The sequence below is a fragment of the Rhinoderma darwinii genome, unplaced genomic scaffold (assembly GCF_050947455.1).
Source record: "Rhinoderma darwinii isolate aRhiDar2 unplaced genomic scaffold, aRhiDar2.hap1 Scaffold_3440, whole genome shotgun sequence".
NCBI lineage: Eukaryota > Metazoa > Chordata > Amphibia > Anura > Rhinodermatidae > Rhinoderma > Rhinoderma darwinii.
This window is the reverse complement of record NW_027463441.1, coordinates 20,079-92,167: the sequence shown is the minus strand read 5'-3', so window position 1 is coordinate 92,167 and position 72,089 is coordinate 20,079. Positions and strand designations below refer to the sequence as shown.

The following is a 72,089-nucleotide window of genomic DNA, read 5'->3' as shown; positions in this document are numbered from 1 at the left end:
GTGTAATGCTCCCGCGGTCTTCCAGAATTTCATAAATGAGATTTTAAGAGACTACCTGGGGGTATTTCTTGTAGTGTACCTTGATGACATACTTGTGTTTTCCAAGGACTGGTCCTCCCACATTGAGCATGTCAGGAAGGTGCTCCAGGTCCTTCGGGATAACAAACTGTTTGCGAAGACCGAAAAATGTGTGTTTGGGGTGCAGGAGATACCATTTTTGGGTCAAATCCTCACTCCTCATGAATTCCGCATGGACCCCGCCAAGGTCCAGGCTGTGGCGGAATGGGTCCAACCTGCCTCCCTGAAGGCGTTACAGTGCTTCCTGGGGTTCGCTAATTATTACAGGAGATATATTGCTAACTTCTCGGTCATCGCTAAGCCTCTTACGGATCTCACTCGCAAAGGTGCTGATCTCCTCCACTGGCCTCCTGAGGCTGTCCAGGCTTTTGAGGTCCTTAAGAATAATAATAATAATAATAATCTTTATTTATATAGCGCCAACATATTACGCAGCACTTTACAATTTAGAGGGGACATGAAACAAACAATATCAAACATTACATAGTGACAAGGTTAATTTACAATTCAAACCTGGGGAGTGAGGACCCTGCTCGCAAGAGCTTACAATCTATGAGGACATAAGGGAGACACAAAGTGTAATAGTGTTTGTTCTGTACAATGGTGCTTTATCTCGGCCCCGGTGCTGGTTCAGCCCAACCAAATGGAGCCATTTATCGTGGAGGTTGACGCGTCCGAGGTGGGAGTGGGGTCTGTCTTGTCCCAGGGTACCAGGTCCCTCACCCATCTCCGTCCCTGTGCCTACTTCTCCAGGAAGTTTTCGCCCACTGAGAGTAACTATGATATTGGCAACCGCAAACTCTTAGCCATTAAATGGGCATTTGAAGAGTGGCGCCACTTCCTGGAGGGGGCTAGGCACCAGGTAACGGTCCTTACCGACCACAAGAATCTGGTTTTTCTAGAATCTGCCCGGAGGCTAAACTCGAGACTAGCTCGATGGGCGTTATTTTTTCCCATATTAAATTTTTGGGTTACCAATAGGGCTGGGTCTAAAAATATTAAAGCTGATGCACTGTCACGTAGCTTCATGGCCAGCCCTCCTTCGGAGGAAGATCCTGCTTGTATTTTGCCTCCAGGTATAATCATTTCCTCTATTGATTCTGATTTAGTCTCTGTAATTGCTGCTGATCAAGGTTCAGCTCCCAGGAACCTTCCTGAGAACAAGCTGTTTGTTCCCCTGCAATTCCGGCTAAGGGTACTTAGGGAAAATCTTGACTCCGCACTATCTGGTCATCCAGGCATCCTGGGTACCAAGCACCTCATTGGCAGAAACTATTGGTGGCCTGGGTTGCCTAAAGACGTTAAGGCCCACGTCGCCACTTGTGAGGTTTGTGCTAGGTCCAAGACTCCCAGGTCCCGACCAGCGGGCTTACTACGTTCTTTTAAATACAAAGACTCAACCGGTTAGGTAACGGGTTAGGTGCCACTATAAAGTATTTAAGCACCTTTTTAATTTCCGGGATATTAATTGGTGTCATGGTTCGGCTTCAACTGCAAAGGGGAGACATTTCCTCAACCTGTTGCAGGAAAATGTTATGGGCCAGTTTGTGGAAGACCCGACTAGAGGTGAAGCTCTGTTGGATCTGGTCATTTCTAATAATGCAGATCTTGTTGGGAATGTCAATGTTCGTGAAAACCTCGGTAACAGTGATCACAATATAGTTACATTTTACCTATACTGTAAAAAACAAACGCAGGCTGGGAGGGCAAAAACATTTAATTTTAAGAAAGCCAATTTCCCCAGGATGAGGGCTGCAATTCAGGATATAGACTGGGAAGAACTAATGTCAAATAATGGGACAAATGATAAATGGGAGATTTTCAAATCTACTTTGAGTTATTATAGTGCAAAATTTATTCCTACAGGTAACAAGTATAAACGACTCAAATTAAACCCCACATGGCTTACACCTTCTGTGAAAGGGGCAATACATGACAAAAAAAGGGCATTTAAAAAATACAAATCTGAGGGTACAGCTGTAGCCTTTGTAAAATATAAAGAGCTTAATAAAATCTGTAAAAATGTAATAAAATTAGCAAAAATACAAAATGAAAGGCAGGTGGCCAAGGATAGTAAAACAAATCCTAAAAAATTCTTCAAGCATATAAATGCAAAAAAGCCCAGGTCTGAACATGTAGGACCCCTAGATAATGGTAATGGGGAGTTGATCACAGGGGATCAAGAGAAGGCAGAGTTACTAAATGGGTTCTTTAGCTCTGTATATACAACAGAAGAAGGAGCAGCTGATGTAGCCGGTGCCAGTGCTGAGGAGCTGATGTAGCCGGTGCCAGTGCTGTTAATATATCGGCTGATATACTGAATTGGATGAATGTAGAGATGGTCCAAGCTAAATTAAATAAAATAAATGTGCACAAGGCTCCGGGACCAGATGGGTTACACCCTAGAATTCTTAAAGAGCTTAGTTCAGTTATTTCTGTCCCCCTTTTCATAATATTCAGAGAATCTCTAGTGACTGGTATAGTGCCAAGGGACTGGCGCAGGGCAAATGTGGTGCCTATTTTCAAAAAGGGCTCTAGGTCTTCCCCGGGTAATTATAGACCAGTAAGCTTAACATCCATCGTGGGGAAAATGTTTGAGGGGCTATTGAGGGACTATATACAGGATTATGTGACAAAAAATAGTATTATAAGTGACAGCCAGCACGGTTTTACTAAGGACAGAAGTTGTCAAACTAACCTAATCTGTTTTTATGAAGAGGTGAGCAGAAGCCTAGACAGAGGGGCCGCTGTGGATTTAGTGTTTTTGGACTTTGCAAAGGCATTTGACACTGTCCCCCATAGACGCCTAATGGGTAAATTACGGACTATAGGTTTAGAAAATATAGTTTGTAATTGGATTGAGAATTGGCTCAAGGACCGTATCCAGAGAGTTGTGGTCAATGATTCCTTCTCTGAATGGTCACCGGTTATAAGTGGTGTACCCCAGGGTTCAGTGCTGGGACCCCTATTATTCAACTTATTTATTAATGATATAGAGGATGGGATTAATAGCACTATTTCTATTTTTGCAGATGACACCAAGCTATGTAATATAGTTCAGACTATGGAAGATGTTTGTGAATTGCAGGCAGATTTAAACAAACTAAGTGTTTGGGCGTCCACTTGGCAGATGAAGTTTAATGTAGATAAATGTAAAGTTATGCATCTGGGTACCAACAACCTGCATGCATCATATGTCCTAGGGGGAGCTACACTGGCGGATTCACTTGTTGAGAAGGATCTGGGTGTAATAATCTGCATGCATCATATGTCCTAGGGGGCGCTACACTGGCGGATTCACTTGTTGAGAAGGATCTGGGTGTTCTTGTAAATCATAAACTCAATAACAGCATGCAGTGTCAATCAGCTGCTTCAAAGGCCAGCAAGATATTGTCGTGTATTAAAAGAGGCATGGACACGCGGGACAGGGATGTAATATTACCACTTTACAAAGCATTAGTGAGGCCCCATCTAGAATATGCAGTTCAGTTCTGGGCTCCAGTTCATAGAAAGGATGCCCTGGAGTTGGAAAAAATACAAAGAAGAGCAACGAAGCTAATAAGGGGCATGGAGAATTTAAGTTATGAGGAAAGATTGAAAGAATTAAACCTATTTAGCCTTGAAAAAAGACGACTAAGGGGGGACATGATTAACTTATATAAATATATTAATGGCACATACAAAAAATATGGTGATATCCTGTTCCTTGTAAAACCCCCTCAAAAAACAAGGGGGCACTCCCTCCGTCTGGAGAAAAAAAGGTTCAAGCTGCAGAGGCGACAAGGCTTCTTTACAGTAAGAACGGTGAATTTATGGAAAAGTCACCGCAGGAGCCGTCACAGCAGGGACAGTAGACACCGCAGGAGCCGTCACAGCAGGGACAGGAGACACCGCAGGAGCCGTCACAGCAGGGACAGGAGACACCGCAGGAGCCGTCACAGCAGGGACAGGAGACACCGCAGGAGCCGTCACAGCAGGGACAGGAGACACCGCAGGAGCCGTCACAGCAGGGACAGGAGACACCGCAGGAGCTGGTCACAGCAGGGACAGGAGACACCGCAGGAGCTGGTCACAGCAGGGACAGTAGATGGCTTTAAAAAAGGGTTAGATAATTTCCTAGAACAAAAAAATATTAGCTCCTATGTGTAGAAATTTTTCCTTCCCTTTTCCCTTCCCTTGGTTGGACTTGATGGACATGTGTCTTTTTTCAGCCGTACTAACTATGTAACTATGTAACTATGTAACCTCCACTAAGTATTAAAGGCAAGCTTCATGTATACTGAGAAAAACTTATTTAGAACCAAGAAGCCAAAAAGCCACAAGAGTAATGAAAAAATACAAAATTTTATTGGGACATACAACACGAATATTGCAAATATTAAAATTCAAGGAGATCTAAAAGAACAATGTGGGATATAACACCAATAAATTTAGGGTGTCCTACAATGATTGTATTCCATGGCTTAGTTGTACATGACAAATGACCATAAATATGTCAAAAAAGTCTCAATGATGGATAGAGCATGTATAAACAGTCTATCAATATTACAATAAATGTATTTGAACACAGGCACATTTGGTACATCATATCAATAGGTATAAAAAGAGTGCCCAGGGTCAGAGAGTTACAGGCCCTGTGTTGCCAAGATAGAGGTAAATGCAAGAGAGACCGTCAAAGACAAATACAACAGGCCGGAAGGAAAAAATAGGATAGATGTTCAAAATACATGTAGGTCTCAAAGGGATCTACTAGAGATGCGACTAGCTTGTATAGCAGGCTTACCCATAGAAGTAAGTGTATGTGGTCCCACACTGCGGCCCAAAGTGATAGCGCCCCGACGCGCGTTTCGCCAAACTGGCTTCCTCAGGGGATAATATTTAAGGTGTTTTATCTCTGACTGTCAATATGATTGGGTCTCATTCATTCCCCTCGCCGAATTTTCCCTTAATAACCGGGTCAGTAACTCGTCAGGAGTCTCCCCCTTTTTCTGTAATTTTGGGTTTAATCCACGGTTCTCCTCCGTTTCACCTGGTAGTTCCAACAATCCCGAGGTAGAGGTCGTTCATCGGGAACTGTGCACAGTCTGGGCCCAGGTTCAGAAGAACCTAGAGGCGTCCCAGAGCGTACAAAAAACTCAGGCTGATAGAAGACGTTCTGCTAACTCCTTGTTTGTGGTCGGGGATCTGGTGTGGCTATCGTCTAAGAACTTGCGCCTTAAAGTCCCATCCAAGAAGTTTGCTCCCCGGTTTATAGGGCCGTACAAGGTCATTGAAGTCCTCAATCCTGTCTCCTTCCGACTGGAGTTGCCCCCATCTTTTCGAGTACACGACGTGTTTCATGCCTCCCTCCTGAAACGCTGCTCCCCGTCCTTGGCTCCCTCGAGGAAACCTCCGGTCCCTGTTCTCACCCCTGAGGGGGTAGAATTCGAGGTGGCCAAGATTGTGGACAGCAGGATGGTCCAAGGCTCCCTCCAGTACCTGGTCCATTGGAGAGGATACTGGCCTGAGGAGAGGACTTGGGTACCCGCCCGGGATGTTCATGCTGGGGTATTGGTCAGGAGGTTCCACCTTCGTTTCCCCAATAAACCAGGTCCATCTAGAAAGGGTCCGGTGGCCCCTCATAAAAGGGGGGGGGGGGTTACTGTTAAGGATCTGCCAGGCACAGCGTCTGTATCCATGCCCATAGTAATCAGCCTGCACCTGCTTCTATGTCTGTGAGACTGACTCCATCTTCCACCACTCAGGATGGCAGGCTTAGGAGTGGGAGAGCCTATCACAGCCTGGCCAGACGGAGCTAGCTCACGCCCTCTGTCTATTTATACCTGCCTTTCCTGTTCCTCCTTGCTTGTGATTCTTGTTTTGTTTTCTGGCCCTGCTGCAGCTTCTTTAACCATTTGACCCTGCTTCATATCGACCCTGGCTTACTGACTACTCTCCTGCTCGGGGTTTGGTACCTCGTACACTCCTGGTTTGACTCGGCTTGTTCACTACTCTCCTGCTCTGCGTTTGGTACCTCGTACACTCCTGGTTTGACTCGGCTCGTTCTCCACTCTTGTTGCTCGCAGTGTTGCCGTTGGCAACTGCCCCTTTTCCCTTGCTTCTTGTACCCTTGTCTGTTTGTCTGTCGGGCACTTATTGAGCGTAGGGACCGTCGCCCAGTTGTACCCTGTCGCCTAGGGCGGGTCATTGCAAGTAGGCATGGACTGAGTGGTGGGTAGATTAGGGCTCACTTGTCTCTTTCCTTACCCCGACATTACAGCTGCCATATTTGCTTTTGTAATGCATGTTTTTTGTGAATATTTGGAGAACGGTCGGTCCTGGAGAGCTGAGCCCCGGTGTAAAACCTGTGAATGCGCCTGATTTACTTATGTGCCACTCTTGGTGCATATCGGTCCAGTTGTCCAGAAAGAACAGATACCAGAAATAGATTTTTAGATATATAAAGAGTTTGATGAATATAGAGATAATATATAAGCTGCAGATCACGACCAGACAAAGACAAACATCATAGAAGTATCCGGAGTCCCCATCTACCTGAGGCGTCCAACGCCTGGAGTCCCCATCTACCTGTGCCGTCCAACGCCCGAAGTCCCCATCTACCTGAGGCGTCCGGAGTCGCCATCGACCTGAGGCGTCCAACACCCGGAGTCCCCATCGACCTGAGGCGTCCAACGCCCGGAGTCCCCATCGACCTGAGGCGTCCAACGCCCGGAGTCCCCATCGACCTGAGGCGTCCAACGCCCGGAGTCCCCATCTACCTTAGGCGTCCAACGCCCGGAGTCCCCATCTACCTGTGCCGTCCAACGCCCGGTGTCCCCATCTACCTGTGCCGTCCAACGCCCGGTGTCCCCATCTACCTGAGGCGTCCAACGCCCGGAGTCGCCATCTACCTGAGGCGTCCAACGCCCGGAGTCGCCATCTACCTGAGGCGTCCAAAGCCCGGAATCGCCATCTACCTGAGGCGTCCAACGCCCGGAGTCGCCATCTACCTGAGGCGTCCAACGCCCGGAGTCGCCATCTACCTGAGGCGTCCAACGCCCGGACTTCTGACTCCTCCAGATGGTTCACACGATGCTGAAGTTGGTTTCTTATTCAAGGGGAAGTATCTTTTACTTTTTCCTGGTTCAGTAACTACGAAAAATGTATTTTATTGATAAATAACAATGACCTGGAACCTGAGGAGGATGAAATAAGAAGCAACTACAAATCAGAAAGAATTGGCACAAACATGGGCATGAAAGTGGGCAACCAAGAGTGTGATTAAAGGGTTAAAAGACTTTGGGCCACTGATCTAACGAATTCCAACACACAGATTCCTCAGCCAAGTACTCGGAAACCTCGGATCATCTACTGTGCTGCCTCTTACAGCGTCTCATGAGCCCAGCGGGGGTGGCATAAGGGTAGGGGGGGTAGGGGGACCACTATGACCACAGGAGTTTTTAAAACAAGTATCCTGCTTCTCGCCCCCCGTTCAAAGATTATTCACCGCATCATCCCAGTCAGCCAATCACATAGCCTCTATGGTTGTCTGAGCTGCTCTGTGATTGGATGGCAGCTGATGATGGAGCGTCCGTGTGTCTGAGCTGCTCTGTGTTTGGATGGCAGCTGATGATGGAGCGTCCGTGTGTCTGAGCTGCTCTGTGATTGGATGGCAGCTGAAGATGGAGCGTCCGTGTGTCTGAGCTGCTCTGTGATTGGATGGCAGCTGATGATGGAGCGTCCGTGTGTCTGAGCTGCTCTGTGATTGGATGGCAGCTGATGATGGAGTGTCCGTGTGTCTGAGCTGCTCTGTGATTGGATGGCAGCTGATGATGGAGTGTCCGTGTGTCTGAGCTGCTCTGTGATTGGATGGCAGCTGATGATGGAGCGTCCGTGTGTCTGAGCTGCTCTGTGATTGGATGGCAGCTGATGATGGAGTGTCCGTGTGTCTGAGCTGCTCTGTGATTGGATGGCAGCTGATGATGGAGCGTCCGTGTGTCTGAGCAGCTATAACTAGAGGAGCGGGAGGAAGGAGTCCTTCAGCCTTAAAGGGGTTACCCAGGTGTTTTCAAACTTTGCAGTAGGGCAGTGGAGGGTATAAAATAGTAAACAAACAGATACCCCACATTTGAAATGCCCCCCCCCCCCCCCCGCTCCGGTGCTAGCACCCCTTTTGCTGCTGCTCTGGTCCTGGAAGATCCTGCAGTGGGCATGTATCGCTCATGGCGTTACAAACGGGGAGTATCTATTCGTTTATACCCGCCCGTACAATTTTGAAAACTCACGAAAACTTCACTGCCCTAGACCACCAGGATGTCATTATTAACCCCTTCACTGCCCTAGACCACCAGGATGTCATTATTAACCTCTTCACTGCCCTAGACCACCAGGATGTCATTATTAACCCCTTCACTGCCCTAGACCACCAGGATGTTATTATTAACCTCTTCACTGCCCTAGACCACCAGGATGTCATTATTAACCCCTTCACTGCCCTAGACCACCAGGATGTCATTATTAACCCCTTCACTGCCCTAGAACTACTAGCAGGGATGTTATTATTAACCTCTTCACTGCCCTAGACCACCAGGATGTCATTATTAACCTCTTCACTGCCCTAGACCACCAGGATGTCATTATTAACCCCTTCACTGCCCTAGAACTACTAGCAGGGATGTTATTATTAACCCCTTCACTCCACCGAATGTACCCCATAGAGACATGGTGTTGGTGTGTACCCCTTTGGACACATACCACAGGTTGAGAATTTAGGTTCTAGATCAATGGTCCTTGGTCTGACAGTCTTCATGGGGTCAGTGGCTCCACCACAATGACGTGTAGACACAGAAGGATGATCAGCTCGCCCCGTTCTATGTCCGCCCAAGCGTTCTATGTACAGTGAAAAAATGAAAAATATTTTACTAAAAGTTTAGCTCACCTCATAACCACCACGCTATGGTTGCGTTTTCCAATGCGTTTTTCATGATGTTTGACTGATGCAGAGAGTATATAATTAATCCAAAAGCTGTGGGTGCTTGTAGATACTCCTGAACTAATCCTGTGTCGACTGCAGGCAATTGAAGCAAAAAATGATGTGTAGAAAAGGCAGATCCAGCACTCGAATATTAAAATTCCAATTTTATTTAGGTCATTTTTAAAACCAAGGATAAAACAAAAATCCTGGGACCACGCTTACGTGTTTCAGACCGCTGGGGTCCTTGATCATAGCTATGATTAAGGACCCCAGCGGTCTGAAACGTGTAAGCGTGGTCCCAGGATTTTTGTTATATGTTCAGTGCCCGGGGAAAATCCACGTCCCAAAAGGTCAATAATAAAATAACAATAATTATAAAACTCCACTGTATAATATAAATGGACATCGACCAGGAACTTCTTATTTTGAGTCAAAAACCAAAAAGTCGCTTACGTCTTTATTTCGCATCTCACCTCATAGCACACGGGTAAAACATCAGACAAGACCTCGTCTCAACCCCTTGAGGACATTTTTTTTCCCATCCTTCCCGTGGTCATAAGGTTTCCATTTTTTGAAGTATGGAGCGTCTCACGAGTTGAGCCCACTCTACGCCGCAGGTGTCAGCTGTGTATTACAGCTGAAACCTCGCTCTCATGGCCAGGAACAGAGATCGCTCTGATTCTGGCCATTTAACTACTTAGATGCCACGGTCATTAATTAGAAGTGGGCGGTCACCTCCGACAGCCTGTGCCCCCCTCCCGCGATGTAATGAAGGATCCCAGGTCTGCCTCCTTTCTAAGCCGGTAAAAATGACAATAAACTACAATGCATTTGTATTACAGTGTATTGTATCCAGTGGCGGATTAAGTAGACCATGGGCCCTGGGCTGTTACCCAAACTTGGGCCCCCCTTCCTCACCGCCGCCCTGCCGCGCCGTAACTATTTTTTACACTACTTTTTTGGGCAAGCATTAACAGTGTTACGATTCCCCTTGTCACAGCGCGGTGTCCCTACATACTGACAGGATCACACTGTGCAGGGACACAACCTCCTGACAAGGGGAATTGTCTATCAGTCCTGGACTGCAGAAATACTTTTTGTGAAATACAAGGATTCCTATAATAAACATGTCAGGAGAGGTGACAGATTCTCTATAAATCTAGTGACTCACAGGTGACGACGTCTCAGATTCTAGTAGTTTTTTTCCTCTTTTCTTCTCCATCCGGTCCAGCGCTCATGACGACTTCTCCTGGCCATGACTCATTTCTGCAGAATTTGCCACTCAGACGTCTCCTCACTTTTCCAACATTTCCACACCTATAAACGAAAATAAAGTTATCATGGTGCCACATACTGTGCCCCTAAATATAATAGCACCAAACACTGCGTGCCTGAATATAATAATACCACACACTGTAAAACACCATACACACAGCCCCCTGTACATAGTGCCACACACAGCCCCTGTAGATATTACACACCCCCATAGATATCGCCATACACAGCCCACTCTATATATCACACATCCCCCTCGTAGAGAGCGTTACACACAGCCCCATATAGATAAACTTTATGAATAAAAATTGTAAAATAGCAAAAAAGGTGTGTATAAAAACGATAAAAAACGAACCCTGCATTGTCTACGGAAAAAACGTCGCAAAAATCACGTCGTTTTTATTTATTTTTTATAAAAATGTGTGTTTGGTGCAACTTTGTAATTACGTTTTATTAAAAAATATTTTCACTTTTTGAGATACAGCTGCTTTGTATCCTGTATCCGTCAGGTCAGCAGGACTGACAGGATCAGTGACACGCAGGATCCACCTCAAATCTATCACATCGAAGATTATAATTTAGCGCAGGGCCCGTTTCACTGATCCCGTCAGTCCTGCTGACCTGACGGATACAGGATACAAAGCAGCTGTATCTCAAAAAGTGAAAATATTTTTTAATAAAACGTAATTACAAAGTTGCACCAAACACACATTTTTATAAAAAAGAAATAAAAACGACGTGATTTTTGCGACGTTTTTTCCGTAGACAATGCAGGTTTATTTTTTTATCGTTTTTATACACACCTTTTTTGCTATTTTAGAATTTTTATTCATAAAGTTTGAAAATAATAGTAAAAAAATAAGCTTTTTTACGTTTCAGCTATTTTTTTTGGTAATAACATAGTTTTACCCTAAAATAGACCTTTTATTTGTAATCGTCATTGTTTACCGTAAATGTTAATATATTACATGTCTATATTAGGGTAATTGGGTCAGCGCTAGCGTTACAACAATGATTGGCGGGGGGGGGGGGGACGGTTTTTATTGGGGTGGGTATTTTATGTGTATTTATTATTTCATTTTTTTTGCACTTTACTTTCCTATTTTTTTATTACTGTGGTCTGTTCCTCAAAGGTCAAAAAAGACCTTTGGGGAACTTTATATATATTTTTTCTTTCTTTTACACCATGTTTTTCCACTGTAACTGGAGCTGCACAGCAGCCCCAGTTACAGGGGAAATCAGCCCTCTCATAGTGACGATTGTCACTAATAGGGCTGTGCTGGGTCTAGTTAGACCCAGCAGCAGCCTGCCACTAACGGCACCCGGCGATCATGTGAACAGTCACATGATCACCGGGAGGAATAGAGACAGCGCCGCTGCTGCTGTCTCTATTCCTATACACAGCGTTCATTGAACGCTGTGTAAGAAGACATCGGAGAAGACAGAAGCAGCGAAAGCTGCTTCTGTCTTTTCCTCAGGGTCCCCGGCAGTCACTGACAGCCGGAGACCCGATCGCGCGGGCAGCAAGTTAAAACCCGAGCCGTAGAAAGTCTATGGCTCGGGTTTTAAGGACCCGTCCCTGACCGCTGGCCGTAAAAATACAGCCAGCGGTCGGGAACCAGTTGGGAAGGAGGATAAGCCTGCTGTACTGACCTCAGCGCCGGTGACCGACCGTCTTGCAGATTCGGAGTAACAGAACAGCCGTCCCTCGCTGTTCTGTTACTCAATGGCGGCGGCCCGCACTTGTCAGGGAGGCGTGTCCTACCCCTTTCCCGGCCAATTCCCTGCTCCTCCCCTCATCTTCGTTAGTTAGCAGCGCTAGCGCGCTGAATAAGTAACTTTGCAAGATGATGTGCGGTTCGGGCTGCCATGGGCCCCCTGGGAGCCTCGGGCCCCGGGCGGCCGCCCGAATCGCCCATATGATAATCCGCCACTGATTGTATCAGCGATCAGATGATCGTTGGTTCAAATCCCCTAGGGGTACTAATTAAAAACAGTTAAAAAAAGATTTTAGAAGTGTGCCAAAAATGAAACAAATATTAAAAGTTCATAAAAAAAAACCTTTTCCCATTTTTCAAAATTGGTAACGACGTGTCCGTAAAAGTCCAAACTATTACAATATAACATTATTTAAAGAGGTTGTCACCAGTTTATAACTGTACTATCTTCTACCTAATCTAATAGGCGCTTTAATGTAGATAAATAATGTGTTGTTTTGACAGTTATGAGCATTTTAAGTGTTATGCAAATTTGTTCTTAATGACCAATCAGCATCATTCATTTCTCTTCATTCATGTCCAGCTTAATACACAGCTCAGCGAGATCCCAAGAGATCCCGCCAGATCCCGCCGTGCTGTCACTTACTCCCGTAGTTCCTTCACACAAGCGACGGGAGTCTGACCAGACATCGCCTATATCATAAATGCCCCCCATGGGAAAAGAGGGCGCAGCTCACCCCATCCTGATCTACACTGACCACTAAAACTTCACCTATCTCCAGTCCGCTCAACGACTGAATCCCCGTCAAGCCAGGTGGTCGCTCTTCTTTACCCGTTTCCAGTTTCTGCTCCACTACCGTCCCGCTGACAGGAATGTGAGGGCCGATGCCCTGTCCAGATCGTTTGAGACGGAAGACACGGTGGAGTCCCTTCAGACTATCATAGACCTGTCCTGCGTTGTCACCGCTTATCCTCTGCAGATTAGAGACATCCCTCCTGGGAGGACTTTTGTTCGGTTGGCAGACAGGAGAAGAATTCTCCGCTGGGGACACAGTTCTAAACTGGCTGGGCACGCTGGTGTCCGTAAAACCCAAGACCTGATTGCTCGTCACTTCTGGTGGCCCACGCTACCTAAAGATGTTCTGGACTTTGTCTCTGCTTGCACGGTGTGTGCCTCTAACAAAGTGGCTCACTCCAAGCCTGCCGGCCTGCTTCAACCTCTGCCTGTACCCAGTGCCCCCTGGCAGCACATCGCTATGGACTTCGTCACGGACCTTCCTCTCTCAGCAGGATGCAACACCATCTGGGTGGTGGTGGACCGGTTCTCTAAGATGGCACATTTTATCCCGCTGACCGGCCTACCCTCTGCTCCTCGTCTGGCGAGTCTCTTCATTCAGCACATCTTCCGCTTGCATGGCTTGCCTCTTCACATTGTCTACGACCGGGGGGTTCAGTTTACCTCCAAGTTCTGGAGAGCCCTCTGTAAACTCCTGGATGTGAGATTGGACTTTTCCTCTGCCTATCACCCCCAGTCCAATGGGCAAGTCGAGAGAATCAACCGCATCATGGAGAATTATCTCCGCCACTTCATCTCCATGCAGCATAATAACTGGGTACGGAGCTCCGTATAAGGTTTTTACGGGCTCCTTCGTGGCGGTCTGAGATGGTTTTGATGGTGGAGCTGAAGGCGGAATTGCTCGCTGGGAGTCCGTTGGCAGGCATAGCGTTTCGGATCTCCTTGTTTACAGTTATAATAAAAAAAAATGTTTTTTATTGTGGGAGCAGAAGGGTAACTCGGGATATGGGCTTATGGTCTCTACAGTCTTAGGAGGGGGGCTGTGTGGCACTACCTGGGAGGAGGGCTGTGTGGCACTACCTGGGAGGAGGGCTGTGTGGCACTACCTGGAAGGAGGGGGCCTGTGTGGGACACTACCTGGCAGGGGGGGGCTGCGTGGCATTATCTGGATGGGGGGCTGTGGGGCACTACCTGGCAGTGGGGCTGTGGGGCACTACCTGGCAGTGGGGCACTACCTGGGAGGAGGGGCTGTGTGGCATTATCTGGATGGGGGGCTGAGTGGCACTTTACTGCCGCCGTGAGTTACCCCGCAAAGGGGCCCACTAAGTCTATGTCGCTAAAGGACCCACATAAACCTGGAGCCGGCCCTGGTCACACACCTGGAGATGTCACACTGGACTGCCCGCCACCTCCTCCTTCCTCTATATACAGGATACAAAGCATCTCTATCTGAAAAAGTAATTAGAAAGTTCCACAAATCACACTGATATAAAGTATTTTTATTGTTCAGTCCCCGATATAATAATCCAGTCACACAATGTAATATATAATGTCCAGATATTATCCCTGACCTCACATCACCTGATGTTTCCATTCTGTGACTCAAATCCCCAAGTGTCAGTGTCATTATCCTGTACCCCAAGTGTCAATGTATTATTATCCTGTACCCCAAGTGTCAGTGTCATTATCCTGTACCCCAAGTGTCCGTGTATCATTATCGTGTACCCCAAGTGTCAGTATCATTATCCTGTACCCCAAGTGTCAGTGTCATTATCCTGTACCCCAAGAGTCAGTGTTATTATCCTGTACCCCAAGTGTCAATGTATTATTATCCTGTACCCCAAGTGTCAGTGTCATTATCCTGTACCCCAAGTGTCAATGTATCATTATCCTGTACCCCAAGTGTCAGTATCATTATCCTGTACCCCAAGTGTCAGTGTCATTATCCTGTACCCCAAGAGTCAGTGTCATTATCCTGTACCCCAAGTGTCAATGTATTATTATCCTGTACCCCAAGTGTCAGTGTCATTATCCTGTACCCCAAGTGTCAGTGTATCATTATCCTGTACCCCAAGTGTCAATGTCATTATCCTGTACCCCAAGTGTCAGCGTATCATTATCCTGTACCCCAAGTCTCAGTGTCATTATCCTGTACCCCAAGTGTCAGTGTATCATTATCCTGTCGCCCAAGTGTCAGTGTATCATTATCCTGTCGCCCAAGTGTCAGTGTATCATTATCCTGTACCCCAAGTGTCAGTGTCTCATTATCCTGTACCCCAAGTGTGAGTGTCATTATCCTGTACCCCAAGTGTCAGTGTATCATTATCTGATAATGATGATGATGATGTTTATTATGATGATGATGAAGATGATGATGATGTTTATTATGATGATGATGATGATGTTTATTGTGGTGATGATGATGAAGATGATGATGTTTATTATGATGATGATGATGATGTTTATTGTGGTGATGATGATGAAGATGATGATGTTTATTATGATGATGATGATGATGTTTATTGTGGTGATGATGATGAAGATGATGATGTTTATTATGATGATGATGATGGTGTTTATTGTGATGATGATGATGTTTATTGTGATGATGATGATGAAGATGATGATGATGTTTATTGTGATGACGATGATGATGTTTATTGTGATGATGATGATGTTTATTGTGATGATGATGAAGATGATGTTTATTATGATGATGATGATGATGATGATAGTAATGTAGATTGTTGCTGTCACAATGATTTCTGGATCCACCTTTCATCCCGAACAAATGAAGGAGAGCATTGTGTCCACCATGTTCTTGACTATGATCTCTTTGGGGTGGAGGTCTTTGGGCAGGTAGTGGCAGGAGGTCATCTGCCAGGCATCTAGCAGTGTAACTGGGAGTCCTGAGAACGTGGCCCTCATCAGGGTGTCCAGCTGCAAGGACAACCAGTCGCTGCCGTGATCATATCTGAAGCCGGTATTTCCGGATTTGATGATGACCGTGGTGTTGGGGCTTCGCTGCAATAACCGGACAACAGAATTCCGAATATTTCTTATCCTCTGCAGATAAAATCTCGCTGGGAGTAAGATAAAGTGGGCCATGCAGTTAATGACAATGACCAGCCCATCGTCCCCCCCTCCGATGCCGTCCAGCTGGTTGGCGATGTATTGCAGCTCCTGCACACTCTTTCGCTTCATGCTGAGTGGTAATTCGTGTCCCCGCCATTGCAGTAGATATCCGTGCTCAGCATCTGTAGCCAGCAGGGTTCCGGGGGCATAGCGGACATGAAGGTCCAACCTCTGCAGAGCTGACAATACAAAATACACTGTTATATTTCATGGAGGTGACATCATCGGTGGTCGTATTATTCTCACCTTCTGCTTTATCCATCAGCAGCTAAAATAATGTAGAGAAGAAACTAAAGAAGAAAAGATGTTCCTGAGCCGCCCTGGAGCCTCTCCCATGATTCTATTATGGCCCGGACACAGCAAACTAGTGTGATACTGGGAATGTTTAATATTGTGGCCATCCGTATACAGGCCATACTGGTATACAGCCCAGGTCTAGTGTCCGCACAGCCGGTACCACAATATTATGTACAAATAATAGCGCCATATAATGCCAAAGTACCTCACATGACCCACATAATAATTACTCTCAGTGCTCCAATACTGGCTATACAATGTCAACCAAAGCACCCAAAACATACCACCATAAAGTGCTCAAATAATACCACCATAAAGTGCTCAAATAATACCACCATAAAGTGCTCAAATAATACCACCATAAAGTACTCAAATAATACCACCATAAAATACCACATAAATGACTGAAATAATACAACCATAAAGTACTTACTTAGCATGACACCCTGTCTTTATTTTGGGGAGAAACTGGCTTAGATCTCAGAATAATGGGAATAATGACAAATCTTAACCGGTTGTATCAACTCACATGGGACAAAGTTTACAAGGTATTCCCACCATTGACGAAGCGTTGAATCTCCAAACATGTAGACAACTTTTCCCTTCAGGCAGGAGGTGACACTGGACGGAGTAGGGAATTGTCGGTTCCTGCAGACACGGGACTGCCACACGTCCTGATAATAATACCCAGAGGGGTCCGGAATGGGGAGTCCAGGTCTACAAACACTTCTATCATCTGCAAAAACAATGTGCAATGACTTCTCATGTTACCAGAAGTAATAGATTCATGACTTCCTCCTCCCAAATGTTCTCACCCGTGCTGGAGTTCTGGGGGAGGATGGAGATTTTTTTCAGAGTTGATGAAATCATCTGATTGGTGACCGACCTGTGAGGACATAATATATAGACTGAGATCTAGAAACAATCCTGGAGCCCTAGTAAGGAGGATATTCCTGAGGACTTACATGTTCTTACCACATTCTTACATTTTTGGATATATAAAATGGTTCTTTTAGTTTTTTTACGTTGTAAATTTAGTGTGCCCGCCCCCTGGAGCTCCATGAAACCATAATTCTTGAATACTACTCCTAGACACTACTTCTAGACATTACTTCTAGACGTTACTCCTAGACGTTACTCCTAGACGTTACTCCTAGACACTACTCCTAGACACTACTCCTAGACACTACTCCTAGACACTACTCCTAGACACTACTCCTAGACACTACGCCTAGATGTTACTCCTAGACGTTACTCCTAGACACTACTCCTAGACATTACTCCTAGACGTTACTCCTAGACACTACTCCTAGACACTACTCCTAGACACTACGCCTAGATATTACTCCTAGACGTTACTCCTAGACACTACTCCTAGACATTACTCCTAGACGTTACTCCTAGACATTACTCCTAGATATTACTTATAGACACTACTCCTAGACATTACTCCTAGACACTACCCTTAGACACTACTCCTAGACACTACTCCTAGATACTACTCCTAGACGTTACTCCTAGACAAACCTCCTAGACGTTACTCCTAGACATTACTCCTAGACACTACTCCTAGACATTACTCCTAGACATTACTCCTAGACACTACTCCTAGACACTACTCCTACACATTACTCCTAGACACTACTCCTAGACACTACTCCTAGACATTACTCCTAGACATTACTCCTAGACACTACTCCTAGACACTACTCCTAGACATTACTCCTAGACATTACTCCTAGACATTACTCCTAGATATTACTCCTAGACACTACTCCTAGACGTTACTCCTAGACATTACTCCTAGACACTACTCCTAGATATTACTCCTAGATATTACTTCTAGACACTACTTCTAGACACTACTCCTAGACATTACTCCTAGACATTACTCCTAGACATTACTCCTAGACATTACTCCTAGACATTACTCCTAGACATTACTCCTAGATATTACTCCTAGACACTACTCCTAGATATTACTCCTAGACATTACTCCTAGACACCACTCCTAGACACCACTCCTAGACACTACTCCTAGACATTACTCCTAGACACTACTCCTAGACATTACTCCTAGGCACTACTCCTGGACGTTACTCCTAGACATTATTCCTAGACACTACTCCTAGACACTACTCCTAGACGTTACTCCTAGACGTCACTCCTAGACATCACTCCTAGACACTACTCCTAGACACTACTCCTAGACAAACCTCCTAGATGTTACTCCTAGACATTACTCCTAAGCACTACTCCTAGACATTACACCTAACCATTACTCCTAGACACTACTCCTAGACACTACTCCTAGACATTACTCCTAGACACCACTCCTAGACACCACTCCTAGACACTACTCCTAGACACTACTCCTACTCATTACTTCTAGACACCACTCCTAGACGTTACTCCTAGACACTACTCCTAGACACTACTCCTAGACATTACTCCTCTCTTAGACACTACTCCTAGAGGTAACTCCTAGACGTTACTCCTAGACACTACTCCTAGACACTACTCCTAGACAAACCTCCTAGATGTTACTCCTAGACATTACTCCTAAGCACTACTCCTAGACATTACACCTAACCATTACTCCTAGACACTACTCCTAGACAAACTTCCTAGACATTACTCCTAAACACTACTCCTAGACATTACTACTAGACACTACTCCTAGACACTACTCCTAGACATTACTCCTAGACATTACTCCTAGGCACTACTCCTAGACGTTACTCCTAGACACTACTCCTAGACATTACTTCTAGACATTACTCCTAGACATTACTTCTAGACATTACTCCTAGACATTACTCCTAGACACTACTCTTAGACACTACTCCTAGACACTACTCCTAGACACTACTCCTAGACACTACTCCTAGACACTACTCCTAGACACTACTCCTAGACATTACTCCTAGACACTACTCCTAGACATTAATCCTAGACACTACTCCTGGAAGTTACTCCTAGACATTACTCCTAGACACTACTCCTAGACACTACTCCTAGACACTACTCCTAGACACTACTCCTAGACACTACTCCTAGACACCACTCCTAGACACCACTCCTAGACACCACTCCTAGACACCACTCCTAGACACTACTCCTAGACACTACTCCTACTCATTACTTCTAGACACCACTCCTAGACGTTACTCCTAGACACTACTCCTAGACATTACTCCTCTCTTAGACACTACTCCTAGAGGTTACTCCTAGACGTTACTCCTAGACACTACTCCTAGACACTACTCCTAGACACTACTCCTAGACACTACTCCTAGACAAACCTCCTAGATGTTACTCCTAGACATTACTAATAAGCATTAGTTGTAATGTCGGTGGCTGCGGGCTGTCAGCTCCAGCCTCCCGCTGACAGCCGCAGCCACGAGTCGGCAAGCGCTGGACCCAGCCTACTCCTCAGGAGACGCCAGCGCTTGCATCCACTCACCTCCGCCTGAGCCCGCAGGGTGCGCGCGCACGCTTGTCCCTGCTCTTGAAGGGGCAGCGCGCGCGCCGGACATCTTGAACGACCTTTGACCCGTGAGTACCCTGGGCTATAAGAGGGGTCCAGCCCCCTAGTTCGATGCCTGGGCGTTGTTCGTTTTCCCAGTCTGTCTTGCAAATGGTCCCTTAGTGTTTCCCGCTCCTGTTGTTACCCGTACCTTGTTCCACGTTCCTGTTTCCCGTGCTTTGCCCTAGTATCAAGTCGTGCCACGTCCTGTGTCATCTGCCACGTCCAGAGGAATCTGCCACGTCCTGTGTCATCTGCCACGTCCAGAGGAATCTGCCACGTCCTGTGTCATCTGCCACGTCCAGAGGAATCTGCCACGTCCTGTGTCATCTGCCACGTCCGGTGGAATCCGCCACGTCCTGTGTCATCTGCCACGTCCAGAGGAATCTGCCACGTCTGGAGGAATCCGCCACGTTTGGAGGAATCCACCACGACCTGTGTTATCTGCCACGTCCGGAGGAATCAGCCACGTCTGGCGCAACTTGCGGTTCCTGTGTCATCCTCCACGTTTGGCGCCATCTGCTGCACCCATCTCATCTGTGCCAGAGCTGCGGCCACCATCTGGACTATTTAGGTACCCTTGTGCGGGACATTGTATTTCTGGGGTGTCCTGTTGTTTGGCCAGCTGCCTCCCTGCTGCGGCAGTACGGCCTAGTGGGTCCACTAACCCGCTCCGTGACACTACTCCTAGACGTTACTCCTAGACACTACTCCTAGACAAACCTCCTAGACGTTACTCCTAGACGTTACTCCTCGACATTACTCCTAGACATTACGCCTAGACACTACTCCTAGACACTACTCTTAGACACTACTCCAAGACGTTACTCCTAGATGTTACTCCTAGAAAATACTCCTAGACACTACTCCTAGACACTACTCCTAGACACTGCTTCTAGACGTTACTTCTAGACGTTATTCCTAGACACTGCTCCTAGAAGTTACTACTAGACATTACTCCTAGACACTACTCCTAGACACTACTCCTAGACATTTCTCCTAGACACTACTCCTAGACACTACTCCTAGACACTACTCCTAGACACTACTCTTAGACACTACTCCTAGATATTACTCCTAGACATTACTCCTACACATTACTCCTACAGGTTACTTCTAGACACTACTCCTAGACAAACCTCCTAGATATTACTCCTAGACGTTACTCCTAGACGTTACTCCTAGACACTACACCTAGACACTACACCTAGACACTACTCCTAGACGTTACTCCTAGACGTTACTCCTAGACGTTACTCCTAGACGTTACTCCTAGACGTTACTCCTAGACGTTACTCCTAGACGTTACTCCTAGACGTTACTCCTAGACACTACTCCTAGACACTACTCCTAGACATTACTCCTACACGTTACTCCTAGACACTACTCCTAGACAAACCTCCTAGATGTTACTCATAGACACTACTCCTAGACACTACTACTAGACACTACTCCTAGGCAATACTCCTAGACACTACTCCTAGACATTACTCCTAGACACTACTCCTAGACACTACTCCTAGACACTACTCCTAGACATTACTCCTAGGCACTACTCCTTGACGTTACTCCTAGACATTACACCTAGACACTACTCCTAGTCATTACTCCTAGACACCACTCCTAGACACCACTCCTAGACACCACTCCTAGACACTACTCCTACACATTACTCCTAGACACCACTCCTAGACGTTACTCCTAGACCCTACTCCTAGACGTTACTCCTCTCTTAGACACTACTCCTAGAGGTTACACTTAGAAGTTACTCCTAGACATTACTCCTAGACACTACTCCTAGACACTACTTCTAGACGTTATTCCTAGACACTACTACTAGACGTTACTCCTAGACATTACTAATAAGCACTACTGCTAGACACTACTCCTAGACATTACTCCTAGACGTTACTCCTAGACACTACTCCTAGACAAACCTCCTAGATGTTACTCCTAGACACTACTCCTAGACACTACTCCTAAAGTTACCCCTAGACGTTACTCCTAGACGTTATTCCTAGAATCTACTCCTAGACACTACTCCTAGACACTACTTCTATGCGTTACTCCTAGACACTAGTCCTAGACGTTACTCCTAGACGTTACTCCTAGACATTACTCCTAGACACTACTTCTAGACGTTACTCCTAGACGTTACTCCTAGACACTACTCCTAGACACTACTCCTAGACGTTATTCCTAGACACTACTCCAAGACGTTACTCCTAGACGTGACTCCTAGACACAGCTCCTAGACGTTATTCCTAGACATTGCTCCTAGACACTACTCTTAGACACCACTCGAAGATATTACTCCTAGACATTACTTCTAGACATCACTCCTAGATATTACTCCTACACGTTACTTCTAGACACTACTCCTAGACAAACCTCCTAGACGTTACTCCTAGACATTACTTCTAGACATCACTCCTAGATATTACTCCTACACGTTACTTCTAGACACTACTCCTAGACAAACCTCCTAGACGTTACTCCTAGACGTTACTCCTAGACGTTACTCCTAGACACTACTCCTAGACACTACTCCTAGACAAACCTCCTAGACATTACTCCTAGACGTTACTCCTTGACGTTACTCCTAGACGTTACTCCTAGACACTACTCCTAGACACTACTCCTAGACGTTACTCCTAGACGTTACTCCTTGACGTTACTCCTAGACGTTACTTCTAGACGTTACTTCTAGACACTACTCCCAGACACTACTTCTAGACACTACTCCTAGACATTACTCCTAGACACTACTCCTAGACGTTACTCCTAGACGTTACTCCTAGACATTACTCCTAGATATTTCTCCTAGACACTACTCCTAGACGCTACTCCCAGACACTACTCCTAGACTCTACTCCTAGACGTTACTCCTAGACATTACTTCTAGACACGACTCCTAGACACTACTTCTAGATGTTACTCCTAGACACTACTCCTAGACATTACTCCTAGACACTACTCCTAAACGTTACTCGTAGACATTAATCCTAGACGTTATTCCTAGAAACTACACTAGACACTACTCCTAGACACTACTTCTTGACGTTACTCCTAGACACTACTCCTAGGCGTTACTCATAGACGTTACTCCTAGACGTTACTCCTAGACGTTACTCCTAGACACTACTACTAGACGTTACTCCTAGACATTACTAATAGGCACTACTCCTAGACACTACTCCTAGACATTACTCCTAGACGTTACTCCTAGACACTACTCCTAGACAAACCTAGACGTTACTCCTAGACACTACTCTTAGACACTACTCCTAGACACCACTCCTAGACATTACTCCTAGATACTACTCCTAAACGTTACTCCTAGACATTACTCCTAGACGTTACTCCTAGACACTACTCCTAGACAAACCTCCTAGACATTACTCCTAGACATTACTCCTAGACACTACTCTTAGACACTACTCCTAGACACCACTCCTAGACACCACTCCTAGACATTACTCCTAGATACTACTCCTAAACGTTACTCCTAGACGTTACTCCTAGACGTTATTCCTAGAAACTACTCCTAGACACTACTCCTAGACACTACTCCTAGACACTACTTCTAGGCGTTACTCCTAGACACTAGTCCTAGACGTTACTCCTAGACAATGCTCCTAGACACTACTTCTAGACGTTACTCCTAGACACTACTCCTAGACACTACTTCTAGACGTTATTCCTAGACACTACTCCTAGACGTTACTCCTAGACGTGACTCCTAGACACTACTCCTAGACGTTACTCCTAGACGTGACTCCTAGACACTGCTCCTAGACGTTATTCCAAGACATTGCTCCTAGACACTACTCTTAGACACCACTCGTAGATATTACTCCTAGACATTACTTCTAGACATCACTCCTAGATATTACTCCTACACGTTACTCCTAGACACTACTCCTAGACACTACTCCTAGACAAACCTCCTAGACGTTACTCCTAGACGTTACTCCTTGACGTTACTCCTAGACGTTACTCCTAGACACTACTCCTAGACGTTACTCCTAGACACTACTCCTAGACGTTACTCCTAGACGTTAATTCTAGACGTTACTTCTAGACGTTACATCTAGACACTACTCCCAGACACTACTTCTAGACATTACTCCTAGACACTACTCCTAGACATTACTCCTAGACGTTACTCATAGACGTTACTCCTAGACGTTACTCCTAGACGTTACTCCTAGACATTACTCCTAGATATTTCTCCTAGACACGACTCCTAGACGTTACTCCCAGACACTACTCCTAAACACTACTCCTAGACATTACTCCTAGACACTACTCCTAGACGTTACTCCTAGACGTTACTCCTAGACACGACTCCTAGACAAACCTCCTAGACGTTACTCCTAGACACTACTCCTAGACACCACTCCTAGAAATTACTCCTAGATACTACTCCTAAACGTTACTCCTAGACATTTCTCCTAGACGTTATTCCTAGAAACTACTCCTAGACACTACTTCTAGACGTTACTCCTAGACACTACTCCTAGACGTTACTCATAGACGTTACTCCTAGACGTTACTCCTAGACGTTACTCCTAGACGTTACTCCTAGACGTTACTCATAGACGTTACTCCTAGACATTACTCCTAGACACGACTCTTAGACACAACTTCTAGATGTTACTTCTAAACACTACTCCTAGACACTACTTCTAGACGTTACTCCTAGACGTGACTCCTAGACACTGATCCTAGACTTTACTCCTAGACATTACTCCTAGACACTACTCCTAGACTCTACTCTTAGACACTACTCCTAGACACTACTCCTAGACATTACTCCTAGACACTACTCCTAGACGTTACTCCTAGACGTTACTCCTAGACGTTACTCCAAGACGTTATTCCTAGAAACTACTCCTAGACACTACTCCTAGACACTACTCCTAGACGTTACTCATAGACGTTACTCCTAGACGTTACTCCTAGACGTTACTCCTAGACGTTACTCCTAGACGTTACTCATAGACGTTACTCCTAGACATTACTCCTAGATATTTCTCCTAGACACTACCCCTAGACGTTACTCCTAGACGTTACTCCTAGACACTGCTCCTTGAGGTTACTCCTAGACATTGCTCCTAGACACTACGCTTAGACACCACTCGTAGATATTACTCCTAGACGTTACTCCTAGACGCTACTCCTAGACACTACTCCTAGACACTACTCCTAGACACTACTCCTAGACATACCTCCTAGACATTACTCCTAGACGTTACTCCTAGACGTTACTCCTTGACGTTACTTCTAGACACTACTCCCAGACACTACTCCCAGACACTACTCCTAGACACTACTCCTAGACGTTACTCCTAGACGTTACTCCTAGACATTACTCCTAGATATTTCTCCTAGACACTACTCCTAGACGTTAGTCCCAGACACTACTCCTAGACACTACTCCTAGACGTTACTCCTAGATGTTACTTCTAGACACTACTCCTAGGCACTACTTCTAGATGTTACTCCTAGACACTACTTCTAGACGTTACTCCTAGACACTACTACTAGACGTTATTCCTAGACACTACTACTAGACGTTATTCCTAGACGTGACTCCTAGACACTGCTTCTAGACGTTACTCCTAGACATTACTCCTAGACACTACTCCTAGACATTACTCCTAGACACTACTCCTAGACATTACTCCTAGACGTTACTCATAGACGTTACTCCTAGACGTTACTCCTAGACATTACTCCTAGACGTTACTCCTAGACATTACTCCTAGATATTTCTCCTAGACACGACTCCTAGACGTTACTCCCAGACACTACTCCTAAACACTACTCCTAGACATTACTCCTAGACACTACTCCTAGACGTTACTCCTAGACGTTACTCCTAGACACGACTCCTAGACAAACCTCCTAGACGTTACTCCTAGACACTACTCCTAGACACCACTCCTAGAAATTACTCCTAGATACTACTCCTAAACGTTACTCCTAGACATTTCTCCTAGACGTTATTCCTAGAAACTACTCCTAGACACTACTTCTAGACGTTACTCCTAGACACTACTCCTAGACGTTACTCATAGACGTTACTCCTAGACGTTACTCCTAGACGTTACTCATAGACGTTACTCCTAGACATTACTCCTAGATATTTCTACTAGACGTTACCCCTAGACGTTACTCCTAGACATTACTCCTAGACACGACTCCTAGACACTACTTCTAGACGTTACTCCTTGACATTACTCCTAGACACGACTCTTAGACACTACTTCTAGATGTTACTTCTAAACACTACTCCTAGACACTACTTCTAGACGTTATTCCTAGACACTACTACTAGACGTTACTCCTAGACGTGACTCTTAGACACTGATCCTAGACGTTACTCCTAGACATTACTCCTAGACACTACTCCTAGACTCTACTCTTAGACACTACTCCTAGACACTACTCCTAGACATTACTCCTAGACACTACTCCTAGACGTTACTCCAAGACGTTATTCCTAGAAACTACTCCTAGACACTACTCCTAGACACTACTTCTAGGCGTTACTCCTAGACACTAGTCCTAGACGTTACTCCTAGATGTTACTCCTAGACATTACTCCTAGACACTACTCCTAGACGTTACTCCTAGACGTTACTCCTAGACACTACTCCTAGACACTACTCCTAGACACTACTCCTAGACGTTACTCCTAGACACTACCCCTAGACGTTACTCCTAGACACTGCTCCTAGAGGTTACTCCTAGACACTGCTCCTAGACACTACGCTTAGACACCACTCGTAGATATTACTCCTAGACGTTACTCCTAGACGCTACTCCTAGACACTACTCCTAGACACTACTCCTAGACATACCTCCTAGACATTACTCCTAGACGTTACTCCTTGACGTTACTCCTTGACGTTACTCCTTGACGTTACTCCTTGACGTTACTCCTAAACGTTACTCCCAGACACTACTCCCAGACACTACTCCTAGACACTACTCCTAGACGTTACTCCTAGACGTTACTCCTAGACATTACTCCTAGATATTTCTCCTAGACACTACTCCTAGACGTTACTCCCAGACACTACTCCTAGACACTACTCCTAGACGTTACTCCTAGATGTTACTTCTAGACACTACTCCTAGACATTACTCCTAGACGTTAATCCTAGACGTTATTCCTAGAAACTACTCCTAGACACTACTTCTAGACGTTACTCCTAGACACTACTCCTAGACGTTACTCATAGACGTTACTCCTAGACACTACTTCTAGACGTTACTCCTAGACACTACTACTAGACGTTATTCCTAGACACTACTACTAGACGTTATTCCTAGACGTGACTCCTAGACACTGCTTCTAGACGTTACTCCTAGACATTACTCCTAGACACTACTCCTAGACATTACTCCTAGACATTACTCCTAGACATTACTCCTACACGTTACTCCTAGACACTACTCCTAGACACTACTCCTAGACAAACCTCCTAGACGTTACTCCTAGACGTTACTCCTAGATGTTACTCCTAGATGTTACTCCTGGACACTACTCCAAGACACTACTCCTAGACAAACCTCCTAGATGTTACTCCTAGACATTACTCCTAGACATTACTCCTACACGTTACTCCTAGACACTACTCCTACACGTTACTCCTCTCATAGACACTACTCCTAGACGTTACTCCTAGACACTACTCCTAGACACTACTCCAAGACAAACCTCCTAGATGTTACTCCTAGACATTACTCCTAAGCACTACTCCTAGACATTACACCTAGACATTACTCCTAGACACTACTCCTAGACAAACCTTCTAGACATTACTCCTAAACACTACTCCTAGACATTACTCCTAGACACTACTCCTAGACATTACTCCTAGACATTACTCCTAGGCACTACTCCTAGACGTTACTCCTAGACATTATTCCTAGACACTACTCCTAGACACTACTCCTAGACATTACTTCTAGACATTACTCCTAGACATTACTCCCAGACAGTACTCCTAGGCACTACTCCTGGACGTTACTCCTGGACGTTACTCCTAGACATTACTCCTAGACACTACTCCTAGACATTACTCCTAGACACCACTCCTAGACACTACTCCTACACATTACTCCTAGACACCACTCCTAGACGTTACTCCTAGACACTGCTCCTAGAGGTTACTCCTAGACATTGCTCCTAGACACTACGCTTAGACACCACTCGTAGATATTACTCCTAGACGTTACACCTAGACGCTACTCCTAGACACTACTCCTAGACATACCTCCTAGACATTACTCCTAGACGTTACTCCTAGACGTTACTCCTAGACGTTACTCCTTGACGTTACTCCTAAACGTTACTCCTAGACACTACTCCTAGACATTACTCCTTGACGTTACTCCTAGACGTTACTTCTAGACACTACTCCCAGACACTACTCCCAGAAACTACTCCTAGACACTACTCCTAGACACTACTCCTAGACGTTACTCCTAGACGTTACTCCTAGACATTACTCCTAGATATTTCTCCTAGACACTACTCCTAGACGTTACTCCCAGACACTACTCCTAGACACTACTCCTAGACGTTACTCCTAGACACTACTCCTAGACACTACTCCTAGACGTTACTCCTAGACGTTACTCCTAGACGTTACTCCTAGATGTTACTCCTAGATGTTACTCCTAGACACTACTCCAAGACAAACCTCCTAGATGTTACTCCTAGACATTACTCCTAGACACTACTCCTAGACACTACTCCTAGACACTACTCCTAGACACTACTCCTAGACACTACTCCTAGACACTACTCCTAGACATTACTCCTAGGCACTACTCCTTGACGTTACTCCTAGACATTACACCTAGACACTACTCCTAGACATTACTCCTAGACACCACTCCTAGACACCACTCCTAGACACTACTCCTACACATTACTCCTAGACACCACTCCTAGACGTTACTCCTAGACACTACTCCTAGACGTTACTCCTCTCTTAGACACTACTCCTAGAGGTTACACTTAGAAGTTACTCCTAGACATTACTCCTAGACACTACTCCTAGACACTACTTCTAGACGTTATTCCTAGACACTACTACTAGACGTTACTCCTAGACATTACTAATAAGCACTACTCCTAGACACTACTCCTAGACATTACTCCTAGACGTTACTCCTAGACACTACTCCTAGACAAACCTCCTAGATGTTACTCCTAGACACTACTCCTAGAAACTACTCCTAAAGTTACTCCTAGACGTTACTCCTAGACGTTATTCCTAGAAACTACTCCTAGACACTACTCCTAGACACTACTCCTAGACACTACTCCTAGACACTACTCCTCTCTTAGACACTACTCCTAGAGGTTACACTTAGAAGTTACTCCTAGACGTTACTCCTAGACACTACTCCTAGACATTACTCCTAGACATTACTCCTAGACATTACTCCTAGACACCACTCCTAGACACTACTCCTACACATTACTCCTAGACACCACTCCTAGACGTTACTCCTAGACACTACTCCTAGACGTTACTCCTCTCTTAGACACTACTCCTAGAGGTTACACTTAGAAGTTACTCCTAGACATTACTCCTAGACACTACTCCTAGACACTACTTCTAGACGTTGTTCCTAGACACTACTACTAGACGTTACTCCTAGACATTACTAATAAGCACTACTGCTAGACACTACTCCTAGACATTACTCCTAGACGTTACTCCTAGACACTACTCCTAGACAAACCTCCTAGATGTTACTCCTAGACACTACTCCTAGACACTACTCCTAAAGTTACTCCTAGACGTTACTCCTAGACGTTATTCCTAGAATCTACTCCTAGACACTACTCCTAGACACTACTTCTATGCGTTACTCCTAGAAACTAGTCCTAGACGTTACTCCTAGACGTTACTCCTAGACATTACTCCTAGACACTACTTCTAGACGTTACTCCTAGACGTTACTCCTAGACACTACTCCTAGACACTACTCCTAGACGTTATTCCTAGACACTACTCCTAGACGTTACTCCTAGACGTGACTCCTAGACACTGCTCCTAGACGTTATTCCTAGACATTGCTCCTAGACACTACTCTTAGACACCACTCGTAGATAATACTCCTAGACATTACTCTTAGACACCACTCCTAGATATTACTCCTACACATTACTCCTACACGTTACTCCTAGACAAACCTCCTAGACGTTACTCCTTGACGTTACTCCTAGACGTTACTCCTAGACGTTACTCCTAGACACTACTCCTAGACACTACTCCTAGACGTTACTCCTAGATGTTACTCCTTGACGTTACTCCTAGACGTTACTTCTAGACGTTACTTCTAGACACTACTCCCAGACACTACTTCTAGACACTACTCCTAGACATTACTCCTAGACACTACTCCTAGACGTTACTCCTAGACGTTACTCCTACACGTTACTCCTAGACAAACCTCCTAGACGTTACTACTAGACGTTACTACTAGACGTTACTCCTAGACGTTACTCCTAGACATTACTCCTAGATATTTCTCCTAGACACTACTCCTAGACGTTACTCCCAGACACTACTCCTAGACATTACTCCTAGACACTACTCCTAGACGTTACTCCTAGACATTACTCCTAGACACGACTCCTAGACACTACTTCTAGATGTTACTCCCAGACACTACTCCTAGACATTACTCCTAGATACTACTCCTAAACGTTACTCGTAGACGTTAATCCTAGACGTTATTCCTAGAAACTACACTAGACAATACTCCTAGACACTACTTCTAGACGTTACTCCTAGACACTACTCCTAGGCGTTACTCATAGACGTTACTCCTAGACGTTACTCCTAGACACTACTACTAGACGTTACTCCTAGACATTACTAATAAGCACTACTCCTAGACACTACTCCTAGACATTACTCCTAGACGTTACTCCTAGACACTACTCCTAGACAAACCTCCTAGACGTTACTCCTAGATACTACTCCTAAACGTTACTCCTAGACATTACTCCTAGACGTTACTCATAGACACTACTCCTAGACAAACCTCCTAGACATCACTCCTAGACACTACTCTTAGACACTACTCCTAGACACCACTCCTAGACATTACTCCTAGATACTACTCCTAAACGTTACTCCTAGACGTTACTCCAAGACGTTATTCCTAGAAACTACTCCTAGACACTACTCCTAGACACTACTTCTAGGCGTTACTCCTAGACAATGCTCCTAGACACTACTTCTAGACGTTACTCCTAGACGTTACTCCTAGACACTACTCCTAGACACTACTCCTAGACACTACTTCTAGACGTTATTCCTAGACACTACTCCTAGACGTTACTCCTAGACGTGACTCCTAGACACTACTCCTAGACGTTACTCCTAGACGTGACTCCTAGACACTGCTCCTAGACGTTATTCCAAGACATTGCTCCTAGACACTACTCTTAGACAACACTCGTAGATATTACTCCTAGACATTACTTCTAGACATCACTCCTAGATATTACTCCTACACGTTACTCCTAGACACTACTCCTAGACACTACTCCTAGACACTACTCCTAGACAAACCTCCTAGACGTTACTCCTAGACGTTACTCCTAGACGTTACTCCTAGACGTTACTCCTAGACACTACTCCTAGACGTTACTCCTTGACGTTACTCCTAGACGTTACTTCTAGACGTTACATCTAGACACTACTCCCAGACACTACTTCTAGACATTACTCCTAGACACTACTCATAGACGTTACTCCTAGACGTTACTCCTAGACATTACTCCTAGACATTACTCCTAGACATTACTCCTAGACATTACTCCTAGACATTACACCTAGATATTTCTCCTAGACACTACTCCTAGACGTTACTCCCAGACACTACTCCTAAACACTACTCCTAGACATTACTCCTAGACACTACTCCTAGACGTTACTCCTAGACACGACTCCTAGACAAACCTCCTAGACGTTACTCCTAGACACTACTCCTAGACACCACTCCTAGACATTACTCCTAGATACTACTCCTAAACGTTACTCCTAGACATTACTCCTAGACGTTATTCCTAGAAACTACTCCTAGACACTACTTCTAGACGTTACTCCTAGACGTTACTCATAGACGTTACTCCTAGACGTTACTCCTAGACGTTACTCCTAGACGTTACTCATAGACGTTACTCCTAGACATTACTCCTAGACATTACTCCTAGACGTTACTCCTAGACGTTACTCCTAGACATTACTCCTAGACACGACTCCTAGACACTACTTCTAGACGTTACTCCTTGACATTACTCCTAGACACGACTCTTAGACACTACTTCTAGATGTTACTTCTAAACACTACTCCTAGACACTACTTCTAGACGTTATTCCTAGACACTACTACTAGACGTTACTCCTAGACGTGACTCCTAGACACTGATCCTAGACGTTACTCCTAGACATTACTCCTAGACACTACTCCTAGACTCTACTCTTAGACACTACTCCTAGACACTACTCCTAGACATTACTCCTAGACACTACTCCTAAACCTTACTCCTAGACGTTACTCCAAGACGTTATTCCTAGAAACTACTCCTAGACACTACTCCTAGACACTACTTCTAGGCGTTACTCCTAGACACTAGTCCTAGACGTTACTCTTAGACGTTACTCCTAGACATTACTCCTAGACACTACTCCTAGACGTTACTCCTAGACGTTACTCCTAGACACTACTCCTAGACACTACTCCTAGACACCACTTCTAGACGTTACTCCTAGACACTACCCCTAGACGTTACTCCTAGAAGTTACTCCTAGACACTGCTCCTAGAGGTTACTCCTAGACATTGCTCCTAGACACTACGCTTAGACACCACTCGTAGATATTACTCCTAGACTTTACTCCTAGACACTACTCCTAGACACTACTCCTAGACACTACTCCTAGACACTACTCCTAGACGTTACTCCTAGACGTTACTCCTAGACGTTACTCCTAGACACTACTCCCAGACACTACTCCCAGACACTACTCCCAGACACTACTCCCAGACACTACTCCCAGACACTACTCCTAGACACTACTCCTAGACGTTACTCCTAGACGTTACTCCTAGATATTTCTCCTAGACACTACTCCTAGACACTACTCCTAGACGTTACTCCCAGACACTACTCCTAGACACTACTCCTAGACGTTACTCCTAGATGTTACTTCTAGACACTACTCCTAGACACTACTTCTAGATGTTACTCCTAGACACTACTCCTAGACGTTACTCCTAGACGTTAATCCTAGACGTTATTCCTAGAAACTACTCCTAGACACTACTTCTAGACGTTACTCCTAGACACTACTCCTAGACGTTACTCATAGACGTTACTCCTAGACGTTACTCCTAGACACTAATTCTAGACGTTACTCCTAGACACTACTTCTAGACGTTATTCCTAGACACTACTACTAGACGTTATTCCTAGACACTACTACTAGACGTTACTTCTAGACATTACTCTTAGACACCACTCCTAGATATTACTCCTACACATTACTCCTACACGTTACTCCTAGACACTACTCCTAGACACTACTCCTAGACAAACCTCCTAGACGTTACTCCTAGACGTTACTCCTAGACATTACTCCTACACGATACTCCTAGACACTACTCCTAGACGTTACTCCTCTCATAGACACTACTCCTAGACGTTACTCCTAGACACTACTCCTAGACACTACTCCAAGACAAACCTCCTAGATGTTACTCCTAGACATTACTCCTAAGCACTACTCCTAGACATTACACCTAGACACTACTCCTAGACAAAAATTCTAGACATTACTCCTAGACATTACTCCTAGACATTACTCCTAGACATTACTCCTAGACATTACTCCTAGGCACTACTCCTAGACACTACTCCTAGACACTACTCCTAGACATTACTTCTAGACATTACTCCTAGACATTACTTCTAGACACTACTCTTAGACACTACTCCTAGACATTACTCCAAGACACCACTCCTAGACACTACTCCTACACATTACTCCTTGACACCACTCCTAGACGTTACTCCTAGACACTGCTCCTAGAGGTTACTCCTAGACATTGCTCCTAGACACTATGCTTAGACACCACTCGTAGATATTACTCCTAGACGTTACTCCTAGACGCTACTCCTAGACACTACTCCTAGACACTACTCCTAGACACATTACTCCTAGACATACCTCCTACACATTACTCCTAGACGTTACTCCTAGACGTTACTCCTTGACGTTACTCCTAAACGTTACTCCTAGACACTACTCCTAGACACTACTCCTAGACATTACTCCTAGACGTTACTCCTTGACGTTACTCCTAGACGTTACTTCTAGACACTACTCCCAGACACTACTCCTAGACACTACTCCTAGACACTACTCCTAGACGTTACTCCTAGACGTTACTCCTAGACGTTACTCCTAGACGTTACTCCTAGATATTTCTCCTAGACAATACTCCTAGACGTTACTCCCAGACACTACTCCTAAACACTACTCCTAGACATTACTCCTAGACACTACTCCTAGACGTTACTCCTAGACGTTACTCCTAGACACGACTCCTAGACAAACCTCCTAGACGTTACTCCTAGACACTACTCCTAGACACCACTCCTAGACATTACTCCTAGATACTACTCCTAAACGTTACTCCTAGACATTACTCCTAGACGTTATTCCTAGAAACTACTCCTAGACACTACTTCTAGACGTTACTCCTAGACACTACTCCTAGACGTTACTCATAGACGTTACTCCTAGACGTTACTCATAGACGTTACTCATAGACGTTACTCCTAGACATTACTCCTAGATATTTCTCCTAGACGTTACTCCTAGACGTTGCTCCTAGACGTTACTCCTAGACATTACTCCTAGACACGACTCCTAGACACTACTTCTAGACGTTACTCCTTGACATTACTCCTAGACACGACTCTTAGACACTACTTCTAGATGTTACTTCTAAACACTACTCCTAGACACTACTTCTAGACGTTATTCCTAGACACTACTACTAGACACTACTACTAGACGTTACTCCTAGACGTGACTCCTAGACACTGATCCTAGACGTTACTCCTAGACATTACTCCTAGACACTACTCCTAGACACTACTCCTAGACACTACTCCTAGACACTACTCCTAAACCTTACTCCTAGATGTTACTCCAAGACATTATTCCTAGAAACTACTCCTAGACACTACTCCTAGACACTACTTCTAGGCGTTACTCCTAGACACTAGTCCTAGACGTTACTCCTAGACGTTACTCCTAGACATTACTCCTAGACACTACTCCTAGACGTTACTCCTAGACACTACTCCTAGACACTACTCCTAGACACCACTTCTAGACGTTACTCCTAGACACTACCCCTAGACGTTACTCCTAGACGTTACTCCTAGACACTGCTCCTAGAGGTTACTCCTAGACATTGCTCCTAGACACTACGCTTAGACACCACTCGTAGATATTACTCCTAGACGTTACTCCTAGACGCTACTCCTAGACACTACTCCTAGACACTACTCCTAGACACTACTCCTAGACACTACTCCTAGACATACCTCCTAGACATTACTCCTAGACGTTACTCCTTGACGTTACTCCTAGACACTACTCCTAGACATTACTCCTAGACGTTACTCCTTGACGTTACTCCTAGACGTTACTTCTAGACACTACTCCTAGACACTACTCCTAGACACTACTCCTAGACGTTACTCCTAGACGTTACTCCTAGACATTACTCCTAGATATTTCTCCTAGACACTACTCCTAGACGTTACTCCCAGACACTACTCCTAGACACTACTCCTAGACGTTACTCCTAGATGTTACTTCTAGACACTACTCCTAGACACTACTTCTAGATGTTACTCCTAGACACTACTCCTAGACATTACTCCTAGACACTACTCCTAGACGTTACTCCTAGACGTTAATCCTAGACGTTATTCCTAGAAACTACTCCTAGACACTACTTCTAGACGTTACTCCTAGACACTACTCCTAGACGTTACTCATAGACGTTACTCCTAGACGTTACTCCTAGACACTACTTCTAGACGTTACTCCTAGACACTACTTCTAGACGTTATTCCTAGACACTACTACTAGACGATATTCCTAGACGTGACTCCTAGACACTGCTTCTAGACGTTACTCCTAGACATTACTCCTAGACACTACTCCTAGACATTACTCTTAGACACCACTCCTAGATATTACTCCTACACATTACTCCTAGACATTACTCCTACACGTTACTCCTAGACACTACTCCTAGACACTACTCCTAGACGTTACTCCCAGACACTACTCCTAGACACTACTCCTAGACGTTACTCCTAGATGTTACTTCTAGACACTACTCCTAGACACTACTTCTAGATGTTACTCCTAGACACTACTCCTAGACATTACTCCTAGACACTACTCCTAGACGTTACTCCTAGACGTTACTCCTAGACGTTACTCCTAGATGTTACTCCTAGACACTACTCCTAGACACTACTCCAAGACAGTACTCCTAGACAAACCTCCTAGATGTTACTCCTAGACATTACTCCTAGACATTACTCCTACACGTTACTCCTAGACACTACTCCTAGACGTTAGTCCTCTCATAGACACTACTCCTAGACGTTACTCCTAGACACTACTCTTAGACTTTACTCCTAGACACTACTCCTAGACATTACTCCTAGACATTACTCCCAGACATTACTCCTAGGCACTACTCCTGGACGTTACTCCAAGACATTACTCCTACACATTACTCCTAGATGTTACTTCTAGACGTTACTCCTAGACACTACTCCTAGACAAACCTCCTAGACGTTACTCCTAGACATTACGCCTTGACACTACTCCGAGACACTACTCTTATACACTACTCCTAGACATTACTTCTAGAGACTACTCCTAGACGTTACTCCTAGACGTTACTCCTAGACGTTATTCCTAGAAACTACTCCTAGACACTACTCCTAGACACTACTTCAAGACATTACTCCTAGACACTAGTCCTAGATGTTACTCCTAGACGTTACTCCTAGACGTTACTCCTAGACACTACTTCTAGACGTTACTCCTAGACGTTACTCCTAGACGTGACTCCTAGACACTGCTCCTAGACGTTACTCCTAGACATTGCTCCTAGACACTACTCTTAGACACCACTCCTAGATATTACTCCTAGACACTACTCCTAGACGTTACTCCTAGACATAACTCCTACACGTTACTCCTAGACACTACTCCTAGACAAACCTCCTAGACGTTACTCCTAGACGTTACTCCTAAACACTACTCCTAGACACTACTCCTAGACAAACCTCCTAGACATTACTCCTAGACACTACTCCTAGACGTTACTCCTAGGCGTTACTCCTAGGCGTTACTCCTAGGCGTTACTCCTAGACACTACTCCTAGACACTACTCCTAGACATTACTCCTACACGTTACTCCTAGACATTACTCCTAGACGTTACTCCTAGACATTACTCCTACACGTTACTCCTAGACAAACCTCCTAGACGTTACTACTAGACGTTACTACTAGACGTTACTCCTAGACGTTACTCCTAGACACTACTCCTAGACAAACCTCCTAGACATTACTCCTAGACGTTACTCCTAGACGTTATTCCTAGACGTTATTCCTAGACACTACTCCTAGACGTTACTCCTAGACGTTACTCCTAGACACTGCTCCTAGACGTTACTCCTAGACGTTACTCCTAGACGTTACTGCTAGACGTTACTCCTAGACACTACTCCTAGACACTACTCCTAGACACTACTCCTAGACACTACTCCTAGACACTACTCCTAGACTCTACTTCTAGATGTTACTCCTAGACACTACTCCTAGACGTTACTCCTAGACTTTACTCCTAGACACTACTCCTAGACACTACTCCTAGACACTACTCCTAGACACTACTCCTAGACACTACTCCTAGACACTACTTCTAGACGTTATTCCTAGACACTACTCCTAGACGTTATTCCTCAACGTGACTTCTAGACACTGCTCCTAGACGTTACTCCTAGACATTACTCCTAGACACTACTCTTAGACACTACTCTTAGACACCACTCCTAGATATTACTCCTAGACACTACTCCTACACGTTACTCCTAGACGTTACTCCTAGACGTTACTCCTAGACACTACTCCTAGACACTACTCCTAGACACTACTTCTAGACGTTATTCCTAGACACTACTCCTAGACGTTACTCCTAGACGTTACTCCTAGAAACTGCTCCTAGACGTTACTCCTAAACATTACTCCTAGACACTACTCCTAGACACTACTCCTAGACGTTACTCCTAGACGTTACTGCTAGACTTTACTCCTAGACGTTACTCCTAGACGTTACTCCTAGACGTTACTCCTAGACACTACTCCTAGACGCTACTCCTAGACGCTACTCCTAGACGCTACTCCTAGACGCTACTCCTAGACACCACTCCAAGATATTATTCCTAGACACTACTCCTAGACATTACTCCTAGACGCTACTCCTAGACACCACTCCAAGATATTATTCCTGGACACTACTCCTAGACGTTACTTCTAGACACTACATGGTGGTATAACATCCTGACCTCCGACAATTTTCATTTTATCTACTGTATCTTTCCATAAATCGCACCTGAATGATCCTGACCACCTGGTTTATCTCCAAAAAAGCAATCCAACTGATCGATATTACTTCTGAGATCATTTGGCTGAAATGTCCTAGATGACGCTTAAGCAATCCTGTCTGTAGACATGAGTTCGGAGGCCCATACATGATGCCCATTCCTACTAGTATTCACCTTTGTAGAAATTGCTGCTCAGTGGCATTGAGTATTGGGTGCCTGTTCCCTCCTGAATACTCTTGGTATGAGCTGCAGGGAAATCCCTTTGGCCGGATGCAGAACCACTTCTCTTTGGACAGTAAGTCCTGGTATGTGCACACGTCCGGTCCTGGAGGCTGCACATTACACTGCACTATAGCGCTGCTCCCGTCGTAGCTGAAATATCCATTGAAGTGAATCTGTTCAACCAAAAGTGGAGATGAAGACAAGTATTGAAGGTGATCAGTATCCTGATCTTCATAAACATATCCCTGGCCCAAAAAAAGACTAAGATCTATCAATCTCATAATCAGGGGGTGCACCCACCTACTCTTTCTGATGTCTCAGAAATACAGTAAAGTACCCCCTCAACCCCCCCAAAAAAACCAAAAAAAAACAAAAAAAAAGCATATGCAGGTTACAAAGGAAAAAAAGCTTTTATCCCCCTCAGGCCAGGAACACACACACAATTTGGATTTGGCCTAAGGACCTTCTCCCATTTTTGCCTGACTGCATTTTTAAATCCGTAACTTTTTTACTTTGCTAGGTACAGTAATGTTGCTGTGTGCGGTCTTTATTTTTGAGTTTCATGTTTTTTTTTCCTGTAGCTCCCTGAACACTTTATTGTTTTTTATATTTCAATTTAATAAAAAACGTTCTTACACACCAACGCCCTGTTCACACAGAGTTTTTTGCCATGGTTTTTGATGCTGAAACCGTGTGGCAAAAAACGTCCGAAAACGCTTCCCATTGATTTTCCACTCGCAGGAAAAAGAGGCGACATGGCCTTTCTTCGGGCGTTTCTGTCTTTGACCTCCCATTGATATCAATGGGTGGCAGAAAATGTGTTTTTTTGCGTAGTTTTTTGCCCGCGGCGCTCAATGGCCGCGGCTGAAAAATGCAACAGAAAAGGTGGCAAACCGCATGCAGGCAGGTCAAAATTATTATTTTTTTAAATTAGCCATGGCACTTTTTTATGCAGATTCTGCACGAAAAAGCTAATGATTAGCTGATTACAATCATCCCGCAGATCTGCAGCATACAGCCGTGGCAGAAATCCAAGTCTCAGACTCATAATTCTGCTGCAGAAATACACATTTGATTTAATGCTGATGTGTGAACTGGGACTAAGAGATAGGCTGGTCCTCTACATAGTGTTAGTGCCAAAGCAAAATGGGACCTGATGTTTCTGCAATGACTTCCGCAAGCTTAATAAAGTCTCAAAATGTATTTCTCACCTTATGCCTAGTGTGCATGACAAAGGAACACTAAACAAATGATAAAGGTAAACAGGCGATAATCCGGCTCATACTCAGGGGCGTAACTAGGAAAGACTGGGCCCCATAGCTTTTGACTGGGCCCCCCGCCCCTGGGTGCCACACACAGCCCCCCCCTTACCCTTGGGTGCCACACACAGCCCCACTTGTAGATAGCCCCCCCTGTAGATTCTGCCACACAGCGCCCCTTGTAAACAATGCCCCCTGTAGATAGCACCATACAGCCCCCCTGTAGATAGTACCATACAGCCCCTGCGTATATTGTGCAATACAGCCCTCCTGTAGATAGTGGCATACAGCCCCCCTGTAGATAGTGGCATACAGCCCCCCTGTAGATAGTACCATACAGCCCCTGCGTATATTGTGCCATACATCCCTCCTGTAGATAGTGGCATACAGCCCCCCTGTAGATAGTACCACACCCACTTGTAGATAGCGCCTCCCACCTCCCCCTTGTAGACAGTGCCATACTGCCCCCTCCCATGTAGATAGCACCATACAGCCCCCTGTAGATATCGCCATACAGCCCCCTGTAGATATCGCCATACAGCCCCCTGTAGATATCGCCATACAGCCCCCCTGTAGATATCGCCATACAGCCCCCCTGTAGATAGTGCCATACAGCCCCAGTGTAGATAGCACCATACAGCCCACCCCTCCTGTAGATAGCGCCATCCAGCCCCCTTCTATAGATAGCGCCATCCAGCCATACAGGGGGGGGGGGGGGGGTGTGACACTATCTACAGGGGTAGGTGTGTGTGACACTATCTACAGGGGGTGGGTGGCACTATCTGCAGTAGACACTGTGACACTACTTACTTGGGCACTGTGGCACTATCTACAGGGGGCACTGCGCGCGGCACTATCTACAGGGGCACTACGTGGCTCTATCTACAAGGGGCACAGTGGAACTATCTACAGGTGCAGTGTGTGGCTGTAACGTCCGTGGTCGCTGACCACGAACTCCTTCCATCCAGTTGACGCCCTTCTCTCAAGAGATGTCTGCACATACGGCCGTCCTGCTCCACTATGACCACCAGTGTGCACTCACGAGCTCAGTCCAGACTTAAGAAGCATGTTGGTGATTTGAGCTAATTGCTCCAGAGCACCCTGGGCTATAAGAAGGTCCCAGCCCCATCCTCCCACCCCTGAGCCTTGTTGTTGTATCCCTAGTCTGTCTTGCAAATGGCCCCCTAGTGTTTCCTGCTCCCAGTGTTTTCCTGTTCCTGTTCCTGTATCCTGAATCTAGTGTCGTGCTTGCTGTAGCCATGCTGTTCTGTATTCTACGCCTGACCTGCCTCTCCACTGAGTGTGCCACTATATACACATTTTTCTACACTACCGGTAATGGTCAGCACATACCGTATCCACTAGCCTAGCCCTTTTTTTTATTCCAGCTTGTAATATAAAAGTCTAGGAAGGTAAATAAGTGCATACTAATAATCATAGCGTAAAAATCAGAGGGTTGCGGGAGCATAAATAACTTGGCTTGAAAAGTATGCGTATGGAAACCCCCCCATTAAAAATACTGTGTTTACCCACTGATAAGCTGCCAGTTGCTACTGTCATCGGTGGAGTAGCCCTGTGGGTCCACAATCCACAGATCATGATAGTCAATCCTGCAGAGAACACCAGGGTCAGTTGTCTGCTGATCTGTTCCATTTTTGGCTGGTGAATGACTAAGGGGCAAAGCTTAGTTAAGGGGGTGGTGCTTACCACTCTGCGTGTCCTACTGCAGACAGGGGGGTCCTGCTGCAGCCGGTTGTCTTACAGACAGACACAGAACGGTGAGGAGGTGGGGGACATGGCTGATCTCCAGAGACATTCATATATAATATTTCTTTAGCTATTTCTCAATATTAATTGTATTATTAAAGAAATTAGATCAAAGGAAAGGAGGAGATAAAAGGGAGTAATCATTGGGATATAGTTTTTTGTTTAGTGTTAATTAAGTTCAGAGCTTAGGGCCAGCACTACTACTCTAGACCCAACTAAGGGGTATTGGCAAATACAACTGTCAGAAGATGCAAAGGACAACTCTACAAATGGAGGTCAGGGTAGGCATCAGTCAACAAGATATAGCAAACATGTTCATGATAATGACAGGAACCAAAGAACCTTGTTCTTTATGCCAAGAGTACATTTTCTGAGCAGGTATAAATAATCTGGCGCTTAGCCTATGGCAACTGGTGTGCACCTGGCCCTTTAAGAAGTTGAACGTAGCTATGAAGAACTCAGCAGTGGTGAATAGCAGAGACGTATGTTCCCTACATGGGTAAGGAGAGCGTCAGGTGTCCTGTTATATGGGAGCACGGTGGCTAGCACTCTTCTGGAGGTGTCCACTATTGGGGCACTAATATGTGGCCTCTGTGACTGCCACTTTAATGGGGAAGATGTATTTAACACCTCGGGGGGCAATGTTATAGGGTAAATATTGTTGACACAATGGGTGAATTATTGGGGGCATTGATACTGGTCAATGGGTTGAGAAAAAAAAAACAAATATACCTGTTTGCAACAGGTGTTCAAAAAAAGTGAGGATGTGGAGTCCACGTGTAGAACTCCCTTCTCCTTACAGTACAATCATCTTCTCCATCATCAGCTGCCACCACATTATTTACGACCCACACAACATTATCCGTTCTCATAGGAACTAAAACTAAGAAGAATAAACTTCTGCTTTTCACCTTATCGGGGCGAGATTCTCTCTTCCTGCTCAAAACGGAAACGGCTTCGCTGGAATGTAAAAGTGAAATGTGAACCTGAGCGTCTCCCGGCCAGAGCAGAAGAAACGTGGCTGAGTAGCTGCCATTCCCGTGGTCGGTGACTGCGCCCGTCACTCCAGCCTTTAGGTTTGGAGAGTGCAGTTTGGCCTCAAAATAATCTCCGCCATAGGTTTTTGGTCGATCGTAATGATCCCGAGCAGAAATAACAACATTTATACGATGTCCAATGTAGTAAGTGTCATGTGGATGCAGCAAAACATAATACGTGGTCTTTGGACTTGTGGAAGACATGAAGTCCACTCCACTGGGGGGCTCGGGCCATTCAATGACTTTGATTAGTCTCTGGATCTCTTCTTGGTCGGGATCGCCTGAGGTTTTGGAGTCTAGTGATGTGTTTATAGAGAGATAGCTCATGACGGGCGCTGGGTGGTATCCAGCTGGGGGTGTTGTCATGAACAATTTGAAAATAATCTGTAAATAAACACAAGTGCTGGTCAGATACAAGCTTTTTTACAAAAATGTTTTTAGTTTTTCATAAGCTAGAAGTCAAACCGGAAAGGGCAAGTTGGTCATGAAGATCCCTCAGCATTCGGTCAAGATCTGCATCTATAAGGGCTTTAAAGCAGGCATAAGAGGTGGACAGTACCAGTAACCGGCAAACTAACTAGCAGCACTCAATGTCAAGCAGCAGCTGCAAAAGCAAATAAGATTTGTCGTACTATGGAAAGTCCATCCACAAGAGGTAGTAAGCAAAAGATAAATAAAAAGAAATTAACAGTATTTAAAAGGGCACAACATTTATTGCATGACTAATGGCATTGAGGGTTATAATTTATACTCCAATTACATAGAGGTAATGTGGGGAAATTGTTCAATTGCTGTTAGGCAAAATCTCCCTCCTCTAGGTCAAACAGCTCAGTCTGAGAAAGGTTTAACTTGACGGACATGTGTCTTTTTCACCCTATGTACAAATGTAAGATTATGTCCCTGTCTTGTCAGTCCCTGTCTCTTTTAAGACATGACTATATCCTGCTAGCCTTAGAAGCAGCTTATTGACACTGTGCCATTATTCAGTCCATGATCTACAAGTATTCAGACCAAGAAAAATAATAAAATAGAGAAGTCATCGGGTCCAGACAAAATACACCCCTGTCTACTAAGGGAATTTAGTCCAGTGACGGACAGACTATTATTTCTGATATTTAAGGATTCTATCATGACACGGTCTGTTCCACACGACTGGTGCGTAGTAATGTGCTGCCAATATTCAAAAAGGGGTCTAAGAGAGAGCCCAGAAACGGTAGTCCTGTGAGGGTCACCCCCATTGCGGGGGATGTTGAGGGTTTTCTAAGAGATGCCGTCCTGGAGGATCTCAGTGATAATAAAGGTATAACACCATATCAGCGCGGGATTATGAGGGGTCCGTCCTGTCACACTAATGTGTGGGGGGGGGGGGGGGATCTAGACTGGACCGGGGGGAGTCGTCATATTTCTAGATTTTTCCTAAGCATTTTATCCTTTGCCACATAGAAGGTTACTACATAAAATGAGAATGCCGGGACTGGGGGGGAAATGTGAGTAACGGGATAAGTGATAGAAAATATAGTGGGGCAACACAGGGGGCAGTGTTACAGGGGATCAGTGTTACTAGTGGGGTACCACAGGGGTCAGTATTATAGGGGATCATTGTTACTAGTGGGGTACCACAGGGGGCAGTGTTACAGGGGATCAGTGTTACTAGAGGGGTACCACAGGGGTCAGTATTATAGGGGATCATTGTTACTAGTGGGGTACCACAGGGGGCAGTGTTACAGGGGATCAGTGTTACTAGTGGGGTACCACAGGGGTCAGTATTACAGGGGATCACCGTTACTAGTGGGGTACCACAGCGGTCAGTATTATAGGGGATCAGTGTTACTAGTGGGGTACCACAGCGATCAGTATTACAGGGGATCACCGTTACTAGTGGGGTACCACAGCGGTCAGTATGTCAGTATTATATCAGTATTACTAGTGGGGTACCACATGGCTCAGGATTATAGGTGATCTGTGTCACTAGTGGGGTACAACAAGGGTCAGTATTATAGGGGATCACTGTCAAAAGTGGGGTACCACAGGGGTCAGTATTATAGGGGATAAGTGTTACTAGTGGGTTACCACTGGGGTCGGTATTATAGGGGATCAGTATTACTAGTGGGGTACCACAGAAGTCAGTATTATAGGGATCAGTGTTACTAGTGGGGTACAACAGGGGTCAGTATTATAGGGCATTATTGTTATTAGTGGGGTACCACAGGGGTCAGTATTGCAGGGGATAATTGTTAATAGTGGGGTACCACAGGGGTCAGTATTATTGGGGAGCATTGTTACTAGGGGGTTACCACAGGGGTCAGTTTTATAGGGAGTCAGTGTTATTAGTGGGGTACCCCAGTGGTCAGAATTATAGTGGATCATTGTTACTAGTGGGGTATAACAGTGGTCTGTATTATAGGGGATCATTGTTACTAGTGGGGAACCACAGGGATCAGTATTATAGGGGATAAATGTTACTAGTGGGGTACCACTTGGTTTAGTATTATTGGGGATTACTGTTATTAGTTGGGAACCACAGTGGTCAATATTAAAGGGGATCAGTGTTACTAGGGGGGTACCACATGTGTCAGAATTATAGGGGATCACTGTTACTAGCCGAATACCACAGTGGTCAATATTATAGGGGATCAGTGTTACTAGTGGGGTACCACAGGGGTCAGTATTATAGGAAGTCATTGTTACTAGCTGTTTACCACTTGGGTTGGTATTAAAGGGAATCAGTTTTACTAGTGGGGTACCACAGGAGTCAGTATTTTAGGGGATCAGTGTTACTAGTGGGGTACCACAGGGGTCAGTATTATAGGGAATCAGTGTTACTAGCTGGTTACCACTGGGATTGGTATTAAAGGGGATCAGTGTTACTAGTGGGGCACCACAGGAGTCAGTATTTTAGGGGATCATTGATACTAGTGGGGTACCACAGGGGTCAGTATTATAGGGGATCAGTTTTTTAGTGGGGTACCACAGGGGTCAGTTTTATAGGGCATCAGTGTTATTAGTGGGGTACCCCAGTGGTCAGTATTATAGGGGATCGTTGTTACTAGTGGCGTACCACAGGCGTCAGTATTATAGGGGATCATTGTTACTATTGGGGTACCACAGAGGTCAGCATTACAGGGGATCACTGTTATTAGTTGGGTACCACAGGGGTTAGTATAATAGGGGATCAGTTTTACTAGTGGGGTACCACAGGTGTCAGTATTACAGGGGATCAGTTTTACTAGTGGGTACCACTGGAGTTGGTATTACAGGGGATCATTGGTACTAGTGGGGTACCAAAGGGTTCACTATTAAAGGGGATTAGTTTTACTAGTGGGGTATCACTGGGGTCAGTATAATAGGGGATCAGTGTTATTAGTGGGGTACCACAGAGGTCAGTATTACAGGGTGATCAGTTTTACTAGTGGGGTACCACATGGGGTCAGTATTACAGGGGATCATTGTTACTAGTGGGGAACACAGGGGTCAGTATTATAGCGGATCAGTGTTATTAGTTGGATGCCACAGAGGTCAGTATTACAGGGGAACAGTTTTACTAGTGGGGAACCACAGGGGTCAGTATTACAGGGGATCACTGTTACTAGTGACGTACCTATGGGGTCACACTATGGAACATCTAATGTAAGAGCAGTCACACTATGGAACCTCTACTGTAAGAGCAGTCACACTATGGAGCCTCTACTGTAAGAGCAGTCACACTATGGACCCTCTACTGTAAGAGCAGTCACACTATGAACCTCTACTGTAAGAGCAGTCACACTATGGAGCCTCTACTGTAAGAGCAGTCACACTATGGAGCCTCTACTGTAAGAGCTGTCACACTATGGAGCCTCTACTGTAAGAGCAGTCACACTATGGAACCTCTACTGTAAGAGCAGTCACACTATGGAACCTCTACTGTAAGTGCAGTCACACTATGGAACCTCTACTGTAAGAGCAGTCACACTATGGAACCTCTACTGTAAGAGCAGTCACACTATGGAGCCTCTACTGTAAGAGCTGTCACACTATGGAGCCTCTACTGTAAGAGCAGTCACACTATGGAGCCTCTACTGTAAGAGCAGTCACACTATGGAACCCTCTACTGTAAGAGCAGTCACTCTATGGAACCTCTACTGTAAGAGCAGTAACACTATGGAACCTCTACTGTAAGTGCAGTCACACTATGGAACCTCTACTGTAAGAGCAGTCACACTATGGAACCTCTACTGTAAGAGCAGTCACACTATGGAGCCTCTACTGTAAGAGCTGTCACACTATGGAGCCTCTACTGTAAGAGCAGTCACACTATGGAGCCTCTACTGTAAGAGCGGTCACACTATGGAACCTCTACTGTAAGAGCAGTCACACTATGGAACCTCTACTGTAAGAGCAGTCACACTATGGAACCTCTACTGTAAGAGCAGTCACACTATGAACCTCTACTGTAAGAGCAGTCACACTATGGAACCTCTACTGTAAGAGCAGTCACACTATGGAACCTCTACTGTATGAGCAGTCACACTATGCAGCCTCTACTGTAAGATCAGTCACACTATGGAGCCTCTACTGTAAGAGCAGTCACACTATGGAACCTCTACTGTAAGATCAGTCACACTATGGACCCTCTACTGTAAGAGCAGTCACACTATGGAACCTCTACTGTATGAGCAGTCACACTATGGAACCTCTACTGTAAGAGCAGTCACACTATGGAACCTCTACTGTAAGAGCAGTCACACTATGGAGCCTCTACTGTAAGAGCAGTCACACTATGGAGCCTCTACTGTAAGATCAGTCACACTATGGAGCCTCTACTGTAAGAGCAGTCACACTATGGAACCTCTACTGTAAGATCAGTCACACTATGGACCCTCTACTGTAAGAGCAGTCACACTATGGAGCCTCTACTGTAAGAGCAGTCACACTATGGAACCTCTACTGTAAGATCAGTCACACTATGGAGCCTCTACTGTAAGAGCAGTCACACTATGGAGCCTCTACTGTAAGAGCAGTCACACTATGGAGCCTCTACTGTAAGATCAGTCACACTATGGAGCCTCTACTGTAAGAGCAGTCACACTATGGAGCCTCTACTGTAAGATCAGTCACACTATGGAACCTCTACTGTAAGATCAGTCACACTATGGAGCCTCTACTGTAAGAGCAGTCACACTATGGAACCTCTACTGTAAGATCAGTCACACTATGGAGCCTCTACTGTAAGAGCAGTCACACTATGGAACCTCTACTGTAAGATCAGTCACACTATGGAACCTCTACTGTAAGAGCAGTCACACTATGGAGCCTCTACTGTAAGAGCAGTCACACTATGGAACCTCTACTGTAAGAGCAGTCACACTATGGAACCTCTACTGTAAGAGCAGTCACACTACGGAACCTCTACTGTAAGATCAGTCACACTATGGACCCTCTACTGTAAGAGCGGTCACACTATGGAACCTCTACTGTAAGATCGGTCACACTATGGAACCTCTACTGTAAGAGCGGTCACACTATGGAACCTCTACTGTAAGATCGGTCACACTATGGAACCTCTACTGTAAGAGCAGTCACACTATGGAACCTCTAATGTAAGATAAGTCACACTATGGAGCCTCTACTGTAAGAGCAGTCACACTATGGAACCTCTACTGTAAGAGCGGTCACACTATGGAACCTCTACTGTAAGAGCTGTCACACTATAGAACCTCTACTGTAAGATCAGTCACACTATGGACCCTCTACTGTAAGAGCAGTCACACTATGGACCCTCTACTGTAAGAGCAGTCACACTATGGAACCTCTACTGTAAGAGCAGTCACACTATGGACCCTCTACTGTAAGAGCAGTCACACTATGGAACCTCTACTGTAAGAGCAGTCACACTATGGAACCTCTACTGTAAGAGCAGTCACACTATGGAGCCTCTACTGTAAGAACAGTCACACTATGGAACCTCTACTGTAAGAACAGTCACACTATGGAACCTCTACTGTAAGAGCAGTCACATTATGGAATCTCTACTGTAAGATCAGTCACACTATGGAGCCTCTACTGTAAGAGCAGTCACACTATGGAACCTCTACTGTAAGAGCAGTCACACTATGGACCCTCTACTGTAAGAGCAGTCACACTATGGAACCTCTACTGTAAGAGCAGTCACACTATGGAACCTCTACTGTAAGAGCAGTCACACTATGGAACCTCTACTGTAAGAGCAGTCACACTATGGAGCCTCTACTGTAAGAGCAGTCACACTATGGAACCTCTACTGTAAGAGCAGTCACACTATGGAACCTCTACTGTAAGAGCAGTCACACTATGGAACCTCTACTGTAAGAGCAGTCACACTATGGAGCCTCTACTGTAAGAGTGATCACACTATGAAACCTCTACTGTAAGAGCAGTCACACTATGGACCCTCTACTGTAAGAGCAGTCACACTATAGAACCTCTACTGGAAGAGCAGTCACACTATGGAACCTCTACTGTAAGAGCAGTCACGCTATGAAACCTCTACTGTAAGAGCAGTCACACTATGAAACCTCTACTGTAGGAGCAGTCACACTATGGAACCTCTACTGTAAGAGCAGTCACACTATGAAACCTCTACTGTAAGAGCAGTCACACTATGAAACCTCTACTGTAAGAGCAGTCACACTATGGAACCTCTACTGTAAGAGCAGTCACACTATGGAACCTCTACTGTAAGAGCAGTCACACTATGGAACCTCTACTGTAAGATCAGTCACACTATGGAACCTCTACTGTAAGAGCAGTCACACTATGGAACCTCTACTGTAAGAGCAGTCACACTATGAAACCTCTACTGTAAGAGCAGTCACACTATGAAACCTCTACTGTAAGAGCAGTCACACTATGGAACCTCTACTGTAAGAGCAGTCACACTATGGAACCTCTACTGTAAGAGAAGTTACACTATGGAACCTCTACTGTAAGAGCAGTTACACTATGGAACCTCTACTGTAAGATCAGTCACACTATGGAACCTCTACTGTAAGAGTAGTCACACTATGGACCCTCTACTGTAAGAGCAGTCACACTATGGAGCCTCTACTGTAAGAGCAGTCACACTATGGAGCCTCTACTGTAAGAGCAGTTACACTATGGAGCCTCTACTGTTAGAGCATTCACACTATGGAACCTCTACTGTAAGGGCAGTCACACTATGGAACCTCTACTGTAAGAGCAGTCACACTATGGAACCTCTACTGTAAGAGCAGTCACACTATGGAACCTCTACTGTAAGAGCAGTCACACTATGGAGCCTCTACTGTAAGAGCAGTCACACTATGGAACCTCTACTGTAAGATCAGTCACACTATGGAACCTCTACTGTAAGAGCAGTCACACTATGGAACCACTACTGTAAGAGCAGTCACACTATGGAACCTCTACTGTAAGATCAGTCACACTATGGAACCTCTACTGTAAGAGCAGTCACACTATGGAGCCTCTACTGTAAGAGCAGTCACACTATGGACCCTCTACTGTAAGAGCAGTCACACTATGGAGCCTCTACTGTAAGAGCAGTCACACTATGGAGCCTCTACTGTAAGAGCAGTTACACTATGGAGCCTCTACTGTTAGAGCATTCACACTATGGAGCCTCTACTGTAAGGGCAGTCACACTATGGAACTTCTACTGTAAGAGCAGTCACACTATGGAACCTCCACTGTAAGAGCAGTCACACTATGGACCCTCTACTGTAAGAGCAGTCACACTATGGAGCCTCTACTGTAAGATCAGTCACACTATGGAACCTCTACTGTAAGAGCAGTCACACTATGGAACCTCTACTGTAAGAGCAGTCACACTATGGAACCTCTACTGTAAGAGCAGTCACACTATGGAACCTCTACTGTAAGAGCAGTCACAAAATGGAACCTCTACTGTAAGAGCAGTCACACTATGGAACCTCTACTGTAAGAACAGTCACACTATGGAATCTCTACTGTAAGATCAGTGACACTATGGAACCCTCTACTGTAAGATCAGTCACACTATGGAACCTCTACTGTAAGAGCAGTCACACTATGGAACCTCTACTGTAAGTGCAGTCACACTATGGAGCCTCTACTGTAAGATCAGTCACACTATGGAACCTCTACTGTAAGATCAGTCACACTATGGAACCTCTACTGTAAGAGCAGTCACACTATGGAGCCTCTACTGTAAGAGCAGTCACACTATGGAACCTCTACTGTAAGAGCAGTCACACTATGGAACCTCTACTGTAAGAGCAGTCACACTATGGAACCTCTACTGTAAGAGCAGTCACACTATGGAGCCTCTACTGTAAGAGTGATCACACTATGAAACCTCTACTGTAAGAGCAGTCACACTATGGACCCTCTACTGTAAGAGCAGTCACACTATAGAACCTCTACTGGAAGAGCAGTCACACTATGGAACCTCTACTGTAAGAGCAGTCACGCTATGAAACCTCTACTGTAAGAGCAGTCACACTATGAAACCTCTACTGTAGGAGCAGTCACACTATGGAACCTCTACTGTAAGAGCAGTCACACTATGAAACCTCTACTGTAAGAGCAGTCACACTATGAAACCTCTACTGTAAGAGCAGTCACACTATGGAACCTCTACTGTAAGAGCAGTCACACTATGGAACCTCTACTGTAAGAGCAGTCACACTATGGAACCTCTACTGTAAGATCAGTCACACTATGGAACCTCTACTGTAAGAGCAGTCACACTATGGAACCTCTACTGTAAGAGCAGTCACACTATGAAACCTCTACTGTAAGAGCAGTCACACTATGAAACCTCTACTGTAAGAGCAGTCACACTATGGAACCTCTACTGTAAGAGCAGTCACACTATGGAACCTCTACTGTAAGAGAAGTTACACTATGGAACCTCTACTGTAAGAGCAGTTACACTATGGAACCTCTACTGTAAGAGCAGTCACACTATGGAACCTCTACTGTAAGATCAGTCACACTATGGAACCTCTACTGTAAGAGTAGTCACACTATGGACCCTCTACTGTAAGAGCAGTCACACTATGGAGCCTCTACTGTAAGAGCAGTCACACTATGGAGCCTCTACTGTAAGAGCAGTTACACTATGGAGCCTCTACTGTTAGAGCATTCACACTATGGAACCTCTACTGTAAGGGCAGTCACACTATGGAACCTCTACTGTAAGAGCAGTCACACTATGGAACCTCTACTGTAAGAGCAGTCACACTATGGAACCTCTACTGTAAGAGCAGTCACACTATGGAGCCTCTACTGTAAGAGCAGTCACACTATGGAACCTCTACTGTAAGATCAGTCACACTATGGAACCTCTACTGTAAGAGCAGTCACACTATGGAACCACTACTGTAAGAGCAGTCACACTATGGAACCTCTACTGTAAGATCAGTCACACTATGGAACCTCTACTGTAAGAGCAGTCACACTATGGAGCCTCTACTGTAAGAGCAGTCACACTATGGACCCTCTACTGTAAGAGCAGTCACACTATGGAGCCTCTACTGTAAGAGCAGTCACACTATGGAGCCTCTACTGTAAGAGCAGTTACACTATGGAGCCTCTACTGTTAGAGCATTCACACTATGGAGCCTCTACTGTAAGGGCAGTCACACTATGGAACTTCTACTGTAAGAGCAGTCACACTATGGAACCTCCACTGTAAGAGCAGTCACACTATGGACCCTCTACTGTAAGAGCAGTCACACTATGGAGCCTCTACTGTAAGATCAGTCACACTATGGAACCTCTACTGTAAGAGCAGTCACACTATGGAACCTCTACTGTAAGAGCAGTCACACTATGGAACCTCTACTGTAAGAGCAGTCACACTATGGAACCTCTACTGTAAGAGCAGTCACAAAATGGAACCTCTACTGTAAGAGCAGTCACACTATGGAACCTCTACTGTAAGAACAGTCACACTATGGAATCTCTACTGTAAGATCAGTGACACTATGGAACCCTCTACTGTAAGATCAGTCACACTATGGAACCTCTACTGTAAGAGCAGTCACACTATGGAACCTCTACTGTAAGTGCAGTCACACTATGGAGCCTCTACTGTAAGATCAGTCACACTATGGAACCTCTACTGTAAGATCAGTCACACTATGGAACCTCTACTGTAAGAGGAGTCACACTATGCAGCGTCTACTGTAAGATCAGTCACACTATGGAACCTCTACTGTAAGAGCAGTCACACTATGGAGCCTCTACTGTAAGAGCAGTCACACTATGGAACCTCTACTGTAAGAGCGGTCACACTATGGAACCTCTACTGTAAGAGCGGTCACACTATGGAACCTCTACTGTAAGATCGGTCACACTATGGAGCCTCTACTGTAAGAGCAGTCACACTATGGAGCCTCTACTGTAAGAGCAGTCACACTATGGAGCCTCTACTGTAAGAGCAGTCACACTATGGAACCTCTACTGTAAGAGCAGTCACACTATGGAACTTCTACTGTAAGAGCAGTCACACTATGGAACCTCCACTGTAAGAGCAGTCACACTATGGACCCTCTACTGTAAGAGCAGTCACACTATGGAGCCTCTACTGTAAGATCAGTCACACTATGGAACCTCTACTGTAAGAGCAGTCACACTATGGAACCTCTACTGTAAGAGCAGTCACACTATGGAACCTCTACTGTAAGAGCAGTCACACTATGGAACCTCTACTGTAAGAGCAGTCACAAAATGGAACCTCTACTGTAAGAGCAGTCACACTATGGAACCTCTACTGTAAGAACAGTCACACTATGGAATCTCTACTGTAAGATCAGTGACACTATGGAACCCTCTACTGTAAGATCAGTCACACTATGGAACCTCTACTGTAAGAGCAGTCACACTATGGAACCTCTACTGTAAGTGCAGTCACACTATGGAGCCTCTACTGTAAGATCAGTCACACTATGGAACCTCTACTGTAAGATCAGTCACACTATGGAACCTCTACTGTAAGAGCAGTCACACTATGCAGCGTCTACTGTAAGATCAGTCACACTATGGAACCTCTACTGTAAGAGCAGTCACACTATGGAGCCTCTACTGTAAGAGCAGTCACACTATGGAACCTCTACTGTAAGAGCGGTCACACTATGGAACCTCTACTGTAAGAGCGGTCACACTATGGAACCTCTACTGTAAGATCGGTCACACTATGGAGCCTCTACTGTAAGAGCAGTCACACTATGGAGCCTCTACTGTAAGAGCAGTCACACTATGGAGCCTCTACTGTAAGAGCAGTCACACTATGGAGCCTCTACTGTAAGAGCAGTCACACTATGGAACCTCTACTGTAAGATCGGTCACACTATGGAGCCTCTACTGTAAGAGCAGTCACACTATGGAACCTCTACTGTAAGAGCAGTCACACTATGGAACCTCTATTGTAAGATCAGTCACACTATGGAACCTCTATTGTAAGATCAGTCACACTATGGAACCTCTACTGTAAGAGCAGTCACACTATGGAGCCTCTACTGTAAGAGCAGTCACACTATGGAACCTCTACTGTAAGAGCAGTCACACTATGGAGCCTCTACTGTAAGAGCAGTCACACTATGGAACCTCTACTGTAAGATCAGTCACACTATGGAGCCTCTACTGTAAGAGCAGTCACACTATGGAGCCTCTACTGTAAGAGCAGTCACACTATGGAACCTCTACTGTAAGAGCGGTCACATTATGGAACCTCTACTGTAAGAGCAGTCACACTATGGAGCCTCTACTGTAAGAGCAGTCACACTATGGAGCCTCTACTGTAAGAGCAGTCACACTATGGAACCTCTACTGTAAGAGCGGTCACACTATGGAACCTCTACTGTAAGATCAGTCACACTATGGAGCCTCTACTGTAAGATCAGTCACACTATGGAGCCTCTACTGTAAGATCAGTCACACTATGGAACCTCTACTGTAAGAGCAGTCACACTATGGAACCTCTACTGTAAGAGCGGTCACACTATGGAGCCTCTACTGTAAGATCAGTCACACTATAGAACCTCTACTGTAAGAGCAGTCACACTAAGGAACCTCTACTGTAAGAGCGGTCACACTATGGAACCTCTACTGTAAGAGCGGTCACACTATGGAACCTCTACTGTAAGATCAGTCACACTATGGAGCCTCTACTGTAAGAGCAGTCACACTATGGAGCCTCTACTGTAAGATCAGTCACACTATGGAGCCTCTACTGTAAGAGCAGTCACACTACGAAACCTCTACTGTAAGAGCAGTCACACTATGGAGCCTCTACTGTAAGAACAGTCACACTATGGACCCTCTACTGTAAGAGCAGTCACACTATGGAGCCTCTACTGTAAGAGCAGTCACACTATGGAACCTCTACAGTAAGAGCAATCACACTATAGAGCCTCTACTGTAAGAGCGGTCACACTATGGAACCTGTACTGTAAGAGCAGTCACACTACGGAACCTCTACTGTAAGATCAGTCACACTATGGAACCTGTACTGTAAGAGCAGTCACACTATGGAACCTCTACTGTAAGATCAGTCACACTATGGAGCCTCTACTGTAAGAGCAGTCACACTACGAAACCTCTACTGTAAGTGCAGTCACACTATGGAGCCTCTACTGTAAGAGCAGTCACACTATGGAGCCTCTACTGTAAGAGCAGTCACACTATGGAGCCTCTAATGTAAGATAAGTCACACTATGGACCCTCTACTGTAAGAGCAGTCACACTATGGAGCCTCTACTGTAAGAGCAGTCTTTCTATGGAACCTCTACTGTAAGAGCAGTCACACTATGGATCCTCTACTGTAAGAGCAGTCACACTATGGAACCTCTACTGTAAGAGCAGTCACACTATGGAACCTCTACTGTAAGATCAGTCACACTATGGAACCTCTACTGTAAGAGCGGTCACACTATGGAACCTCTACTGTAAGAGCTGTCACACTATAGAACCTCTACTGTAAGATCAGTCACACTATGGAGCCTCTACTGTAAGAGCAGTCACACTATGGACCCTCTACTGTAAGAGCAATCACACTATGGAACCTCTACTGTAAGATCAGTCACACTATGGAGCCTCTACTGTAAGATCAGTCACACTATGGACCCTCTACTGTAAGAGCGGTCACACTATGGAGCCTCTACTGTAAGAGCAGTCACACTATGGAACCTCTACTGTAAGAGCAGTCACACTATGGAGCCTCTACTGTAAGAGCAGTCACACTATGGAGCCTCTACTGTAAGAGCAGTCACACTATGGAACCTCTACTGTAAGAGCGGTCACACTATGGAACCTCTACTGTAAGAGCAGTCACACTATGGAGCCTCTACTGTAAGAGCAGTCACACTATGGAGCCTCTACTGTAAGAGCAGTCACACTATGGAACCTCTACTGTAAGAGCGGTCACACTATGGAACCTCTACTGTAAGATCAGTCACACTATGGAACCTCTACTGTAAGAGCAGTCACACTATGGAACCTCTACTGTAAGAGCGGTCACACTATGGAGCCTCTACTGTAAGATCAGTCACACTATGGAACCTCTACTGTAAGAGCAGTCACACTATGGAACCTCTACTGTAAGAGCGGTCACACTATGGAACCTCTACTGTAAGAGCGGTCACACTATGGAACCTCTACTGTAAGATCAGTCACACTATGGAGCCTCTACTGTAAGAGCAGTCACACTATGAACCCTCTACTGTAAGAGCAGTAACACTATGGAGCCTCTACTGTAAGATCAGTCACACTATGGAGCCTCTACTGTAAGAGCAGTCACACTACGAAACCTCTACTGTAAGAGCAGTCACACTATGGAGCCTCTACTGTAAGAACAGTCACACTATGGACCCTCTACTGTAAGAGCAGTCACACTATGGAGCCTCTACTGTAAGAGCAGTCACACTATGGAACCTGTACTGTAAGAGCAGTCACACTATGGAACCTCTACTGTAAGAGCAGTCACACTATGGAACCTGTACTGTAAGAGCAGTCACACTATGGAACCTCTACTGTAAGATCAGTCACACTATGGAGCCTCTACTGTAAGAGCAGTCACACTACGAAACCTCTACTGTAAGAGCAGTCACACTATGGAGCCTCTACTGTAAGAGCAGTCACACTATGGAGCCTCTACTGTAAGATCAGTCACACTATGGAGCCTCTAATGTAAGATAAGTCACACTATGGACCCTCTACTGTAAGAGCAGTCACACTATGGAGCCTCTACTGTAAGAGCAGTCACATTATGGAACCTCTACAGTAAGAGCAATCACACTATAGAGCCTCTACTGTAAGAGCAGTCACACTATGGAGCCTCTACTGTAAGAGCAGTCACACTATGGAACCTCTACTGTAAGAGCAGTCACACTATGGAGCCTCTACTGTAAGAGCAGTCACACTATGGAACCTCTACTGTAAGAGCAGTCACACTATGGAACCTCTACTGTAAGAGCAGTCACACTATGGAACCTGTACTGTAAGAGCAGTCACACTATGGAACCTCTACTGTAAGATCAGTCACACTATGGAGCCTCTACTGTAAGAGCAGTCACACTACGAAACCTCTACTGTAAGAGCAGTCACACTATGGAGCCTCTACTGTAAGAGCAGTCACACTATGGAGCCTCTACTGTAAGAGCAGTCACACTATGGAGCCTCTAATGTAAGATAAGTCACACTATGGACCCTCTACTGTAAGAGCAGTCACACTATGGAGCCTCTACTGTAAGAGCAGTCACATTATGGAACCTCTACAGTAAGAGCAATCACACTATAGAGCCTCTACTGTAAGAGCGGTCACACTATGGAGCCTCTAATGTAAGATAAGTCACACTATGGACCCTCTACTGTAAGAGCAGTCACACTATGGAGCCTCTACTGTAAGAGCAGTCACACTATGGAACCTCTACTGTAAGAGCAGTCACACTATGGTGCCTCTACTGTAAGAGCAGTCACACTATGGAACCTCTACTGTAAGAGCAGTCACACTATGGAGCCTCTACTGTAAGAACAGTCACACTATGGAGCCTCTACTGTAAGAGCAGTCACACTATGGTGCCTCTACTGTAAGAGCAGTCACACTATGGTGCCTCTACTGTAAGAGCAGTCACACTATGGAACATCTACTGTAAGAGCAGTCACACTATGGAGCCTCTACTGTAAGAGCAGTCACACTATGGAACCTCTACTGTAAGAGCAGTCACACTATAGAGCCTCTACTGTAAGAGCAATCACACTATGGAGCCTCTAATGTAAGATAAGTCACACTATGGAGCCTCTACTGTAAGAGCAGTCACACTATGGAACCTCTACTGTAAGAGCAGTCACACTATGGTGCCTCTACTGTAAGAGCAGTCACACTATGGAACATCTACTGTAAGAGCAGTCACACTATGGAGCCTCTACTGTAAGAGCAGTCACACTATGGAACCTCTACTGTAAGAGCAGTCACACTATAGAGCCTCTACTGTAAGAGCAATCACACTATGGAGCCTCTAATGTAAGATAAGTCACACTATGGACCCTCTACTGTAAGAGCAGTCACACTATGGAGCCTCTACTGTAAGAGCTGTCACACTATGGAACCTCTACTGTAAGAGCAGTCACACTATGGAACCTCTACTGTAAGAGCAGTCACACTATGGACCCTCTACTGTAAGAGTAGTCACACTATGGAGCCTCTACTGTAAGATCAGTCACACTATGGACCCTCTACTGTAAGAGCGGTCACACTATGGAGCCTCTACTGTAAGAGCAGTCACACTATGGAACCTCTACTGTAAGAGCAGTCACACTATGGAACCTCTACTGTAAGAGCAGTCACACTATGGAGCCTCTACTGTAAGAGCAGTCACACTATGGAAGCTCTACTGTAAGAGCAGTCACACTATGGAACCTCTACTGTAAGATCAGTCACACTATGGAACCTGTACTGTAAGAGCAGTCACACTATGGAACCTATACTGTAAGAGCAGTCACACTATGGAACCTCTACTGTAAGATCAGTCACACTGTGGCACCTCTACTGTAAGAGCAATCACACTATGGAACCTCTACTGTAAGAGCAGTCACACTATGGAGCCTCTACTGTAAGAGCAGTCACACTCTGGAGCCTCTACTGTAAGAACAGTCACACTATGGAACCTCTACTGTAAGAACAGTCACACTATGGAACCTCTACTGTAAGAGCAGTCACACTATGGAGCCTCTACTGTAAGAGCAGTCACACTATGGAACCTCTACTGTAAGAGCAGTCACACTATGGAACCTCTACTGTAAGAGCAGTCACACTATGGAACCTCTACTGTAAGAGCAGTCACACTATGGAACCTCTACTGTAAGAGCAGTCACACTATGGAACCTCTACTGTAAGAGCAGTCACACTATGGAGCCTCTACTGTAAGAGTGGTCACACTATGAAACCTCTACTGTAAGAGCAGTCACACTATGGAACCTCTACTGTAAGATCAGTCACACTATGGAACCTCTACTGTAAGAACAGTCACACTATGGAGCCTCTACTGTAAGATCAGTCACACTATGGAGCCTCTACTGTAAGATCAGTCACACTATGGAACCTCTACTGTAAGATCAGTCACACTATGGAACCTCTACTGTAAGAGCAGTCACACTATGGAACCTCTACAGTAAGAGCAGTCACACTATGGAACCTCTACTGTAAGAGCAGTCACACTATGGAACCTCTACTGTAAGAGCAGTCACACTATGGAACCTCTACTGTAAGAACAGTCACACTATGGAATCTCTACTGTAAGATCAGTGACACTATGGACCCTCTACTGTAAGAGCAGTCACACTATGGAACCTCTACTGTAAGATCAGTCACACTATGGAACCTCTACTGTAAGATCAGTCACACTATAGAACCTCTACTGTAAGAGCAGTCACACTATGGAACCTCTACTGTAAAATCAGTCACACTATGGAGCCTCTGCTGTAAGATCAGTCACACTATGAAACCTCTACTGTAAGATCAGTCACACTATGGAGCCTCTACTGTAAGAGCAGTCACACTATGGAACCTCTACTGTAAGAGCGGTCACACTATGGAACCTCTACTGTAAGTGCGGTCACACTATGGAACCTCTACTGTAAGAGCAGTCACACTACGAAACCTCTACTGTAAGAGCAATCACACTATGGAACCTCTACTGTAAGATCAGTCACACTATGGAACCTTTACTGTAAGAGCAGTCACACTATGGAGCCTCTTCTATAAGAGCAGTCACACTATGGAGCCTCTACTGTAAGATCAGTCACACTATGGAACCTCTACTGTAAGAGCAGTCACACTATGGAACCTCTACTGTAAGAGCAGTCACACTATGGAACCTCTACTGTAAGAGCAGTCACACTATGGAGCCTCTAATGTAAGATAAGTCACACTGTGGACCCTCTACTGTAAGAGCAGTCACACTATGGAGCCTCTACTGTAAGAGCAGTCACACTATGGAACCTCTACTATAAGAGCAGTCACACTATGGAGCCTCTACTGTAAGAGCAGTCACACTATAGAACCTCTACTGTAAGAGCAGTCACACTATGGACCCTCTACTGTAAGAGCAGTCACACTATGGAGCCTCTACTGTAAGAGCAGTCACACTATAGAACCTCTACTGTAAGAGCAGTCACACTATGAAACCTCTACTGTAAGAGCAGTCACACTATGGAGCCTCTACTGTAAGATCAATCACACTATGGAGCCTCTACTGTAAGAGCAGTCACACTATGGAACCTCTACTGTAAGAGAAGTCACACTATGGAACCTCTACTGTAAGAGCAGTCACACTATGGAACCTCTACTGTAAGATTAGTCACACTATGAAACCTCTACTGTAAGAGCAGTCACACTATGAAACCTCTACTGTAAGAGCAGTCACACTATGGAACCTCTACTGTAAGAGCAGTCACACTATAGAACCTCTACTGTAAGATCAGTCACACTATGGAACCTCTACTGTAAGAGCAGTCACACTATGGAGCCTCTACTGTAAGTGCAGTCACACTATGGAACCCTCTACTGTAAGATCAGTCACACTATGGACCCTCTACTGTAAGATCAGTCACACTATGGAGCCTCTACTGTAAGAGCAGTCACACTATGGAGCCTCTACTGTAAGAGCAGTTACACTATGGAACCTCTACTGTAAGAGCAGTCACACTATGGAACCTCTACTGTAAGATCAGTCACACTATGGAGCCTCTACTGTAAGAGCAGTCACACTATGGAACCTCTACTGTAAGAGCAGTCACACTATGGAGCCTCTACTGTAAGAGCAGTCACACTATGGACCCTCTACTGTAAGATCAGTCACACTATGGACCCTCTACTGTAAGATCAGTCACACTATGGAACCTCTACTGTAAGAGCAGTCACACTATGGAGCCTCTACTGTAAGAGCAGTTACACTATGGAACCTCTACTGTAAGAGCAGTTACACTATGGAACCTCTACTGTAAGAGCAGTTACACTATGGAACCTCTACTGTAAGAGTAGTCACACTATGGACCCTCTACTGTAAGAGCAGTCACACTATGGAACCTCTACTGTAAGAGCAGTCACACTATGGAATGTCTACTGTAAGAGCAGTCACACTATGGATCCTCTACTGTAAGAGCAGTCACACTATGGAGCCTCTACTGTAAGAGCAGTCACACTATGGAGCCTCTACTGTAAGAGCAGTTACACTATGGAGCCTCTACTGTTAGAGCAGTCACACTATGGAGCCTCTACTGTAAGGGCAGTCACACTATGGAACCTCTACTGTAAGAGCAGTCACACTATGGAACCTCTACTGCAAGAGAAGTCACACTATGGAACCTCTACTGTAAGAGCAGTCACACTATGGAACCTCTACTGTAAGATTAGTCACACTATGAAACCTCTACTGTAAAAGCAGTCACACTATGAAACCTCTACTGTAAGAGCAGTCACACTATGGAACCTCTACTGTAAGAGCAGTCACACTATAGAACCTCTACTGTAAGATCAGTCACACTATGGAACCTCTACTGTAAGAGCAGTCACACTATGGAGCCTCTACTGTAAGTGCAGTCACACTATGGAACCCTCTACTGTAAGATCAGTCACACTATGGACCCTCTACTGTAAGATCAGTCACACTATGGAGCCTCTACTGTAAGAGCAGTTACACTATGGAACCTCTACTGTAAGAGCAGTCACACTATGGAACCTCTACTGTAAGATCAGTCACACTATGGAGCCTCTACTGTAAGAGCAGTCACACTATGGAGCCTCTACTGTAAGAGCAGTTACACTATGGAACCTCTACTGTAAGAGCAGTCACACTATGGAACCTCTACTGTAAGATCAGTCACACTATGTAGCCTCTACTGTAAGAGCAGTCACACTATGGAGCCTCTACTGTAAGAGCAGTCACACTATGGACCCTCTACTGTAAGATCAGTCACACTATGGACCCTCTACTGTAAGATCAGTCACACTATGGAACCTCTACTGTAAGAGCAGTCACACTATGGAGCCTCTACTGTAAGAGCAGTTACACTATGGAACCTCTACTGTAAGAGCAGTTACACTATGGAACCTCTACTGTAAGAGCAGTTACACTATGGAACCTCTACTGTAAGAGTAGTCACACTATGGACCCTCTACTGTAAGAGCAGTCACACTATGGAACCTCTACTGTAAGAGCAGTCACACTATGGATCCTCTACTGTAAGAGCAGTCACACTATGGAGCCTCTACTGTAAGAGCAGTCACACTATGGAGCCTCTACTGTAAGAGCAGTTACACTATGGAGCCTCTACTGTTAGAGCACTCACACTATGGAGCCTCTACTGTAAGGGCAGTCACACTATGGAACCTCTACTGTAAGAGCAGTCACACTATGGAACCTCTACTGTAAGATCAGTCACACTATGGAACCTCTACTGTAAGAGCAGTCACACTATGGATCCTCTACTGTAAGAGCAGTCACACTATGGAACCTCTACTGTAAGAGCAGTCACACTATGGAGCCTCTACTGTAAGAGCAGTCACACTATAGAACCTCTACTGTAAGAACAGTCACACTATGGAATCTCTACTGTAAGATCAGTGACACTATGGAACCTCTACTGTAAGAGCAGTCACACTATGGAACCTCTACTGTAAGAACAGTCACACTATGGAATCTCTACTGTAAGATCAGTGACACTATGGACCCTCTACTGTAAGAGCAGTCACACTATGGAACCTCTACTGTAAGATCAGTGACACTATGGAGCCTCTACTGTAAGAGCAGTCACACTATGGACCCTCTACTGTAAGAGCAGTCACACTATGGAACCTCTACTGTAAGATCAGTCACACTATGGAACCTCTACTGTAAGAGCAGTCACACTATGGAACCTCTACTGTAAGAGCAGTCACACTATGGAACCTCTACTGTAAGAGCAGTCACACTATGGAGCCTCTACTGTAAGAGCAGTCACACTATGGAACCTCTACTGTAAGAGCAGTCACACTATGCAGCGTCTACTGTAAGATCAGTCACACTATGGAACCCTCTACTGTAAGAGCAGTCACACTATGGAGCCTCTACTGTAAGAGCAGTCACACTATGGAACCTCTACTGTAAGAGCGGTCACACTATGGAACCTCTACTGTAAGAGCAGTCACACTATGGAACCTCTACTGTAAGATCAGTCACACTATAGATCCTCTACTGTAAGATCAGTCACACTATGGAACCTCTACTGTAAGAGCAGTCACACTATGGAACCTCTACTGTAAGATCAGTCACACTATGGAACCTCTACTGTAAGAGCAGTCACACTATGGAACCTCTACTGTAAGAGCAGTCACACTATGGAACCTCTACTGTAAGAGCAGTCACACTATGGAGCCTCTACTGTAAGAGCAGTCACACTATGGAACCTCTACTGTAAGAGCAGTCACACTATGCAGCGTCTACTGTAAGATCAGTCACACTATGGAACCTCTACTGTAAGAGCAGTCACACTATGGAGCCTCTACTGTAAGAGCAGTCACACTATGGAGCCTCTACTGTAAGATCAGTCACACTATGGAGCCTCTACTGTAAGAGCAGTCACACTCTGGAACCTCTACTGTAAGAGCAGTCACACTATGGAACCTCTACTGTAAGAGCAGTCACACTATGGAGCCTCTACTGTAAGAGCAGTCACACTATGGAACCTCTACTGTAAGAGCAGTCACACTATGGAACCTCTACTGTAAGATCAGTCACACTATGGAACCTCTACTGTAAGAGCAGTCACACTATGGAACCTCTACTGTAAGATCAGTCACAATATGGAACCTCTACTGTAAGAGCAGTCACACTATGGAGCCTCTACTGTAAGAGCAGTCACACTATGGAACCTCTACTGTAAGAGCAGTCACACTATGGAGCCTCTACTGTAAGAGCAGTCACATTATGGAACCTCTACTGTAAGATCAGTCACACTATGGAACCTCTACTGTAAGATCAGTCACACTATGGAGCCTCTACTGTAAGAGCAGTCACACTATGGAGCCTCTACTGTAAGAGCAGTCACACTATGGAGCCTCTACTGTAAGAGCAGTCACACTATGGAGCCTCTACTGTAAGAGCAGTCACATTATGGAACCTCTACTGTAAGATCAGTCACAATATGGAACCTCTACTGTAAGAGCAGTCACACTATGGAGCCTCTACTGTAAGAGCAGTCACACTATGGAACCTCTACTGTAAGAGCAGTCACACTATGGAGCCTCTACTGTAAGAGCAGTCACACTATGGAGCCTCTACTGTAAGAGCAGTCACACTCTGGAGCCTCTACTGTAAGAACAGTCACACTATGGAACCTCTACTGTAAGAACAGTCACACTATGGAACCTCTACTGTAAGAGCAGTCACACTATGGAGCCTCTACTGTAAGAGCAGTCACACTATGGAACCTCTACTGTAAGAGCAGTCACACTATGGAACCTCTACTGTAAGAGCAGTCACACTATGGAACCTCTACTGTAAGAGCAGTCACACTATGGAACCTCTACTGTAAGAGCAGTCACACTATGGAACCTCTACTGTAAGAGCAGTCACACTATGGAGCCTCTACTGTAAGAGTGGTCACACTATGAAACCTCTACTGTAAGAGCAGTCACACTATGGAACCTCTACTGTAAGATCAGTCACACTATGGAACCTCTACTGTAAGAACAGTCACACTATGGAGCCTCTACTGTAAGATCAGTCACACTATGGAGCCTCTACTGTAAGATCAGTCACACTATGGAACCTCTACTGTAAGATCAGTCACACTATGGAACCTCTACTGTAAGAGCAGTCACACTATGGAACCTCTACTGTAAGAGCAGTCACACTATGGAACCTCTACTGTAAGAGCAGTCACACTATGGAACCTCTACTGTAAGAACAGTCACACTATGGAATCTCTACTGTAAGATCAGTGACACTATGGACCCTCTACTGTAAGAGCAGTCACACTATGGAACCTCTACTGTAAGATCAGTCACACTATGGAACCTCTACTGTAAGATCAGTCACACTATAGAACCTCTACTGTAAGAGCAGTCACACTATGGAACCTCTACTGTAAAATCAGTCACACTATGGAGCCTCTACTGTAAGATCAGTCACACTATGGAACCTCTACTGTAAGAGCAGTCACACTATGGAACCTCTACTGTAAGATCAGTCACACTATGGAGCCTCTACTGTAAGAGCAGTCACACTATGGAACCTCTACTGTAAGAGCGGTCACACTATGGAACCTCTACTGTAAGAGCGGTCACACTATGGAACCTCTACTGTAAGAGCAGTCACACTACGAAACCTCTACTGTAAGAGCAATCACACTATGGAACCTCTACTGTAAGATCAGTCACACTATGGAACCTTTACTGTAAGAGCAGTCACACTATGGAGCCTCTACTGTAAGAGCAGTCACACTATGGAGCCTCTACTGTAAGATCAGTCACACTATGGAACCTCTACTGTAAGAGCAGTCACACTATGGAACCTCTACTGTAAGAGCAGTCACACTATGGAGCCTCTAATGTAAGATAAGTCACACTATGGACCCTCTACTGTAAGAGCAGTCACACTATGGAGCCTCTACTGTAAGAGCAGTCACACTATGGACCCTCTACTGTAAGAGCAGTCACACTATGGAGCCTCTACTGTAAGAGCAGTCACACTATGGACCCTCTACTGTAAGATCAGTCACACTATGGAACCTCTACTATAAGAGCAGTCACACTATGGAGCCTCTACTGTAAGAGCAGTCACACTATAGAACCTCTACTGTAAGAGCAGTCACACTATGGACCCTCTACTGTAAGAGCAGTCACACTATGGAGCCTCTACTGTAAGAGCAGTCACACTATAGAACCTCTACTGTAAGAGCAGTCACACTATGAAACCTCTACTGTAAGAGCAGTCACACTATGGAGCCTCTACTGTAAGATCAGTCACACTATGGAACCTCTACTGTAAGAGCAGTCACACTATGGAACCTCTACTGTAAGAGCAGTCACACTATGGAACCTCTACTGTAAGAGCAGTCACACTATGGAACCTCTACTGTAAGATTAGTCACACTATGGAACCTCTACTGTAAGAGCAGTCACACTATGGAGCCTCTACTGTAAGTGCAGTCACACTATGGAACCCTCTACTGTAAGATCAGTCACACTATGGACCCTCTACTGTAAGATCAGTCACACTATGGAGCCTCTACTGTAAGAGCAGTCACACTATGGAGCCTCTACTGTAAGAGCAGTCACACTATGAAACCTCTACTGTAAGAGCAGTCACACTATGGAACCTCTACTGTAAGAGCAGTCACACTATGGAACCTCTACTGTAAGAGCAGTCACACTATGGAACCTCTACTGTAAGATTAGTCACACTATGGAACCTCTACTGTAAGAGCAGTCACACTATGGAGCCTCTACTGTAAGTGCAGTCACACTATGGAACCCTCTACTGTAAGATCAGTCACACTATGGACCCTCTACTGTAAGATCAGTCACACTATGGAGCCTCTACTGTAAGAGCAGTCACACTATGGAGCCTCTACTGTAAGAGCAGTTACACTATGGAACCTCTACTGTAAGAGCAGTCACACTATGGAACCTCTACTGTAAGATCAGTCACACTATGGAGCCTCTACTGTAAGAGCAGTCACACTATGGAACCTCTACTGTAAGAGCAGTCACACTATGGAGCCTCTACTGTAAGAGCAGTCACACTATGGACCCTCTACTGTAAGATCAGTCACACTATGGACCCTCTACTGTAAGATCAGTCACACTATGGAACCTCTACTGTAAGAGCAGTCACACTATGGAGCCTCTACTGTAAGAGCAGTTACACTATGGAACCTCTACTGTAAGAGCAGTTACACTATGGAACCTCTACTGTAAGAGCAGTTACACTATGGAACCTCTACTGTAAGATCAGTCACACTATGGAGCCTCTACTGTAAGAGCAGTCACACTATGGACCCTCTACTGTAAGAGCAGTCACACTATGGAACCTCTACTGTAAGAGCAGTCACACTATGGATCCTCTACTGTAAGAGCAGTCACACTATGGAGCCTCTACTGTAAGAGCAGTCACACTATGGAGCCTCTACTGTAAGAGCAGTTACACTATGGAGCCTCTACTGTTAGAGCATTCACACTATGGAGCCTCTACTGTAAGGGCAGTCACACTATGGAACCTCTACTGTAAGAGCAGTCACACTATGGAACCTCTACTGTAAGATCAGTCACACTATGGAACCTCTACTGTAAGAGCAGTCACACTATGGATCCTCTACTGTAAGAGCAGTCACACTATGGAACCTCTACTGTAAGAGCAGTCACACTATGGAGCCTCTACTGTAAGAGCAGTCACACTATAGAACCTCTACTGTAAGAACAGTCACACTATGGAATCTCTACTGTAAGATCAGTGACACTATGGAACCTCTACTGTAAGAGCAGTCACACTATGGAATCTCTACTGTAAGATCAGTGACACTATGGACCCTCTACTGTAAGAGCAGTCACACTATGGAACCTCTACTGTAAGATCAGTGACACTATGGAGCCTCTACTGTAAGAGCAGTCACACTATGGACCCTCTACTGTAAGAGCAGTCACACTATGGAACCTCTACTGTAAGATCAGTCACACTATGGAACCTCTACTGTAAGAGCAGTCACACTATGGAACCTCTACTGTAAGAGCAGTCACACTATGGAACCTCTACTGTAAGAGCAGTCACACTATGGAGCCTCTACTGTAAGAGCAGTCACACTATGGAACCTCTACTGTAAGAGCAGTCACACTATGGACCCTCTACTGTAAGATCAGTCACACTATGGACCCTCTACTGTAAGAGCGGTCACACTATGGAACCTCTACTGTAAGAGCAGTCACACTATGGAGCCTCTACTGTAAGAGCAGTCACACTATGGAACCTCTACTGTAAGAGCGGTCACACTATGGAACCTCTACTGTAAGAGCAGTCACACTATGGAACCTCTACTGTAAGATCAGTCACACTATAGATCCTCTACTGTAAGATCAGTCACACTATGGAACCTCTACTGTAAGAGCAGTCACACTATGGAACCTCTACTGTAAGATCAGTCACACTATGGAACCTCTACTGTAAGAGCAGTCACACTATGGAGCCTCTACTGTAAGAGCAGTCACACTATGGAACCTCTACTGTAAGAGCGGTCACACTATGGAACCTCTACTGTAAGAGCAGTCACACTATGGAACCTCTACTGTAAGATCAGTCACACTATAGATCCTCTACTGTAAGATCAGTCACACTATGGAACCTCTACTGTAAGAGCAGTCACACTATGGAACCTCTACTGTAAGATCAGTCACACTTTGGAACCTCTACTGTAAGAGCAGTCACACTATGGAACCTCTACTGTAAGAGCAGTCACACTATGGAACCTCTACTGTAAGAGCAGTCACACTATGGAGCCTCTACTGTAAGAGCAGTCACACTATGGAACCTCTACTGTAAGAGTAGTCACACTATGCAGCGTCTACTGTAAGATCAGTCACACTATGGAACCTCTACTGTAAGAGCAGTCACACTATGGAGCCTCTACTGTAAGAGCAGTCACACTATGGAGCCTCTACTGTAAGATCAGTCACACTATGGAGCCTCTACTGTAAGAGCAGTCACACTCTGGAACCTCTACTGTAAGATCAGTCACAATATGGAACCTCTACTGTAAGAGCAGTCACACTATGGAGCCTCTACTGTAAGAGCAGTCACACTATGGAACCTCTACTGTAAGAGCAGTCACACTATGGAGCCTCTACTGTAAGAGCAGTCACACTATGGAACCTCTACTGTAAGATCAGTCACACTATGGAACCTCTACTGTAAGATCAGTCACACTATGGAGCCTCTACTGTAAGAGCAGTCACACTATGGAGCCTCTACTGTAAGAGCAGTCACACTATGGAGCCTCTACTGTAAGAGCAGTCACACTATGGTGCCTCTACTGTAAGAGCAGTCACACTATGGAGCCTCTACTGTAAGAGCAGTCACACTATGGAGCCTCTACTGTAAGAGCAGTCACACTATGGACCCTCTACTGTAAGAGCAGTCACACTATGGAATCTCTACTGTAAGATCAGTCACACTATGGAACCTCTACTGTAAGAGCAGTCACACTATGGAACCTCTACTGTAAGAGCAGTCAGACTATGGAACCTCTACTGTAAGAACAGTCACACTATGGCACCTCTACTGTAAGAGCAGTCACACTATGGAACCTCTACTGTAAGAACAGTCACACTATGGAACCTCTACTGTAAGAGCAGTCACACTATGGAGCCTCTACTGTAAGAGCAGTCACACTATGGAGCCTCTACTGTAAGATCAGTCACACTATGGAACCTCTACTGTAAGAGCAGTCACACTATGGAACCTCTACTGTAAGAGCAGTCACACTATGGAACCTCTACTGTAAGATCAGTCACAATATGGAACCTCTACTGTAAGAGCAGTCACACTATGGAGCCTCTACTGTAAGATCAGTCACTCTATGGAACCTCTACTGTAAGAGCAGTCACACTATGGAACCTCTACTGTAAGAGCAGTCACACTATGGAACCTCTACTGTAAGATCAGTCACAATATGGAACCTCTACTGTAAGAGCAGTCACACTATGGAGCCTCTACTGTAAGAGCAGTCACACTATGGAACCTCTACTGTAAGAGCAGTCACACTATGGACCCTCTACTGTAAGATCAGTCACACTATGGAGCCTCTACTGTAAGATCAGTCACACTATGGAACCTCTACTGTAAGATCAGTCACACTATGGAACCTCTACTGTAAGATCAGTCACACTATGGAGCCTCTACTGTAAGAGCAGTCACACTATGGAGCCTCTACTGTAAGAGCAGTCACACTATGGAACCTCTACTGTAAGATCAGTCACACTATGGAACCTCTACTGTAAGATCAGTCACACTATGGAGCCTCTACTGTAAGAGCAGTCACACTATGGAGCCTCTACTGTAAGAGCAGTCACACTATGGAGCCTCTACTGTAAGAGCAGTCACACTATGGAGCCTCTACTGTAAGAGCAGTCACACTATGGAGCCTCTACTGTAAGAGCAGTCACACTATGGAGCCTCTACTGTAAGATCAGTCACACTATGGAGCCTCTACTGTAAGAGCAGTCACACTATGGAGCCTCTACTGTAAGAGCAGTCACACTATGGAGCCTCTACTGTAAGAGCAGTCACACTATGGACCCTCTACTGTAAGAGCAGTTACACTATGGAGCCTCTACTGTAAGATTAATCACACTATGGAGCCTCTACTGTAAGAGCAGTCACACTATGGACCCTCTACTGTAAGAGCAGTTACACTATGGAGCCTCTACTGTAAGATTAATCACACTATGGAGCCTCTACTGTAAGAGCAGTCACACTATGGACCCTCTACTGTAAGAGCAGTCACACTATGGACCCTCTACTGTAAGATCAGTCACACTATGGAGCCTCTACTGTAAGAGCAGTCACACTATGGACCCTCTACTGTAAGAGCAGTCACACTATGGACCCTCTACTGTAAGATCAGTCACACTATGGAACCTCTACTATAAGAGCAGTCACACTATGGACCTCTACTGTAAGAGCAGTCACATTATGGACCCTCTACTGTAAGAGCAGTCACACTATGGAACCTCTACTGTAAGAGCAGTTACACTATGGAGCCTCTACTGTAAGATTAGTCACACTATGGAGCCTCTACTGTAAGAGCAGTCACACTATGGACCCTCTACTGTAAGAGCAGTCACACTAAGGAACCTCTAATGTAAGAGCAGTCACACTATGGAGCCTCTACTGTAAGAGCAGTAACACTATGGAGCCTCTACTGTAAGAGCAGTCACACTATGGAACCTCTACTGTAAGATCAGTCACACTATGGAGCCTCTACTGTAAGAGCAGTCACACTATGGAGCCTCTACTGTAAGAGCAGTCACACTATGGAGCCTCTACTGTAAGAGCAGTCACACTATGGTGCCTCTACTGTAAGAGCAGTCACACTATGGAGCCTCTACTGTAAGAGCAGTCACACTATGGAGCCTCTACTGTAAGAGCAGTCACACTATGGACCCTCTACTGTAAGAGCAGTCACACTATGGAATCTCTACTGTAAGATCAGTCACACTATGGACCCTCTACTGTAAGATCAGTCACACTATGGAACCTCTACTGTAAGAGCAGTCACACTATGGAACCTCTACTGTAAGAGCAGTCAGACTATGGAACCTCTACTGTAAGAACAGTCACACTATGGCACCTCTACTGTAAGAGCAGTCACACTACGGAACCTCTACTGTAAGAACAGTCACACTATGGAACCTCTACTGTAAGAGCAGTCACACTATGGAGCCTCTACTGTAAGAGCAGTCACACTATGGAGCCTCTACTGTAAGATCAGTCACACTATGGAACCTCTACTGTAAGAGCAGTCACACTATGGAACCTCTACTGTAAGAGCAGTCACACTATGGAACCTCTACTGTAAGATCAGTCACAATATGGAACCTCTACTGTAAGAGCAGTCACACTATGGAGCCTCTACTGTAAGATCAGTCACACTATGGAACCTCTACTGTAAGAGCAGTCACACTATGGAACCTCTACTGTAAGAGCAGTCACACTATGGAACCTCTACTGTAAGATCAGTCACAATA

General features: G+C 45.2%; 1 protein-coding gene across 1 annotated transcript; it reads right to left on the bottom strand.

The window, feature by feature from the left end:
* Positions 1 to 14,298: 14,298 nt before the first annotated feature.
* On the bottom strand, positions 14,299 to 43,159 carry LOC142706763 (NXPE family member 3-like). Its single transcript, XM_075848311.1, has 5 exons — positions 42,707 to 43,159; positions 38,722 to 38,942; positions 17,068 to 17,138; positions 16,782 to 16,988; positions 14,299 to 16,134 (listed from the first exon to the last, which is right to left on the bottom strand). The coding sequence occupies exons 1-5, from the start codon at positions 43,157 to 43,159 to the stop codon at positions 15,599 to 15,601; spliced, it is 1,488 nt and encodes a 495-aa protein (XP_075704426.1). The 3' UTR covers positions 14,299 to 15,598.
* Positions 43,160 to 72,089: the final 28,930 nt, after the last annotated feature.

Bases quoted from the DNA above. Each gene is read 5' to 3' on its own strand.
- LOC142706763 (XM_075848311.1), bottom strand. From the start codon at position 43,159: ATGAGCTATCTCTCTATAAACACATCACTAGACTCCAAAACCTCAGGC. The intron at 16,989-17,067 runs GTGAGAACATTT...TTGTTTTTGCAG, and splicing joins CCCCCAGAACTCCAGCACGG to ATGATAGAAGTGTTTGTAGA. The intron at 16,135-16,781 runs GTGAGTTGATAC...TTGTATTGTCAG, and splicing joins CCTTGTAAACTTTGTCCCAT to CTCTGCAGAGGTTGGACCTT.